This window comes from Lepidochelys olivacea (assembly GCF_965140295.1).
Source record: "Lepidochelys olivacea isolate rLepOli2 genome assembly, chromosome: 10".
NCBI lineage: Eukaryota > Metazoa > Chordata > Testudines > Cheloniidae > Lepidochelys > Lepidochelys olivacea.
Window position 1 is genome coordinate 33,039,491 of NC_140420.1, and position 70,807 is coordinate 33,110,297.

General features: G+C 49.5%; 3 protein-coding genes across 6 annotated transcripts in view; 1 reads left to right on the forward strand and 2 right to left on the reverse strand.

Annotated features, from left to right (window-relative positions):
• Positions 1-5,699: 5,699 nt before the first annotated feature.
• On the reverse strand, positions 5,700-37,948 carry LOC311526882 (uncharacterized protein C16orf96; the record flags this gene model as incomplete). Its single annotated transcript, XM_084640349.1, has 16 exons — positions 5,700-8,574; positions 9,763-9,855; positions 10,520-10,619; positions 10,944-11,121; positions 11,430-11,525; positions 11,640-11,702; positions 12,810-12,928; positions 15,806-15,970; positions 17,186-17,260; positions 18,544-18,654; positions 22,105-22,190; positions 23,996-24,149; positions 25,159-25,245; positions 27,270-27,350; positions 28,457-28,561; positions 37,526-37,948. 16 exons carry the CDS (start codon positions 37,946-37,948, stop codon positions 8,435-8,437), a joined length of 2,076 nt encoding a protein of 691 aa, XP_084496475.1. The 3' UTR covers positions 5,700-8,434.
• Positions 37,949-41,675: 3,727 nt separating this feature from the next.
• The window catches only part of CDIP1 (cell death inducing p53 target 1), a 40,155-nt gene continuing 11,023 nt past the window's right edge, over positions 41,676-70,807 (forward strand). Inside the window, exons 1-3 of one of the 4 annotated variants that reach the window (XM_084641131.1) lie at positions 41,682-41,792; positions 53,615-53,727; positions 56,130-56,215. The gene's annotated coding sequence lies outside the window, so the exon portion shown is untranslated. Of the gene's footprint in view, positions 41,793-52,637; positions 52,656-53,614; positions 53,728-56,129; positions 56,216-70,807 lie in introns of those variants that run through there. The other 3 variants (XM_084641133.1, XM_084641134.1, XM_084641132.1) reach the window with 3 other exon arrangements.
• LOC311527739 (uncharacterized protein) lies at positions 66,771-68,436 on the reverse strand. Its single transcript, XM_084642043.1, has 2 exons — positions 67,987-68,436; positions 66,771-67,397 (listed from the first exon to the last, which is right to left on the reverse strand). Exons 1-2 carry the CDS (start codon positions 68,390-68,392, stop codon positions 66,856-66,858), a joined length of 948 nt encoding a protein of 315 aa, XP_084498169.1. The 5' UTR covers positions 68,393-68,436; the 3' UTR covers positions 66,771-66,855.

Genomic DNA, 70,807 nt, shown 5'->3' on the forward strand with positions numbered 1-70,807 from the left:
AACACTGTCTTCTATCCAGTAGAGACTGCAGGGGAGTGTAGATGGCAGGATGCACTTGGAATCTGGGCAGAACCCAAGGGTTCCTGGTTCATTCATAATGTTGTGACACTGAATGCAGGTGAAGTTGAACAATTCCACTTTATTAATTCCAGGGGGAATTAATCTCTGGAATTCCATCCGCCGAGATGGCCATTGACTGAAAACCACACAACACCTGGGAGGGGATCACATTCATATGGGAACATATCTCTGTCCCCCCAGGACCTGCGAGACTGGCATTCTTCAACTATGCCACAACTCCACCCTGGCAGGACACTTGGACCGATATATAACCCAGCTGATGTCCTGGTACTTCTGGTGGCCCTGGATGAGCTTCACAATAGAGACTTTTGTCACTTCCTGCCAGGTGTGTGCCCACACCAAGATCCCACACCAGAGACCCTGAGGTTTCCTCCAACCTCTGCACACCCCACCTCGGCCCTGGGAACCATCTGCTGCAGTCCCAAGTGACACATCTCCTAGCAGAAAATCAGACACTCTGAAAGCAGCTAGCATGGTTCCCGGAGGAAAATTCCGTGTTCCAGGTCTGGTTTGGGCCACTACCCTCTGATCCAAGCCCCATGGTATCACTTGGCGAATGTTTTGATGGGAGCCATGAGGGGATTCTTGAACCAATGCAGTCTCCCTTTCCTGCTCCGCCCTTGAATGTATCCAACCGACCAGGCCAGGGTGGGAGTAGTGATCAGTTTGCTCAGTGGAGAAGCACTGGTTTGGGCCTCCCCCGTGCTGGAGCAGGGCAGCCTGGTGTTAACAGACTGGAATGCCTTCCTGTGAGCATTGTTCGCCATCTTTAACAACTCTCATCTAGCTCACTCAGCGGAAGCTGCACTGTGACGGCTCCAGCAAGGGCAGGAGCCAGCTGCCTCGTATGTTGTCCGGTTCCAGCAACTCACGGCTGATGTTGAGTGGAATGAGGCAGCACACCTGCATCATTTTTGGTGTGGACTCAGTGAGGAGGTAAAGTACGAGCTAGCCTGCATTGAGACCCCAACCTGCTTGGATGCGTTTATCAACCTCTCTCTCTGTGTCAGCCATCAGCTGCGTGAGCAAAAGGAGGAGAGGAAGAGCACCCTGCTATGACTTCACCCACACCCTACACCAAAAACCCCAGGGCCCGACCATAAACCGATGCAGTTTGATCTGGGCCACCAACACTTTTCCCTCGAAGAAAAGGAACAGCAATGGTGCAATAACCTATGTTTTTATTGCAGAGCACCAGGACACGCCCTCGCCTTATGCCCATTGTGAACCCCAACCCTCAAGGAGTCAGGAAATGAGCACACTCAGGCTGTAGGGGGAGCTGGCCTGGGCACTATGCTCTGGAACTATCCCCCAGCCCTCAAGAGAAACTCAATCTAGGAGATGTGGGTCCTCCCCACACTTCCAAGTACAACTAGACTTACGAACCATGGATGGGACCAAGCCAACGCCCCCCAGTGGGCCCTGATCGATTCCTTGATTACTGATAACTTCGCAGATGCTAAAGCCGCTCGAACACGACAATTCCCCCTCAATTGAAAGCCCTCATCAGTTCTCGTAGAAACAATAGATGGGTCCCTCCTGTCCTCAGGGCCAGTGCCTCAAGAAACAGTTCCCCTAGAAGCTGTAATCCAGGGCCATCGGGAAGTGCTACAGTTTAATATGATCCACTGCCCACATTTCACACTAATTCTTGGTGTCATCTGGCTGGAGCAGTGTGACCCTTGATCCTCTTTTCTCTTCAGGACATGCAACTTCCCCTCAAAATACTACCTAAGGGTCTGCCTGCGCACAGCCAGCCCCAATCTTCTGGTCCTGGGCTGCTGAGGCCAATCAGAAATGACAGCACCAGTGGGAGGACTCCAGATAGTGGCAGTTAACCAGAAGAAATCACTCCCAAGCCTAAGTCTCCATCTCCCTGAGAAGTACTGGGGTTATGGAGACGTTTCTGCAAAGAATGTAGACACACTAGTTCCACATTGAGACTATGACTGCCCTATAGATCTGGAATCCAGGGCGAAGGTCCCTAGATGGACGGATCTGTGCGATGTCCGAGCCTGAACTGCCAGTCCTTCATGAATACATCCAGGAAAACCTAGCCAAGGGCTTCACCTAGTATTCCATCCCTTTTCATCAAGAAAAAGGACAGAATGCTATGCCTTTGCATAGACTATTGAGCCCTAAACCAAATAATAATACACTATCAGTATCCTCTGCACACAATCTAGTAACTCTGAGATCAAGGGCAGTCTGTCAGAATCTTCACCAAACTGGACCTCTGGGGTGCTTACAATCTTGTGTGCATCAGGGCAGGGGATGAATGGAAGAGCACATTTTGAACCCACTACAGGGACTTCAAATATTTAGTAATGCCATTCAGGCTGACCAATGCTCCTGCAACCTTTTAACATTTTGTGAATGACAAATTTAGAGACATCCTGGACCAGTACATAGTCATCTATCTCAATGACATACTTGTGTTTATGGCCTGGCCACAAAATTTGACTAGTCCTCTACAGAATTCCTGGGTTACATCCTTTCCCCAGAGGGTGTCAAGATGGATCCCTGCCCCAGAAGGTGGAAGCCATGTGTAGCTGGACCATGTCCAAGTCCTGCTGGGAGTTACAGTGCTTCCTGGGCTTTGTGAACTTTTACTGACAATTTCATTCCAAACTTCCTCTGCAAGGCCACCAAATTTGTTTGGACACCCGAAGTTCCCCGTGCTTTTGAACAACACAAGGCTGCTTTCACCACCTCTCCCATTCTAGCATGCCTGGACGCAGCTCAGGCATTCATAGTGGAAGCTGATGCCTCCAACATAGCCATAGGGGTGATATTCTCCCAGAGGCATGGTCCACAGCAAGTCCTGCACCCCTGCACCTACCACTCCCGAAAACTCACCCCTGCTGAACGGAATTATGAAATATTGGATAAGGAACTACTTGCAAACAAATCATCCTCCAAAGAATGGCACTATCACCTGAAGGGAGCCTGACACTCAGAGCAAGTACCATACTTTTCGTACCATGTGAACCTTGCATATGTGTGGAAGGCATGAGCCTTGAACCAAAGACAGCTCAGGTGGGCATTATTCTTCCCTCAGTTTGATTTTTGTCATCACCTATTGCCTGGGAACCAGGAACGGGAAAGCTGATGCCTTATCCCGAAAGGGTGAATACTACCAAGAGGGCAAGGAGCCTAGCCAAGAACCACCCGAAAACCTAAGGTCTCCTAAAACCTTGCAACATTCTCAGTGTCACAATACACCAAGACTTGCTTGATCCAATCTGGTCTGCTTTGCAGGGCAATCCATTAGCCTAGGAGGTGACAGAACAGTCTGAGCAAACAAAAGCCAGAACCAAGATGCAACACTCCACACAGGATGGGATAACCTACCTTAATGGGTGCATATACATTCCACCGGGGCACTCCCAGCTAGAAGTGCTCCATCTCTGTCATGACCTCCATTGGCAGGCCACTTTGGGAAGCCATGTGGAAGGTCTTAAGGTAGCCATTTCTTCTGATGGCCATGTATGCAAGCTGAAGTCAGTCCAGGACTGCTAATTCTTGTGAGCTGTGTGCATGCACCAAGATGCCACATGCTAAGCCCCTTGGCACTCTAGTACCTCTGGAGACCCTATCTAGACCCTGGGCCTCAATCACCCTGAACTTCATCATGACTCTGTTGGCCACACAGTGGTCTTGACTGTTGTAGATGAACTGATCATGTAGTCTGCCTTCATGGGTTTCCAGACTGTATCACTTCAAACTGAGGCCCACAATTTATGTCATGATTTTGACATGAAGTGCTCTGGCTAATCAACATTCGTGCTTTTACCTGCTCCACATACCACCCCCAGACAGACGGGCAGCCAGAGAGGGTAAACCAAGTAGTAGAGCAATACCTGAAAAGCTTTGTCAACTATCATAAAGACAACTGGTTCTTACTCCTTCTGTATGCTGAGTTCTCATACAACAATGCAGAGTCCCTTCTTTGCCAATTATGGTTTCCACTCTCGCTTCCACCCAGCCTTGCCAGCAGTCTCCCTGAACCCTGCAGCTGCCAACTGGATCCAGTGAATTCATCATATCCAGGAGGAGCTTAAGGACCACTTTGGAGATGTGAAAAGGGACTATCCTTGACTCTAGAGGGAGAGACTGTACTATCTAATCAAGTGGAAGGGCAATGGTCCTGAAGAGTGCTCCTGGAAACCTTCTGTCCATGCTGCTGACCTGGTAGAAAGGTTTAATCAAGGCCACCCAGATAAACCTAGCTCAGCGCCCACCCAGAGGAAGGTGATGTAAGGATCAGGGGACTAGAATCTGGGTCTGTACAGCCTGGAACAGCTGATGTTCCCACAGTGCCACCAGGAGACCGGATGGAAGCACAGCCGGGGGCACTGTGGAGAGTAGGTGCCACAGGAAGTACCACCCAAGACACCCAGTTTGACGGTACCCTGTAGCCTGCTGATTGGCCAACTGCCATATTAAACCACGGGGTTGCCTGAAGTTGTCTGGGCAACCACACAGACTTTGGCCTGCTGCAACACCAGACTTTGCCTGATCTCCAGTCTTTGACTCCAGCCTGACTCTGACCTTGCCTCCTGATTCTAGCCTCTTATTGCTTCTGATCTCCAACCCTGGCCTGACTCTGACCGTGATTCTTGCTTATGGGACCTGGCTTTTGTGATTCTTCCAACTCCTTCTTGGTGACTACTTGGCTCTGGGCTGGGGGTGCAGGCTCTGGGGTGGGGCTTTGGATGAGGGGCTTGGGGTGCAGGAAGGGGATCTGGGTTTGGGGGGAGCTCAGGGCTGGGGCAGGAGATTGGGGCATGGTCTTACCTTGGACGGCTCCTGATCAGCGGTGCAGCAGGGGTGTTAAGGCAGGCTTCCTGCCTGTCCTGGCAGCACGGACCGTGCGGCACCCTGGAAGCAGCCAGCAGCAGGTCTGACTCCTAGGTGGAGGTGCACAAGCGGCTCCGTGTGGCTCTCATCCACAGACCTCCCCACCCCCGCAGCTGCCGGCCAATGGGAGAGCAGAGCTGGTGCTCAGGGCGGGGGCAGTGTGCGGAGCTCTCTGGTCCCCACGTCTAGGAGCCGGACCTGCTGCTGGCTGCTTCCAGGGTGCAGCACGGTGTCAGAATAGGTAGGGACTAGCCTGTCTTAGCCGGGCAGCACCACTGCCAGGACTTTTAACAGCCAGGTCAGCGGTGTTGATCATAACCACCACGACCCAGTGCCTTATACTGTATTCCATGACCCAGTACTGGGCCATGACCCACAGTTTGAAAACCACTGCCTTATGGGGCCAGGAGCAAATGAGGAGTTCCCCACTGTGCAGACTGGCTGGACAAAGGGCTGGAACCCCACCTTCCTCTGCTGCGCCATTTCCCCAGGCTCCATCCAAAACCTACAAGCATCATTCTGGCCTTGTCCAGACAGGGCCTGAGCTGGCTCGCTCTTGTCCATGTGCCAACCTCAGCCACATGCTGGGAAAGCAGAGACTATCCCCTGCTGGGCCTCGTGGAAATGGGACCTCTGCACCCCGACCCCCTGCAGTCTCGTCTCCCAAGAGCCCTCATGACAGATGGGCAATTGGCCAAAGCACCCACTAGGGTCTCTCACTGCAGAGAGAAACAAACCATTGACACGCAGCCCCATCTGTCCTGCCTGGGTCCATGGTTGATCTAGCTGCGTGGCACGGTCCTTGGGATTGCAGGCTGCCAGGGCTTCCAGCCTGGGCCCAAACCAGCCAGCATGGAGCCCAGAGCATTGGCCACAGGCAGAAGATTGCTAAGCATGTGACTAGCACTGACCGGGAGACGACAGTCTGCTTCACGGCAACTTTGATAGGTTTCATCATTTGTTTCCATTCCTCATTGGACCAACCCCAGCCCCTTGCTCTGTTGTGAAACGGATCGGGATTGTGTTGAAATGTCCAGGAAGGCGGGAGGGGGAGCCGGCTTCAAGGCCCTGCTCTGCCTGACTCAGAGCAGACTTTTTTTATCCTAGGCCACTCAGAATCAGGCAGTGCAGGGCTCCGCCAGGCCAGAGCCTGAATCACCAGGCCGCAGTGCCTGAGAGAGGCTCTGGCTGAGCCAGAAGCGACACTGGCAGTGCCCACGCTTCGCACAACAGGAGCCACTTGCCAGGCTGAATTTTACAAATGCAATTCCCACTCTGGGTAGGCCTGACGCTGACAGTGGCTGGCAGGGACGCACTACACGGCTGTCCTGCTGTCTTCTGCTCTCTGCGTTTGCTTGACAAGGACACCTGTTCCCAGAACAACGTGTGGCGTGGCTCTGTCAGAGGGAGCCCACTGTTAAATATCAATGCTTCTGCGCCTCAGCTGAGTGCTCTGGCACCTGCATTGGTGCAGGCATTGCTCCAGGACCAGCTCTCGTGGCCCAATGCACTGCCCACGGACTCTGCTCCATGATGCTCTCAGTCCTTCCCAGCTAGCTTTCCCCAAGTACCGGCACCAACACTGCAGGCCTGACTTGTGGACAAGAGCATGCCATTCTCTCAGAGGTGCAGGGCTGTGCAGATGCCTGGGAGCCAGGATCGTCTGCATTCTAATCCTACCGCTGCCACCAACTCCTCCTTTCAGTCCTGGGCAAGTCACTTCACCTCTCTCCACCTTTTCTCCCCTACCCATAATGGAGGGACAATTGGCGTACATGAGTGTGAGCAAAGGCAGAACTAGTCCCCGGTAGAAGAGACAGAGTCTAGTGATTTCAAACCACTGCAGCCAGCGAACTACCTTCCTCAGTGTGTGGGGGAATATGGCACTGGACTGACACGCTACCCCTGAGGCCACAAAACAGGGACAGCACCAATGTGCCTCACTGTTCTGCCGCCATGGCCCTCTTGTCCTTGGCCTCGCTGGCCTGGTGTGACACTGAGTACTACAAGATGGACCGAGGCCAGCACTAAGCTGCCAGGTGGGAACGGCTTTTCTCTTTTCATGCTTGGACTGGATTAGAAACTCTGACCTCGAGGCAAAGGGCTGGTCACTGATCTCACGCTGGTGTAACTCCTGTCATTTTGGGGGGTTACTCCAGATTTACACTGGTATAAACCGGGTCAGCATTGGCCCCAACAGCTCTGCAGGCATAGGCTGCAAGATGCTGCTCATGGTAAGAGGGGATGTTCCCAGCCATCCCTCATGCCCTGTGGCCCAGCACCCAGGCCTCAACAAGCATGTGATCAGTAACCTCTCACCACCTGCAGTGGGGTTCTCCCCTTGGCACCAGCATGAAACGATCCCACCCAAAGCCGCTTAAAAAAGTGAAAACTTTATGGAGTCCCTTAAGTTAGTCTGTTGTGAATGCACAGCTGCGAGGGCGGGCAGCAGCTCTGGGGTGCCTGCTTTCCAAGCCCAGCGCTGTGAGGGAAAAGGGGAGTGTGTTCGCAGGCCAAACCAAAGGGCCCCTGCTGGGTCTGGAGTGTGGACAGGCCCAGGAACAGCAATCCGATCTGGTGCTGTCTGGTGGAGGCCTGCACTTGCTGCCGTGCTCGGGCTCTTGTTCAGAACCCCAGGCCTCGGTGCCTCGCGGATCAAGGTGATCCATGCAGTGATGCACCCTGCTGGAGGTCCAGATCCTCATGTGCCAGGAGTGCTGCACTTGGTGGAGGGACCCAGTTTGTTGGAGACATATGGGGCCCTGGAGGCGACAGTAGCAGGAGCCTGCTGGTCTGGTGGTGGCAGGACAGAGGGAGGGAATTCTCCTGGGAACCCAGGTAAGGGGGAGGGAGGGAGGCTAGACGACTGTGTAAGGGCCAGAGATCTCCCCCCTGCAGACCCAGAGGAGCTCCCCTGACCTCAGTGCAACACGCCTGGGCCTGGGTGATCATTATAACGATTCAGCAGCCAAGCTAGCCCCAGGCCCCTGAGCAGGGCAGCCTTTGGGACTCATCACACGCTCCCATGGCCTGGGGATCCTGCTGGTGGGCGGTTGGCTCGGCTCTGCCCCAGGGGTCCCTCTGTGCCTCGTGGATCCTGCCTGTGACTCTGTGTTAAGGCAGAACTGGTTGGTCTGGGGGAGCGACTGGTTTATAATGAGGTGACACATTCTGTCAGGGGCAGCCCTCCCTGCCCCCCTCCTGCCCCCCGCATGGCTGCCCCCACTAGAGCTCCTGGTGGAGCTGATGGCTGGTGAGTCCCTGCTGCATGGAGCGTGCCCTGCCCAGTAAGAAACCCCCCTCGCTGGCCCGGTTGTACGGGAGACGGTGGGTCTGGCCCGCTGGCGATGCCGTCCAGGGGCCACGTGCAGCAGGAACGCCTGGGGATGGCCGTCCCGCCCAGCGACATAGCACAGTATTTACACAAGGAATGGTGGGTAAAGGAAGGGGTGGGGGCGGGGCCCATGGAATGGCCACAGCCCCTTGCGGCTCACGGGCTGGCCACGCCCCCCTCGCTCGGCAGCTGCCCCGGGGGGAGCTCGGTCTTCACCCGCACCAGGCAGGCCGGCAGCTCTTGGGCAGGCTGCGACTTGCTCCCTGCGGTCGTGGCCCTCATCCGGACAACAGAGGCTGCAACACACCGAGGGAAGAAAACACGCTTAGCCCACAGGCTGGGTGACTCAAGGTGGCCCCAGCCCCAGGGAGTCGTGGCCACCAGCTGGCAAGGGGGCAGCTTTATAGCCACCCCTGGAGTTCAAGGGGGCGAGACAGGGAAGCCTGCCCACCGCCAAGATCCCTGGCAGCCTGGGGTAAGGATTGGGGCTGGTCTGCAGGGGGTGCTGTGTGGAGGCTCCACGGATCTGCCTCCCCCCCCAGCCATGACTCTGCCCATGGGATGATGAGCTGAGTGGGCCAGAGCCCACAGGGATGTGACGGCTGTTGCGAGCTAGAGCCAGGGCCTAGTTCCTGCCCCCCTCCAGCGCTGACCTCAGTGGGGTTCCTCTGGCGGCCTTGCATGTGGCTGACACAGCCACACCACTCTCACCGCCAGGAGCTGCCTGGCACCAGGTTGGTGATGGATGGCAGATTGGTGATGGTCGTGTGACTCTGCCCTTCACTGTCTAGCCAACCCCACCCCCTGACATTGACACGGACAGCAGCCACCAGGTCCACCTAGGAGAGCCACGTCCCCAGTTGGGTCTGCCGGCCACTGGCGGAGGGCGGCTGAGCTCTGCGCTGCTCCAGGGCAGCAAGCCGGCTGCCTGGCCTAGCAGCTCACTCTCCTCTCCACCACCTGCAAGTCTCTGAAGCTCCGATCAACCCTGCATAGTTGCAGACCCGCTCCTGAATTTGCTCCAGACTGCCTCCAGACCCTGCCCCCCTTGCTTTAGTCTCCTCCCTACTGCCTCTGCTCATCCAGCATCCACCCACCCTGTGCCGCTGCACAACCCTCCCCACAATCCCCCACCCCCTTGGTGCGAGAGCCTTCTGCACTGCAGCCACTACCAGATCTCCATAGAGTGTCACGCCCCCGCGCGTGACGTCTTTCCCACTGCCCCTTGCCCATGCCCTGCTCCCTCCACCTGCATTCCCTGACTCTGCACAGCTTGTGTGGCGGCTAGTACACAATATTGTTGCGCTGTGTGACCCTGGCTGTTCCCCACGTCAGGAGCCTGCTGGATGCACTCCCCCTGCCATCACAGTCACGTATTTCACTGTGCACTCACAGAGCAGAGCTCTGGAGCCAGGAGACGCGCAACAGATGCAGGCCCTGACCAGCCCCTGGGAATGCCACCCTGCAGGGACACCAGCACTCACATGCATAGGGTGACACATAGTGGCTGCCATAGGAGGTGGCGGAGTGCGTTCTTTCCATCCCATGTTTGGAGGGTGGCCGGGGGGTCTTTGCTCCTGCAGAGAGAAGAATTGGAAGAGACCAGTTAGCGTGGCAAGAGGCTAAATCCGTGTCCAAGCAGTACGGGGAGTGCGGGGGGAGGGGGGGCCAGCCCAGCAGGGACAGCCCCAGGACAGAGCAAGACTGGGGGTGCAAGCCTACCGGGAGGAGATCTCACCCCCAAGCAGCCATCTTGCGCTCTGGCCCTGGGTGTATGGAACGGGGTGGGGCCAGGGATTCATGTGACGCCCCCACAGGAATGTCTGAGTTGCTGTCCACACGGCACTCCCCACAGCAGGCTCTGCTCATGCCTCATGGCCGCACTCAGTCGGGCTGGGCACATGGTGTATGTCCATCAGCTACCCTGCGGTGCCCAAAATGCCCAGCCCAGGCGGCTGTGGGGAACCCACTACGGCCACATAGAACATTTATACAATGGAGCTGATAGCAGCCCCCTTCATCTTTAGGGCCACCCATGCTGACTACAGAGCCCAGCATGCAATGTCCATTTTGGGCTGAGTAGCTCGAGTGCCTGGAGCTAGTCCATTGCATGCTGGGGGTGGGGTCATCTCCGCATCTCCACTCTAAAAGCGCAAGTAGCCCCAGCTGCGTTTAGCCTGTGGACTGAACCCCTCGCCCTGCCCCACACCCTCTGCCAGAGGAGCTGCCCCTCCAACCAACCTGAGAACTCCTTCTCCAGAGAGACACTCCGGTTTGCCAGCTGTGAGCTCACCCTACCCTTGTAGAGAACTCCGTTGATGCCCAGGATATCCACTTCGCTCTGCAGGGAAGAACACAATGTGCATGGAGATCTCACCTGAATGCTGCTCTCCTCACACCAGGGGCCCTGACTTCCTCCCCGCTGCTAATCTCTTCCTCTCCCCTCTGCCACCCACCTCCCTCTCACCCACAGCCACTGCCCTCCCTGCCCCCCCGTCAGATCAATCCCCTCCAGCAGGTTCTTCTGGTGGCCCCATCTCCCCATGCTGGCCCTTGGCCTGACTCTCCAGTGGAGAAGTGGCCCCAAGCCAACTGGTCTAAAGGGAAGTGCTGTGCTGAGATTAGCATGGGAGGGGAAAACACAGGGCAACACGGGCTGGCTTACGTTATCGTAGGTGAGGACTGTCGGGTCTCCGTAGGGGTACATGGTGGTAAGAGCCTTCACCTTGGACAATCGCTTGATGGGGTAGGCGGCATGTGCCTGGCATTGCCAGCACTGCTGGGAGGAGAGCTGCCCATGGCTAGTCATTTCACGCCCGTCATTGCCCTCTACAACTTGCTCCCTGGGGAAGGAGAAAGCAGCCAGTCCGCTGCAGAACCCTGACCTTGACCAGCCAAGAATCAGCCAGTCTCCCAGAGGAAAGCGGATGAGCAGGGCTCTGCATGGATCAGCCTGTGCTTGCATGTGGTGAGCCGGGCACCTGAATTAAAGGGCTGGGAAGTACACAGGCGGCATGTGAGGAGTCCCCCATGCAGGCCCGGGAACAGCCAGGTACATGGCACGTCCCTCATCAGACGCAACTACACGAGAGAAGCCTCCTGGCTGTTTTAGCCATGCTGGGGACCTGCAGCTCCCTGGGGAATTGCTCACCTTGCTCGCTGCTTGAGTGCCAGGTACTCGTAACCGTTGGCACTAGCCGGACGTGGCCGTGAGAGCAGATTTGCTTTTCGGACTGTCACCAGGTGCCTGCACAAAAGTAACGGTATGAAAAAAAGTCAAACAGTGCCCTCTAGGGGAAACATCTTGTGCTTGCCTGGCTCAGCCAGAACTGCAGGAAATGGGGCATTGCTTGATACTCACGGCCCAGTCATCATGGCCACGGGTCTGTCACAGGAAATGCACTTCACTCGTTCAAAGAGCTGCCTGAAACAGACACAGCGACTCGCCTTATGCCATGCTCATGCTAAGCTGTAGCCTACCGCAAAGCTCACAGGTGGCATTGACGGTAGCTTAGAAACACATTTCTTTTGATTTGTATTATGGTAGCACCTGGAGATCCCAAATGAGATCAGGACCTTGGACATGCACAGTGAGAGCCAGTCCCTGCCCTGAAGAACTTATACTGTACAAAGGGGAAGGAGGAACCAAAGTGGGGAAGTGACTTATTCAAGGTCCTGCAGCAGGTCAGGAACAGAGCCAAGACCAGAAGCCAGTTCACCTGAGTCCCAGCCCAGTGCTCTGTGCACTGACCAGCCTGGCTTTCTAAAGCCCACTCTATGAATCTGCCCCAGGAACTCAGGTCAGTCATTCTTGCCTTGGGCATGAGTAACAGAGGAAAGAGAACTATTAACTCCATTTTCCAAACATTCTAGGTGAGACTGAGCATTTGCAGCAGATGTCGAGGAGGCCAACCTGTGCTTAGCTTTTGACACTATGGGCCCTGTGTGTGGGGGCTGCTGGAGGGGATGTGGAGCAGCTGCTCCAGTTTCACTGAGAACCTTGCAAGCTGCCAGGTTAAATCCTGAGCTTCAGGAGAGAGCAGGACCTCCCATGACTAAGGGTTTGTGACTGACCGCGCACAAAGCCAGAGTCTATCAAACATGATACTGACAAGCCTGTTAGAATCCAGAGCATTGGTCATGGCAGGGCTGGTGAAGTCCTGCCTGTAAGCCTCTGTGTCTGCAATGCTCCTGCAGCTGCCCTTGTCTTTCAAGGGAGGTGCCCAATGAGATTACAGCTCCCAGCAGTCAATTGGGGCTCCCTCATGATGCAAGGAGTTTGGTGGCTAGCTGCAGGATGCAGCATTTCTTGCTGGGACTAGTAGTTCTCTTGGACGCATGTCTATGAGCGTGGCTGCCTTTGGCTCCATTTTACCCAGCAAAGTGCAGCCCTCGACTCTGGGCTGTCTACCCACGCAGTCCTTGGCGGGGCACAGCCCAGCTGTTCCTTTGTGATCTCTCCAAGGTAGAGCCAGAGGAAGGGCCCAATACTCTGCTCCCCTTCTCAGGACCCTGCCTCTCACCCACTCACCTTTTAAAGCCAGCGGCACTATCAGCATCAAAGCGGGGGCCCTCACTCAAATACTTCTTAATGAACTTCCACACTTCCTCCAGCTGCTTCCGCAGAGGGTCCAGGGCCATGTGGTCCAACTGCATAGGGATGGGGGAGAGAGAAGCCAGGTGACCAAGAAAGGAGCCCTGCCAGCAGCAGCAGGCATCTCTGTCAGTCTGCACTTTACTCCCCCTGTAATGGAATGCTAAACTGTATTATACTGTTCAGCCATTAGATGGCACTGTCTGTAAAAGACCTTGTTTAAGCTAACCTCAGTCATACCTGGCAGAGCACTGAAGGATCTCATAGTGAACACATCTGATGTGCATCTCTCTGAGAAGTAAGCTCTGTAGTCAGTCCGTATCTGATACAGAAGCTTGACGTGCTAGTAGCAGCCCTGCAACCTATCATGTACAAGAAGTACATGACATGGTGTCAGAAGTAAGCTAGTGCCAGAGGGGAACAAACAGAAGGAACAAAGCAACAAAGGTTGCAGGAGTTTGTCCACATGCCACTCTTCAATGCCCTAGAGAACTTCAGCTTTGACAAACCTTCACAGTGGACAGACTGGAAGCAGTATTTTGCAAGATTTCAAATCACTACAAAGCTCCACCAGTTAACTGGAGATACACAGTTATCATCTTTAATTTATACTATGGAGAAGCAGGCAAAGCATATCTTTAAATCCTTTCAGTTTACTGAAGACAGGCACAAAGATGACTAGGAAAGGGTTCTGGCTATGTTTGATGCATACTTTATACCTCAGAGAAATGTGGTTTATGAAAGAGCATGTTTTCACCAGAGAATTCATCAACCATGGGAAAACGTTGAATTTTTTATAAGAGTTCTGCATGCATTAACTGAAAACTGGGATTGCAGAACATGAAAATATCAGAGACAGGTTCTTTATTGGATTAACAGATAAAATCTTTCATAGCAGCTACAGTTGAAGACAGATTTAACCCTAGCTACAGCTATACAGATGACAAAGCAGTCTGAACTAGTCAAACAGCAGAATCAAAAGACAGGAGCAACTTGAAAAACCTGAAACTAGCTTAGAAGCTATAAACACACAGTTGATTGTTAAAAGTCATTATCATGAAACCCCTGGGACAAGGAGATGGAAATCCCAGGCTAAGAGAGTCAAATTCCAGCCTCCGTACACACAGTGTAGAAAAAGCCATATCCCAAGAAATGATGCATGTCCAGCCAGAGGCTCACAGTGTAATACATGCACAAAATATGGACACTTTGCAGCTGTTTGCTGCACAAAAGCAGTCAAAGAGTTGACTCAAGGGCCATGGCTTCTGGGATCTATCACTTGTGATGATACAGAATCTGCCTGGAGCGTGAAACTGAATATTCATGGCAAGACTATTGGCTTTAAAATTGACTCAGGAGCTGACAGTCATCTCAGAAGGGATTTGCAATCACCTTGAACCCCTTCCAGAGCTGAAGTCACCTGACACTACTCTGTCTAGCCCCGGAGGTGTTGTGAACTGCAAGGGCCAGTTCACCACAGAAACAACTTACAGAAGCCGTGCATTCAGAATGTATGTGATCAAAGGACCACAGACCAATAGCCTTCTCAGTTGCAGTGTGGCACCCTTGATGGGCCCAGTGAGAAAGGCGGAAGAACTTGGAATATTTTGTGATATTGGACTTTTGAAAGGAGCTCCAATATAAATCACCTGAAGAGACAATGCTAAACCCTACGACAGGCAGGCTTCCTATCTCATTACTTCATAAAGTAGAAACTGAGTTATAGAGAATGGAGCGGATTGGCACATCGAGAAAATGTCTGAACCAACAGCATGGTGTGCCCCGCTGGTACTGGGTACAAAGAAAAATGGAAAGATACGAATCTGTGTGGATCTGAAAAGACTGAATGAAGCAGTTGTCAGAGAAAAATATATCCTCCCAACATGGGATGACTTCCTCCCCCCCCCCCCCCCGAAGTGAAAGGAGCTACAATATTCTCCAAACTGGATGTCTCAAGTGGACTCTAGCAAATTCCTTTAGCCAAAGAAAGTGCTAAACTGAGTACATTTATCACACCCTTTGGGGAATTTTGCATATGAAGTTTCCCTTTTGGGATTGCTAGTGCACCCGAATGTTTTCACAGAAGGACAGCAGAACTGTTGAACATACATGGAGCTGTAGTTTCCATGGACAGTATTTTGATATGTGGGTCTTCAATGGAAGGACACGACAAAACCCTCAGCTAAGTCCTGAGCCTAATCAGTCAGTCCGGACTGAAGGTGAACAAGGAAAAGTGCAATTTCTGCCTACCCCAAATCAGGGTTTTGGGACAGACAATAAGCAAAGATGGAATCAGTCCCTTCCGGCTGCTGGCAGGGCAGATAAGCCCATCAGAGCACAGTGCAGCCAGCAGTGATTAGAGAATGGAGCCCAGGCCTGTGCCCTTTCCTCTCCATCCCTGTGTCAGCTGAATGGATCCCTCAGTGAAGCATCAGCACAAGACTCAGAAGCAGGGGCAGCATGCTCCCTCTGTGGGGAGACCCCTGCCACATCAGTGCCCTGGGGCCAGGGCAGTAGAGCTCAAAGCAGCCCTGAGGTAGAAGGGAGTATGTGGGCCAGATCCTGCTACCATTGGGAGTGACTGCATTTACCTGGGAGGAACAGAACCAGGCCTGGCCTACATGCTCCCTTGATCCCCTGCCCCTCACACAGAGGGGGGCTGGTCAGCCTGTCTCCAAGCAGCATTCTTTTTACCCAGGGAGCTGGCTGCAGGGAAGGGGGGCACTAGGGAGAGTGATCCTGGTCTCACACCAGTTTCACTCCAGCAGAATCTGGAGTCTTTCCATTTACACGGTGTGAAAGGAAGATCAGGCTGATGGTGCTTTACTCCCTATTCAACTGCTGCTTGTACCCCAGGCCCCTGCACCCACTTGCTCTGGAGTGTAGTGATTTCATGCGCTGACCATTCCCTCCCTCCCCGGTGAAGCTGCTACCTTGGAGTCCACGTCACTGAACAGCTTCTCCAGCGCCTTCTGCCAATCGTTGTCCTGCAGGGACATCTTCTGCAGCAGATCCTGCATCATCTCGTTCAGCTGAGTAGTGGCGCTTTGCAGCTCCCCATGGTTCACCATGGCCTCCAGCGCACTCTTGTCTGCTTTCTAGTGAAGAAGCAGCATTTTAAAGGGCTGGTCCCATCCTAAGTGGCTGTGATGCAGGGACTCAGACCTGGTGGGGTTTGGGATTCCACTGCCCCTGCCACATGGCTGCAGCCTACAAAGAAGATACCCTGCAAGCTAGGACTTTCCCTCAGTGCAAGGGGTGGGGGCTGCAATTCGGCAGCAGAGGTTGCTGAGCTCTGTGTAGGCTGCATGTGCAGCATCGCTAAGGACAGAGTTGCGTTTAGCATGTGGGCAAAGGCATTGTAAGGGGTGTGAGCTGAGGAACTGAAAGGAAGCAGTTTCTGGAGGAATTCTGCCACAATTTAAGGCTGGTCCAGGTTCCTCAGGCCTCAGGGGCCCAGACCGGTGGTGAGGAGGCAGGATTTATGTAATGGGAGACCTGGATTTGGTACCAACTGCAGGATCCCATCTCTCTTGCCCCAGTTCTACCAGGTGCTGCACAATCCCTGCACGGTGCTGAGAGCTCCCATCCCATCATGGAGAGGATGGGACTTCCCAGGAGACAGGCAGTGGTGGCAGGGCAAGGCTAGGGTTGAGAGGGTGAAAAGAGGGGCAGATCCCTGGGGCTCAGTCAGAGATGGGTGGTGACCCTGACCCAGGCAAGAAACAGAAAGGGTTAAATGCCTAGCACTAAGGCCCTGGTCCTAAAGCAACAGAGATACCTATCCTCCTCCTCCTTCCTAGGTGACTAGGCTACACTTCAAAGGACCCAGCTCCATTCACAGCAGGAGAGAGAGAGAGAATTAGAGATACTGAGAAATTCATCTCAGCCATAGCAGAGGGAACGCCTTCTGCTCTGAGATCAGGTGGTCGCAGCACCCCCTCAGAGCCTGCAAGGAGAGCAGCACCCGGGGCTAACTGAGATCCCCAGGGAAAGGCTGGGCCACTCTATGCACCATGGTCAGAATTTAAGGTCCAGGCACCGGGCTTGCAGCTGCCAGGATTTATTCCCTTTGCTGGATCCTTTTCTGTTCTCTTTCCTAAGCTCCAGGACCTGCCCACATGTGGTGGGATAAGTGCTAGACTGGTGCCCTGCAAGTTCAAGAGCACCATCGGGAGAAATGTGTTCTGTGCCTGGGCCATTTGTGCAGTGAGCGCCGAGCTTGACCCTGTACTGCAAAGCCAAACACATTATGGGGGAGGAGGGAATAAGCCCTTAGCCCTGAGATCGGTGCCATGGGTGTCTCCACTCACCACATTCATCTCCTGCTCCAGCACGGCTTTGTCTGCTTTATTCAGGTCCAGCTGCTGAACCATCATCCGCAGGTTCTGTGGGCAGGCAAAACACACTGTTGTAGTCAAGCATTTCCTAGATGTTAAGGCCAGAAGGGGCCAGTATGATCCCCTAGTCTGTATAACCCAGGGCAGAGAACCTCACCTTCCTGCGTCCAGCCCAGGAACTAGGGGCTGAGTGAGAGCAGCTGTTTTACAAAGATGTGTCCAATCATGATTTAAAAGCTTCAAGGGATGGAGAATTCACCAGGTCCCTGGGCAAGTTGTGTCAATAGTAATTCCCTCATTTAAAAAAAGGCTGAATTTGTCTAGCTTTGGCTTCAAGACACTGGGTCTCTCTCACTCTACCTGTGCCTGCTGGATTAGATCAGAAACCCTCCTCCCCATGTCAACCCTTGGAGACCATGATCAAGTCACTCTTTAACCTTCTCTTTGTTAAGATAAGCAGACTGCGCTTCTTTAGTCTGTCACTGCCTGAAGCTCTGCCTCATTCTTCTCCTGCCGTGTCAAGCTGCCTGTGTGTCAGTCCTGGGCAGGGACAGTCAGCACAGAACTTCAGGGCCAACCAAGCCACAGGGTGGTGGCAGATGCTAGGGTCACAAATCATCCCACGGTCTGTGGCCATGAGTGGCAAGAATTGGGCCATGTCACTTCCCCACCCATCTGGGCACCTTGTGCCCCATCTACCCCCTGGCCCAGCGGGGTTTGTGGCGTTCCCACCAGGCGCAATGACAAGGAGCACAGCCTGAGCTGCGTCTGCACTGCCGTTTTTCTCACCGCACGACCACGCGTCAGCCATGTTTGTGCTGCAGCCCCACCAAGCTGCCTAACTGTGTTTTTCCAAGTGCCTTCTGGAAATCCGGGCAGCTCTCCCTTCATGCCTGGTGCACACAGCACATGTGGCATCCCACGAGTCATGAAGGGCCCAAGGGAAAACCTCATACAAACTATTTAACCCCTCCCCCCGCTGATCCCTAGGAGGTCCCAAAGCAGCCAGAGGCCAGTTTCCTGAGGAAAAGCCCCTGGGATTAGGGACCCAGAATTTTCCCTGGTTAGTGCCAGATTGTTGCTGGCTCTAGCATGCGTGTGTGAGGAGAAAGGCACAAGAAGCCTTCCCCCCTTGCTTCCCCCACACGGGGGGCAGGCCAAAGGCTGTCCCTGCTGGTGCCCTGGTGGGCGCCGGCCTCCCCAATGGTGGTGCAGGAGGTGCTACACCCAGCAAGGCTGGTCAGGCACACACAAGGGGCCCTGCGCCCTGCTGCCTTCCCCTGACCCCTCCCTGGGGGGTGCCTGGAAGGTTGCGGTGGGTTTGCTCTTACCTGGAAATCCCCCATGCTGCTCAGCAGCCTCTCCGAGGCTTTCTGCAGCTTCTCGTACTGCTCCTTCAGCTTCTGCACCTGGGCCTGCAAATCCCTCTGAAACTCACTCCCCTGCAGAAAGCAAGGCACAGCGCCGTCTCAGACACCCAGCACAGCGATCGCCGCCTCACGCCCTCTAGAGCTAAGGCTGCCAAGCGGTTTCCCTCCAACGCCCGGCTTTCAGATGCTCTAGCATCAGTCATTCCCCAAACGCCCAGATGGGTCAAATGTGAACATGAAGCTTTGCAAAGACAAGACCTTGCTGGGGGCTAGTGGTTGGATTTCATAGAGTAAAGCTGAGACACAGGGTGGATGGGACCCTTTAGGAGGGAATTGGTCCAGCCCACCATTAACAGCCTTTCAAATGGGGCCTGGTAGAGGGCAGCTAGTCTCTATAAAGAGCCAGAGAGGAACAAGAAAGTGTGCAGATGGGAATAGGTACATCCCTTTTCGCAGATGACTGCTCTACGGACTAAGCACAAAAGATGTAAAGTAACCATAGAAAGACAAATGAAAAACTCCAGAGCATTTCCAAGTGGGGAAATGATTCAGGATTGAAATTCTCACGTGCAAAAACCAGGGGAATGCTTTTAACCAGGAAGAAAATTTGGGAAGAACGGGACTTATTTTTTTATGGTGAAAAAATTCAGATAGTTCAAAAATTGATGTTCCTTGGACTAGTGTTTGATAATAAATTAACTTGGAAAAGTCCCATAGATAATATCATACAGAAGTGTAAAAGTTGGATGAACTTACTTAAAAGGGTAGCTGGAAGCCAATGGAATACAGATAAGATACTGATGATGATATAGAGAGCTTTATGGATGCCAGTTTTCGACTACAGATGCCAAGCTTTTGATTCAGCCTCAAAAACAATTCTTAGAAATTTTGAACAGCTCAGGCTCAAGCTCTGCTTGGCATGTGGTGTAATGATAACCCCACTAGAGTATGCGCTGCCAATAGCCACTGGAGAAACACCTATAAATCTAAGGATGAAACTATTAGATCTAACCTTTTGGACAAAGGTAAAAGGAATCATGAAAATAAAAGTACAGATTTATGAGGATTGCTGGGAGCTTAGTAGACAAAATAATATGGAATCCCACAGACTTCCTCATATTATCAGGGACAAAAAACGGGTAAAGGTGACATGTACAAAAGACAAATTGAAAGAATGAAAATTTTTTAGTCATAGGAAGTCCAATTATAGCTGGACAATCATTCCCCCGTTTGTGGATTTGGAATTGTATGAAAAAGAAAAAATGAGGGAAGAAAAAAACCAAACATTTTACGACCAATGACATTTCTGCATTTACGTATGGAAAATGAGGACAGCTTTGCCAAGTCTATACAGACAGATCAAAATATGACAACGTGGGTACAGTGGGAACAGTCTTCTGTGTTCCTAGTCTTGGAACCCAGATATCTAAAAGGCTATCGAATAATATGCCATTTTGACAGCTGAACTAATGGGGTAATGTTGGCACTAACTTGAATTAGAGCTGAGCGACTGGCTACAGTTGTAATTTTATCCGATTCCTTGTCAGGCATAATGACAATCAGAACAGGAACTTCAGAAAGCTGAAATGACTAATCAGTGAAGTAACGTTCCTAACTCCAGAAATAATGCGCGCTACCTGTAAAGCCCGGAAAATCTGAGGATATCCACTTTATATCTGCGGATAGCTGCAGACCACGTTTGCGGATCGGATCTGGATAAAAATTTTGTATCTGCGCAGGGCTCTAGCTCTCTGTGTAACAATGGCATGGATTCTGGTGCACATGGGAATACCAGGAAATGAGATGGATGACACAGGTATTACCAGCAGGAGAGTGGGGTGGGGGGAGAGAAAACCTTTTGTAGTGATAATCACCCATTTTTTCACGGTTTGTGTGTATAAAAACGTCTTCTGTACTTTCCACAGTATTCATCCGATGAAGTGAGCTGTAGCTCGTGAAAGCTTATGCTCAAATAAATTGGTTAGTCTCTAAAGTGCCACAAGTACTCCTTTTCTTAAAGCAACAAAGCATTCTCTAAAAAACAAGGAGGTGGATATTAAAATACCCTTATGTAGACAAGAGTGCAGTTATGAAGGTGCTCACAAAGGAATGGCGAGACTTATGGACTAAAGAAACAAAAAGATGAAGGTTCTAACATGTAGGCTCAAAAATCAAAGCGAATACTACAGTAGAACCTCAGAGTTACGAACGCCTCGGGAACGGACGCTGTTCGTAAGTCTGAACAAAACATTACGGTGGTTCTTTCAAAAGATTAAAACTGAACATTGACTTAATACAGCTTTGAAACTTTACTATGCAGAAGAAAAATGCTGCTCCCCCCCCCCCTTTTTTTTTTAGTAGTTTAGTTTAACACAGTACTGTGCTGTCTTTGCTTCTTTTTTTTGGTCTCTGCCGCTGCCTGATTGCGTATTTCCGGTTCCAAATGAGGGGTGTGGTTGGCTCTGGCGTTCGTAACTCTGAAGTTCTACGCAGTCATGGCAGAAAAAGTGGAGTAGTCATTTTTAGAGGGTTAACATGTCTTTGTGCCTTAAATAATAAGTTAAACGTATTAAAAAGACAGAAAGACGGGCTGTGTAATGTTGCAAAACCAAAGAAATTGTTGACTGTGTTCGCCGGTATTGTGGGTAATTGTCTATGGAAAGTAAGTTTCTTATTAAGTTGGCTTGGAATCAAAGGAACTAGCGAGACTGTCAGGAAAATGGAATAGTGCAACAAAAGCCCTACTGTGGTTTCTCAAGGATACTAGACTCAGTGCAAAGGTATAAAAAAAAAAATACCCTGGCAAAAAAAGAATGACGAAAGTGGCGGTCCTAGACTTGTATGGCTGCTGCATCAAAACCAAACAAAAGACAAAAAGAAACAGGGAGAGGAAGCTGTGACAGAGGCGTCAGAAAGCAGGAGGCGCCTGCAGGAGACCCTTGACCGGGGTGAAAGGTTTGGGCCTGGAAGCCGGCTGACGAAGGCTGAGGGCCAGGGAGAGCTGACTCCACCCAGAGTGGTCAGCCAAGGCAAGGAAGAGCTGCCCAGAGCAGACCCCGGGGGAAAAGCAGGAGAAGAAAAGCCCCCAGGCCTGAGTTTTGTTTTGAGTTTTGTGTCAATAAACTGGCCCCAGTGGAAGGGCATTACTGGGTAAAAAACCTGTGTGAAGTTTAATACAGAGCCCTGAAGAGGGGAAACTGAGGGAGCTGCATAGCCATCCCGGGCCACAAGTGGGTGCACAGGAGGCAGCAACCCTGTAACATGGGAGCATTAGCATATCACACCCTGTGCCCATGCAATAGAGAACGCCCTTACACGGGGCCCTTGGCATGCATGCACATTTAGGCAAGGGAACACAACTACCATTGCAATCACCCCATTTCTGCATCTATGCCCCATTCTGCTTCAGGTCCCTCCCCACTCTGATTGTAGCCATTGCAAGAGACCATGAGAGAAATAAGATGTGCTCTGAGCTACAGCGCTATCTTGGGACAAACACGTACAGCCCTGGACCCAGATCACCTTGTCTTCTTTGCTTTGTAGGCTGCTTATTTCGTTTTTCATTCTCTCCAGATCTGCGGCTACGTCATCTGCGATCCCAAGTTTGGCTGGAACCAAATGAAAGACACCAAAGCTGTGTCTGCACGGAGAGCTCCAGGGAATTCCCCCACCACTGTCACCTTACAGGCGCAGCTCCATCCCTGCCAGCAATGGTCTTGTAGTCCAGCTGCCAGTGGTTCTACCCCTGGCTCACCCAGTGCTGCTCTGGGCACATCCAGGGATGAAGATGCTGGAGCTCTGTCTACACTAGTGCTCCCAATATTGCCAGTCCCAGGTGAGCTGCACCAGTGTGCTAGAGCTGAGGTGAGAGAATGCCCCCCCCAATTATAGCGTGTACATGGTTCTTCATAGGGGCAGGGTCCTGAATGGCTCAAGCAGTAAAGGAACCATGGAAGGAAGGTTCGCTTGAACTACAGAGAAGCCTTTGGGGGCTACTCAGATCTGGATTCATAGTGGGAGCCCATCTTTAAAGCTAATTCAAGATCAGGCAATGCCTCACAGAGCTACTGGAGATAAGTCACCGTCTGTGGGATAAAGGGTGATGGGGATGGATGGGGTGAGCCCCAGAGGACATGGCAGCTCAGGCTGCATTCCCAGCTCTGCTGTAGGTACTAGTGAGGCCATCAGTGGTAGCTGGAGGAACTTCTCAATGCTTTAGCACTTTGTCCTCCTGCCCTCGGACTTCCCTCTAAGAGCCCCCATCCAGGGCAGGGTGTTCCTGCCGAGAGCAGCCTCACTGCAAGAACAATGCTTCCCTGGCAAGTCAGCTCTAGGGAAGGTCGTCAAGCGCAACTCAGCTCTGAAGACAGACTGTAGACTTGGTGTAGGGGTCTCCCGCTAGGTTTGCCAACTTTCTAATTTCTGAAAACTGGACCCCCCCCCAGCCCGCCTCTTCCCATGAGGCCTCACCGCCTGCCCCCTTCTTTCCCAAGGCCCTGCTCCTCCTCTTCCCCCAAGGCCCCGCCATCCCATCCCTGCTCCGCCTCTTCCCTAGAGGCCACACCCCCACTCACTCCTCTTCCCCCCACTCCCTCATCCCTCTTCCTCGTAGCTCGATCCTCTCCACCCGCTTCCTCCCTAGCTGGGCTCCCTGGGTCCCAGGGCTGGGATGGGAGCTGCAGCCTGACATGGTACCTGCTGCCTGCCTACCCATGAGATGCAGGTAGGAGGTGGCCCTGGCTGAGCAGGGGCTGGTGTGGGTTGATGACCCAGCACTCCACCCCCCACCTCCCCCCGCCGCCCATGGTAACCAGACTTTTGGTGTCCTGTTAGATGTATTGACCGGACATGCTGGTTGAAAACGGGACATCTGGCAAGCCTAGCTCCCGCACTTACTGCATCTCTGAGTCCAGACCCGACCTCCTCACTTTTCAGGAGGCAAGATGCTTTTCCCAACTCCCAGCCCTACGAGCTCCCTGGGGCTGGGCTCCCTCTGCTTCCAACATCACCAGTAGGAAGAAAGATGCTGCATTCTGAACAATACCCAGGCCCCAAGCCGGGATAGTCCCCTGCTCCGCCTCTCTGAGAGTTGGCTTCCCCTCCCCCAGAACTGGTCTGGGCCCTGCAGGGACAAATCCCAGTTCCCCTCCTGTGGAGCTGGGCTGGGCCCTGCCAGATAGACACCCCCCCTGCCCCGGGTCCCCTCTCCTGGAGCCGGGCTGGACTCTGCAGGACTGGCAGGCTGTCCAGTCTCACTTGTGTCCCTCCAGGCAGTGGCTCTGACTGCCCAGTAGGAAGGAGCTGGTTGCACCCAGTCAGGTCTGGGCCCTTGCTGCCCTCTAAGGCCCCGGATTTCTCCTGGAAGACAGGCCCAACCCAGAGATGGGAGCGAAGCTGGATGCTGGGGCCTCACCTAGGTGATCCACTTGCTGCTTGAGCTCACTCTCCAGCAGGCTGATGCGGATTCCCAAGGCTTCATGCTTCTCCGGCAGTTGGCACAGCTTGCCAAGGGCCTCCCTGACCATGTCCCGTTTTGAGTCGAGGCTGGGCACTGGGTCTGAGGGGCTCTGAAAGAAAACACCCCCGCGCTGATTTTATGGCAGGTTGGTTCCTGCAGACAGCTCAGAAAGGGGTGCTGATCAGATCTGGGGTGGGGGGATGCAGGGGACTGGCTGGGGCAGTTGGGTCATGTTTGCAGATTCCAAGTTCTCGCTATTGGAGGAACAAAACAGCAACCAGTGTCCAGCAACCTCCTTCTGCCTTTGAGAACTGTGCCCACACTGGAGTTATTCACCTGGTCTCCCCAAACCATAGGGGTCGGCTAATACAGACACTGATCCCACTCATCCCTTTACAGCATCAATCATGACACCACCCTGCATTACGGAGCTCAGATCAGCCAGGTATCTGGGCTAACCTTGTTGGTGTGAGGGCTCAGGAGTGTCTTGAGTGAGGATGCAGGCTGGTGCTGGTTGCTGCATGCCAGGGTGCAGGGTTGTGGCTGCTAGAGGTCCCCCATAGATTTCAGAGGCCCAGTAGCATAGGGAGTAGAGCGACTGGCTGGGGATTATAACCAACCCTTGCAATAATCCCCTGGGGGCATTACTGGATGTGCTGAGGAGTGGTCATCAAGGGGTGAGCTGATCCCAGCAGAGGGCATAGACTGCTGGGTTACAGGGTGAGTGTGTGTGATGGCAGAAGAGTTTACTGTGACCTAGCACACCCTGAGAGTCCAGAGGCTTCAACTTTGCAGCATTCTCTTCCCGCTCTGAGAGAGACATCAACCCTCTTGTGCCCTGGATTGGAGCTAATCAGTGATGAGACCCACATGATCTTGATCTCAGCATGAATCAGTACAGTAGCCCTGCCTCACCCTGCAGGCTCTTAAAATCTGATCAAATGGTGAACAATAACCCACAGCAAATCCAGAGGGAGCTGGCTTGCCCCATTCAAAGCGTCGTGATGGACACAGAAACACAATTCTCATTGCTCCCAAAATGCTTCCGCTCAATTCTCTCTCGAGTGAGCCCTCAGTTCGGGATAAGGTCCACCAGGCAGGTGGGAATCTGCACCTACCTTGTCAGCGAGCAAATCAAAGAGAGAGCTCCACTGCACTATGTCCACCTGCTCGGGGAAAGAACTCAGCTGTGCCTGCATCTTGTCCTGCATTCAGAGGAAGAGAAAAGGAGCTGGACATCAGAGGGGAATGGCCTTGCACTTTATATCAGAGCGAGGGATGGGCAATCTGGGACAGGGCGTGCAGGAACAAACCCAATCCTGCCCCCTGCCAGACCCAAACCTCTCAGCAGATTCAGCAATGGCATCATCCCCACAGTATCTTTCCCTTGCACATGGCCATGGAGTTCAGGTTCCACTTGGGACTGGAAGTGCAGAAGTACCATGATAGAGCCTGTCTGCCGGGGATCTCATTAGGCAGCCTGCTCCCAGGAGATTGTCAGCTCCATTTTGCAAGTTTAAGCGGTTTGGAGAGAGGACTGGCCCTAGGAACCAGTGGTCTTGTAAGGTGCCTGAGGGTGGTCCATTGGGGGCAGGGAGAGGCCAAGGTGCATGTCACTGCTCAGGGATGCGGTTGGAGGATCAGAGAGGAGTGGGAGGGGAACCTGAGACCCTTTCACGGTATGTGTAGGGGTCATTACTGCTTGGAAGCACAAGCAGGGGTCACACCAGAGAGGCATGCTGGGACATAGCACCCACACAGCAGGGCGCACCCTTAGCCTGCTCTAGGGCTAGCCTCCGTTGCATAGTTCTCCAAGCACTCCCCCAGCCGGCACCTCCTCAACCGGCAGGCCGATCGCCCACCACCCGCTGCCATGCATGGGGCTGTGCAGGGAACAATGCTGTGCTGAATGCAACTGCCCTCCCCCGAGCCCCAGGCAAAGCGAGAGTTGATCTGAGCTGCTAAATTCTGAGCAGAATGTGAGGCCCAGAAGAGGCGTTTGTGGCTCCCGGGCCATGGACTGAGTACGGCTGCTACAGCCTGTGAGCAGCAGGGGACGTTACTGCAGATGATCAGCGGCCAGGGCCCCAGGCCAAAGCCGTTCTCAGGAGCAGAGGGTGGAGTGAGGACAGGATACACTCTGCACACTCACCCACTGAGTGTGAAGGCAGCAGGAGCCTCCGTCACCCTTCCTGTGGGCACCCTACTTACAGCTACCTGCACTGGAGAGGCTGGGTGCACCAATACTGCAAGCAGCCCTCCTCTCGGGCTGCACCTGCCGTGCCTCGGAGCACAGCAGCAGCGGGGCCCAGGCCAGTGCTCGCAGGTCCAAACACCTTGAAGACAAGTCAGTTCCCCCACTGCCAGTGGGCGGTGTGAAGCAGCAGCATGAATGTTGACCAGGCAGCCTTTGGTATGGAGGCCTGGCTGTGCTGCCAGCTGCTCACCCGCACAGAGCCCGGCTTCCCATCCAACGAGCGCAGAGGTAACATGGCTACTGAGTTGGCGACATCTACGCGTCTGGACTGACCAGGCGTAAAGACTTCCCCATGGGACTGTGTATATTATACACTGCACCTAGCTTGCTCTTTAGTTGAGCTGTTTGTTACAGATGCTATCACAAATACAGCCACTCGCCTGGTTAGGGAATGGAGATGGATTCCACCAGGGGAGGTGAACTTGTTGGTCTAGATTGTCCACTGGCATAAATCATCCTCGTTCCACCAGAGTCAGTGGAACCCTTATACACCAGCTAAGGATCTGGCCCATTGTTTCTAAAGATTGCTTTGGATTGACTTTGCAGCCCTGGGTTGTTTGTGAGCTGCTCCCTTGCGCTGGGCACGGATAGTGCTGTGGGACTGGTCACCTGCACCACATGGTGTGGAATTCAGCGGCGTAATTAACCCTTCAGAAAGGCCACGCTCTGGTGTCTATGCAAAGGGCACTAAAAGTGCGGCATCACTAAGCCCTGTGCTCTGCAAGGCTGAGCGGAGTGGCCAGGGGAGTTGGGCAGCTCGCACTCTGCACAAGGCTGTGAAAAGCTTATCTCCCGAGGTTCCCAAACGAAGGGGCCAATGCCCACGGTAAGGCTGAAGCAGGCTCCACTGCACCTTCGCTGGCTGTGGCAGCCCTGCCTGGCTCCTCCTGGCTACGCTCTCTGAGTGTGTGAGCCTTCTCCAAAGCCCTTTGCCAGCAGGTTCTCTCTGACTCCCAGAATCTCCCCACTCACCAGCCTGTCCAGGATGGCTTGGATGAGCTGCCTTTCCTGATCCAGCTGCGTGAGCCACTCTCTCATTTCATCCATGCCGACCTGTTAAACAAACCACATCGGTGGAGGAGGGATAGCTCAATGGTTTGAGCATGGGCCTGCTAAACCCAGGGTTGTGAGTTCAATCCTTGAGGGGGCCATTTAGGGATCTGGGGCAAAAATTGGGGTTTCAAAGCAGGGGGTTGGACTAGATGACCTCCTGAGGTCCCTTCCAATGCTGATATTCTATGGCGCGATGTGCAGAGGGAATGAGTGGCCAGCGGCGTCCTGCCAGCTCCGCACTCCAGCCTGTGCCCTGGCTCTGGAGTGGCAAGGGAATACCTGACTAACTGCACATGAGCCTCGTGCCCGGGGCTAGCTGAGGCTCACTGATCTCTGGTTACACACAGTGTGAGAGGGCTGGAAAAGGGCTGCACTGGGGCTGAGCCAGGCAGGGAGCCCAGTCTTGGCCTCTTCACATTAACAGCTCAGCTCCTCTGACGGAGAGGCAGTTTTCTCTAAGACTCAGCGGGTCCCCTCCGGGTAATTCAGGAATGCCTTTGGCCAAGGACACTGTATCCTGGCTTCACTGGTTGGATGGACGGGAGCTGGGGGACAGGGCCTTGGAGGGAAGGGTCCCGCAGGGAACAAAGCAGAGGGGCTTAGGCAGAAAAGGGAACTGGCTTGCTTGAAAGACAATAAGAATGTAAAACAATTCCAGCAGGGGGCAGCCTCTGGCTGTGTGTCAGCACCCAGCTCTGTCAAGGGGGACCAGGCCTTGTGCCTTGGCTCGACAAGGAAGAGCATGGAACAAAGTCTAAAAGGAGGCCTGTGGAGCAGCCCTGGAAGGATGTCGGTAGCACTGCAGCAAGAGTGTGCACACCAGTGATCTCAGGGCTGTGCTTGGACTCAGGATTTCATGGCTACTTAATTTTGTCCAGTGGGGAGGCTTGTTGTTCCTGTGTCCCCCCATCAGAGCACCCAGGTCTCACTCCAACCCCCACCCCCATCATTTTTCTTTGCTATGGGGAGCAGGAGCACAGGCAGGGAAGCCAGATTCCCTGCAGGCCAGTGCAGTGCTCCTGAGTCACCAGGGCGCCCCTTTGCCAAGAGAGCTCTCCAAGGGCAGCACCCCCAGCCGCCCCTTTGCCATGGGCAGATGTACGTACTTGTTGGAAGTTATCCTTCAAGACCCCCAGCTCTTCCTGGAAGCTGTTGACGGTGCTTTGCAGGGAGTAGATGTTAGTGAGCAGATCCTGCAGCGTGTTCATGGCCTGAAGAAGCGAAGAGGACAGGGAAATGAAGGAGTCAGCACCAGCTCGAAGCGGACCAGGCAGGACTGGAAACAAGCCAAGAGTGCTCTGCATGGACAGTCAGCCTGGCATGACGCAGGAGCCCACACACTGCCCACCCTGGCGCCAGAGGGCCATACCCGACTTGCTGCCGACAGAGCCGACTACAGCCAACCAACCTTTTCTTTAACCCAGAGAGCAGCTGTGGAGAGTCCAGGGGCCCAGAAAACAATGTTCTATCTGGAGCCAAGTAGCCTCTCCTGGGATCAAGATGCAGCATTGGATGCTGGGATCTGTAGTTTCCATGGATTACACCTCTGTGTTAAAGGGCAACTGGGGCAAACTCTGTGGGAGACTCCCAGGTCACATTGTCCATCCTGCAGAAATTAAAGCGTGGCCACAGTTAAACTGGGGCAGAATACATCCTCGGGGGCTTCTGGGAATGGTCTGCTTCTTTACCTGGCACCACGTACTTATTACAAACAGCACCTATCAGGTGGTGAGAACTGTTGGAGAGTGATGAAGAGTGGTTCAATGAGCCCAGGGCTCTCCTGACTCTGTTACAGCCTGTTCTCTCCTCAGGTACAGCTGGAATAGCCATGCCTCCCTGATGGAAATCTGGCTTCCAGTTTTATCCTGGGGGTGCCGGGCTGTGCTCAGGCAAGCATCCATTCCATCGCTCAGGTTGATTCAGTTCAGCTCCTATGAGCCCAATTCTCATTTCCTCTCTAGTCATTGGTTTCCTCACACTGTAAGGGGCCTTACCATGCGCAGAGCAGTGTGAAGTGGTCTTCATGCAAATGAGAATCAGACCCTACATCTTCTTCCAGGACACCTAGGAGAGCAGTGCTGTGCCCTAAGAGGTGTTAGCCATCTCTGGCAGTAGTGATATTGATTATATGGATGTGGCAGCCTCTTGGCTGTTCTCCCCTGGGGAGTCTCTCAGGACTCAGTCCATGCAGAGCAGTCTCTCATGTACAGAATACCCAGCAGAAGGCTTTGCCTAAAAACAATCCCCAAATCTAGTTTCCAGAAGGGATTTGCTCTCTTCCGTCGGCCTGCTGGAGCTAGAACAAAGAGGGCTGAGCCTTGCTGAGGCTCTGTGACATCATTTACACTCATGCAATGTGGGTCTAAAATGCTACCAAGCGAGACCCTTCCGTGCTGTTACCCCTGGTTGGCACAGGTGTAAATGGCTCCATGGGGGAGAGTCCAGCCCCATACATTACGGTGAGTATGAACTGCTGTAGGTCAGAGGAGAATCAGGTCCTGGATACTTTACAACAGAGCTGTGAGGGGCGGTGCAGAGACCCCACGCAGCGGAGGAAGGGGCCAGAGAGGTCCTGGGAGCAGGGCTCCTCCACCCCTCTGGCCTTGTCAATCACACAGGACAGGCAGGAGAGGAGACCTTTAAAAGGGAGGAAGCTGCAGTCAGTGCGGGGAAGGAGTGGGGTTGCCCTAGGAGTGACTCCTGAAGCTGTGGAGGAAACTGCTAGACAGGAAACCTTCCCTCTGCCCCAAGGAGAGTACAGAGGACTCTCTGGTAAAACAGACAGGCTGAGCCTGTCTCCCAGATTCAGCCAGAGCCATCGCACGTGTGCTGGATTGTTGGCAGCACTGTAGATTTGCCACCCCCAGAGTGTGTGTGGGGTTTGTGACTTTCCTTGTGATCCCCCAGCTGGAGAGACTTAAGGAGGCCCACAAAGGGCAGAGCCCCCCTGCAAGGAGTGGGGAAGTGGGGCCTGGATTGTGACCACCCAATGGATGTTGCTTGGGAAGGGATTAAAGTGAAACTGAAAAAGCTGCTCATGTAAGAGCAGCCCCATGTAGGATCAGACTGGTATAACGGACTGATTCACTGGTAAAACTTCCCATGCAGACAAGCCCTCAGTGACTAGAGGCAGGGATCTGATTCTTCTCTCACGCTGGTGTAAATCAGGAGTAACTCTCCCAGAGTAACCCAGTGCGAAACCAGTGCCCGTGAGATCAGAATCAGGCCCAGGCAATCCAAAGGCAAGGCTGTCTCTGGCCCCAGTCCTCGGCTATGACCAAGGACGGTACAGCACAGCTCAGCCCAGGGCTGGCTGGACATCGGTCTGGTCCCCAGCCTAACTTAGAGCAGCCTGGAGGCTGTGTTAAGTTGTGCAAGCTAGCAACGGCCCCAAGGGATTGACCCAGCAGGCAGCAGTCAGCAGGGTGTGGGGCTGCCCTGATTGTAGTGCAAGGGCGGCATACAGCCTGGCTCGCTCTTCACTTCCAATTGCAATTCAAGGCTCTGATTCTGACGTGTCAGACCCCATAGCAGGCTGGGTGGCTCCTGCGTCGTAGATGTAAACATCAGGAACAGGAAGAACCGAGCGCTCTCCGGGAGTTCACTGCTTTGCTGCCCTGCCAGGTCCAGAGGGCCCAGTGCCAGGTCCACCACAGTGCTCGGTCCCAGGGGCAGTTAACTTTGGGGAATGCCCATCTCTCCAAGAGGCAGACACTGCCCGCTGCATTCCAGCGCTTCCTACACAATGGAGCACGTCGGACTCGGACTCGGCCAGGGTGCCTGGGAGATCGTTCACTGTTAACAGAGCCCCCACAGCAGGACTCGCGAGCTGAGCTGCTGAGCATGCGCCAATCTTGACATGTCCAGGCTTGTGCGCCTAACTAGCACTTGACACAGTGTCTCTCAGGCCCTGACAGGAACGCCACAGGGAGAGGTAGGGTTGCCAACCCTCCAGGATTGTCCTGGAGTCTGCAGGAATTAAAGGTTAATCTTCAATTACAGATTATGTCATGTGATAAAACGTCCAGGAATATGGGGGGAGGGATAGCTCAGTGGTTTGAGCATTGGCCTGCTAAACCCAGGGTTGTGAGTTCAATCCCTGAGGGGGCCATTTAGGGATCTGGGGCAAAAATTGGGGATTGGTCCTGCTTTCAGGTCCCTTCCAACTCTGATATTCTATGATTCTATGAAAATTGGCAATGCTAGGGAGGGGGCAGGTGTGTGTGCACAAGGAGTTCTGACGCTGCTTGGCAATCCCCCGTCCCCACCAGGACGAGTGTGCAATGCAGAGTTGCCCCATCCCACGGAGAGCCCTGGAAGCTAGGGATTGTGCTTCCCCACAGTACAATGGGGCGGGGGGCAATAATCCCTCCTAGAACTCCCTGCATGCTGGGGACTGCCCCCACTCTACTGGAGTGCGCAGCTGGCCTGTGAATTGGGGAATGCCCTTTTGGGGTGGATATGCCCCATGGCACCATCAAGGGACAGACCTTGGGCTACCAATGCTGTGGGGTGGCTCCCTCACTGGCCCTTGCAACATCCCAGCAAGCTGCAGTTGGAAGGCTTTGCAGAGCCCTTTAAGGCCACATCCAGACTAAGAAAACAGGCCATGTTTTCAAACACGCCCCCTGCTCAGGTCAACCCTGGGAGGAGCCTGGATTGGCCCCAGCCAGCTGTCACAGTGCTGAGACCATTGCCACATGGTCTCCTTGTGCTCCCCTGTCTTCCCCACTTGTTACTTCTTGTCTTGTACTGGCAGAGACTGGCTTTCTGTTCTACGCCCAGCACAGTGAGGCCCCAGCCTATGACAAGGGGTCCTAGGTGCTAGGGGAATACAAATCAATAATAATTAAACTCAATTTGCCCTGCCTAGACTAGGTGCAAAGTTCTGTGTCAGTAGCAATTGCTCAAACAGACAAGCTAGCACATTTCCAAACAACAGCCAGCCTGCTCCGAGAGACTGCGGCTAGAGCTGGCTGCGAATGATGCTTCTTGAGAACATTTTCAAAAAGGTTTTAATACTATTGTTGGAAGTGAAAATTGCGCTGTTATTTTTAAAATCTCTCCTGCGCCTCCCCCTTCTTTCTTCCTTCCTTCCACTGGAAAAAATTTTTTAAAAAAAGAGTAAAATGTGGATTTTCGTCATTTCAACCCAAAACATTTAGAAAAATTTGGATTTTTTTTTCGGTTTTAAATTTTTCCTTTTGAAATTTCATTGGAAAACAAAGAGCTGTTGATTAAAAATGACATTTTTCTGCAGAGAGTTTTGTCATCTTCAAACCCCCATTTTTTGGTTAAAAAAACAACAACATTTTTTATCAGCTCCTGTCCCAAGCCTGAGCAGAGGGGCTGACAGGGAGGGGCAGGACCAGGCATTCCCATGGTAACAACACGACAAACATGGAGCACCCTAGTTACCTCTCAAGTCCATTGGTTCCGCAGGAGTGAGAGGTTACCAGGACCTGACCTTGCACCATAACTGCCATTGACTCTGTAGGCACTGCGGGTGTTCAGCTTCTTGGAATCAAGCCACAGGTTGGCTGCACTCAAAAGTAACGAGGGCAGCTGGCCCAGCACCAGATTATCAGCAGCTGCAAGAGATCAGACTGTCCCATGCCTGGGAGCTTCTAGCAACAGCAGCCTCTGTGCCATAATGCATTTACAGCTTACAGGCAAGCAGGTTCCACCCCAACACGCAGCAGCTGATTGCCCCGCACAGTTGGCCGTTCACACAGAGAGCTTTCCTCCCAAATGTCCCATCTGGCCAGGCAAGGGGAAGCCAGAAACGTATCCCTCTCCTCTAGGTCTGATTCAAACAAATTAAATAAGAAATCTGAGCAATCACTTGCCCCAAGCCAGCACTGAACCTGTTGCATTAACCCGTCCTAAGGGCTCGCTAACCTTCTCTGCCCTGATGCTGCTTGTCCCCTACTGCCACACACAGGCAAGCAACAGGATCAGGCTGGCACATCAACAGAAGGGGGGCAGCAAGCAGAATTGGTGTATCAGCAAGCAGAATTGTCCCAAATAAGGAACTGACACAACAGCAATCCCTGTGCACCTGTGCCAATCGCCGTGTTCGATCCTTGGGCAGCAGCTGGGTAACCTCTTTGTTTACACAGAAACAACTTTCTCATATTCCTAACTTGGGAGGGAGAAGCACCAAACAAAGGGAGGCCAGCTAAGCACTGCAACAGGTCACCTGGGAAGGTCATGGCATCCTTGCCTTGTCACTGAAGGTTTTTAAGAACAGGTTAGAGAGACAAACATCTATCAGAGATGGGCTAGGTTTACTTGATCGTGCCTTAGCATGGGGAATAGACGAGATGACCACTCAAGCTCCCTCCTAGCCCTATGATTCTATGATCTAGTGCTGCTATCAAAAATGCTTCCATTTTGTCCTTGAAATGTTTATTTAAAAACATCATAATATCAGATGTTTCTAGACTAGAGTGCCCTAAAGGATGCCTTTCCAGTGATATGCCAACTCTAGTATGGTGTACGTGTAAATCACTGCACCTACCACTGAAATGCAGCCACTTCTGGGAAGGAACCCAGCTGCATCACCACACAACAATTTATGAGAAGACGGGAATGGGAATGCTACATCTGATTGATCTGACAGGAGATTTAGTGAAACAAAATGTAAAGTCCCAGGAAGTGGGTTTCTAACTGGCTGGAGCTTGACAGACACAGCTGAACATTTGTCAGCCAGCAAGGCCAGTATACCACTAATTCAACACGGACTTACGCTGGGATAATCATTTTAAAAGGCAAGATGACTAAATATGGCAATTACATTCTGGCCTCCATAAATTCCCCCTATAGGTTCAAATGAATCTAATTTCCTGTCCATCCTAAAGTACTGTGTGATGTTAAGCAGCTGTCACGTTCCACCCCAGAGGTGGTTACATTTCTATGGTGGGTAAGGTCCTTGCTCCACATCCTTCAGTGCCTCACAGGGGTATTGTGAGTTGTAGTCAGTTAGCATTTTTGAAGCACAGCAAGGCCCTCAGGTGAAAGGTGCTATGGAAGTGCAGAGTATTATTAGTGTTGTGGCTTGCAGTATGTTTAGCACCATGATATGTGGTTGCTGGTGTACTGGCTGTCTGCCCCTTCAGAGGGACAATTAACTGATGTGATTTGCTGCCTGGCATGTGCCCGTACAAGGGACACCTGCCAGCTGCCAGACTGCGATGCTGACACTTTGGTACCATATGCAGGGGGAGTGTAGGTCTGCGCTATTTGTCCTCCTACTGCCCCATTGTTTTACTCCTTTCTCTCGCCCCACCTGGCACAGCAGCATCACCTGTCAGCCATGGGGAGGAAGTGCACGCTCTGCCAAGGTGGCCTTACCAGGTGGCCTTCCTCCCCCTGCTCAGGGCATGACTGTCTGTGTGCTCCTGCTCACGCTGTTTCTAAACCCTCGCATCTGAGTTAGAGTCATGGAGGTGCTGCTGCACGCAGAGAAGAAGTGGACAGAAGTGAATCTTGTCCCCAGTGGAGAAAGGAGGCAGGAGAATGACCCTGCAACAGCACATCGGACCCATGTGAGGAAACATCAGAACAGCCCATTACAGCCAGCCTGTCCCTCCTGCTAGGGGCATGGCAACCCATGAGCCATGGGACTGGTTGGGAATACAGGACAATTCTTATGCATTTCCTCTGGGAAAGCCCAGATTCATCCCCCAGATAACCCCCACAAACCCCTTCCCAAAAGGGAAATGAATGATACTCAAGGGGAACTGCAGAGACAGACCAAGGATTACATCAAGGGCTGTAGGTGGGATGAGGGGGCACCGGCACTCCCTCCCCCACTAACCTGGCTCAGAGGCAGACACCCCCACCACTGCTAACCTGGCCGCTAATCTGGCAAGATCATGTGCAGAAGGCCAAGGAAAGCCCCTCTCCATCTGACCAGGAACAGGACAAGGAGATGGCGCTTAGAGAGCTCACAACTTTCCCTTGTTTCACGGCCTCAGCTACACCCTAACCAGGCAACTGGACTGGACCTAGACTATGCATCCGAGGATGTGGGCTGTAGCTCACGAAAGCTCACGCTCAGATCAATTGGTTCGTCTCTCGGACAAGTCCTCCTTTTCTTATTGCGAAGACAGACTAACGCGGCCGCTACTCTGAAACCTGTCTGTTCAGGCCAACATTCCTGGAACAACACTGCTGGTCGGGGGTAAACTGCCTGCTCAGATGGTGAAAGGACACCAGCACTCGCTACCTGGACGAAAAGCCAAGAGGACCATGGGAGGACGGGGAATGGAGGATTCTGGCTGGGCCGCGGCAGCTGAGCTAGTTGTGCTGCTTTCTGTCTGTGCAGAGCTCTGAGGGGAGGGGGGGTTCCTCTGACTATGCTGGGACTCTTAGACTCTTGTGTTTTCAAACTCCCTTCCTGAGCCAGTAAATGAAGAACTTAGCATGCGGTTCTGCTCCGGGGAGGGACGCAGTGACAATTACGTCATGGGGTCCCAATTGCCAGATCAAGTGGGCTCCGTTTACAACTACAAAGATTTTCTTTTCTGCCAGTCCTGTGTCCTCCCCGTGGGCTCCGAGAGTGACAGTGGGCTCCTTCCTTCTGCACATCAGTAGCAACAGTAGTGAGGATTTTGCAGGTAAATTATGTCCTCGCAGGCTCTGATGATGATGCAGGAGGAGGTGTGGACTCCAACCCCTCCCAGAGCCGAGCTGGCTCTGCAAGACGGAGGGGAGAGGAAAGCACTAAGCAGTCATGGCTAGAAGATGATTCTGTTTTTACCTGGTCACATATCAGGGTGACATACTGCACTTTAACAGCAAAATAAGCGGCGTTCTGAGCAAACTGAAATTCCCTGTGCAATTGCAACACGTATTCTAGGTACGATGTGGGCTTTTAACATGATTGAGGTCTTCCAGGGTTAAGCCCGTCGATTTAACATCAGAGAACAGAATTAAAAAGGATCAGGTTTTAGATAACACAGAATGTCCCTCCTTGCCTGGAGAGTGACAGATAAGCTCCCGGGGTCAGGGTCTGACTCCCTCTACATCTGTGAAGGACAGGACAAACTGATAGTACTTAATAATGAAATAACACAGTAGTGATGGATAAAGAGAAGGTGCCAGAGGAACCGTCTTTCTCCTAGTTCTTTTCCAGCTCTGCCTTCAGTAATGTCACTCAAAGCACGTAGGGGCTGCCAATTAACTACATGCTCAAGTCTCCTCTTCGACCTGTCACTCAAGACCAAATGCACTGCTCTTCTGCAGTGGGTGGACCACCACTTCCCAGGGAAGCTAACACTGCACTCTTGCCCTTGGTATGAATCTTTAGCTCAGGCCAGGAGATGATGTGTCTTGGGACCTGATTCCCCATCGCCTTGCACCTTGAGCAGTCATTCCCACCAGTGCAGAAGGATGTGAGACCATTCTGATTCAGTGGCGTTTTATACACACCTTACCCTGCTATCAATGATATCACAAGATTTGGGGCAGCAGAGAAGTGGGCTCTCTGGTTTCCTTGTCCAGTGCAGAGCCTTACCAGGGGCATGGTGTGTTGATGGGTAGAGGACCTTGGATCGCAGTAATGGCCTATCAACACTGAAATGTGCTCTGGGGAAGGTCTAGGAGGGACCTTTCTCAGGGGTTACAGGCCAGTGAAGTCAAAAGCAAAACTGAAATGGACTTCTTAGGACGTAAGAGGAGCCCCCAAGTGAGTTATTGCTGGGACAGGCATAGCGAGAGCCTATTCCAGGGGAGCAGGGACTGAAACCCAGGTCTGGGTGTCCCATCTTCTTCCTGGAGTGGATTAACAACAGTCTGAGGGAGTCCTATCCTGCCCATGCTATGAAATAGACCACATCAAACCAGTGCTCTTTAACTCAGTTTGATCCTTCCTCTATGAACTGGACCAAACTGGGCTGTAACCTGCTCAGAGGTTACTAACCTGCATTAGTGCTGATCAGATTCCTAGGAGACATTTCCCCACAGAGTCCATGGCCTAATGATTCCCAACTGCACTCTCTGGGCTCCTGTGAACCAGACACCCCCTCTAGTTGGCTTTGTCAGGACACTGCCCTGGGTATGTCAGTGGCAGGAGCTGTAGGCAGTATGATTTACACCCGGTGAGGATCTGGCCCTGACAGACCTGAGGGAAGGGAAGCAGAAACTTTCCCAAAGCAGGGCTGTCTCACCTTAGTCATTCCTTCCTCGTTCAGTTCCATCTTCTTCTTCAACTGCATCATTTGCCACATTTCCTCAGCAGGCTTGTTGAAGGGCTGGCTCCGGGCCAGCAGCTGTGCTGTGGTAGGGGGATTATTCAGATGGATCAGCTGACTTTCAACCCTTGTCAGCCTCTCCTGAAGCTGGTGAAAGAGCGAGCTGGATTTCCTCTCCAGGGGGACCTGCTCCTGGACCTGGCCTTCCGCTGTAAAGCTAGGGGCAGCCTGGAGAAAATCCCTCTCCTCCTTGGAGATCTCCTTCTTGATATCCTGGATCTGGAGGTGCTCCAGCAGGCCGTGTAGCAGGACATGCAGGGCATTGAAGTTGACGTTGCCAAGCTCAGGCGTGCCAATCGCAATGTTCACCAGCTCCGCGAACGTAACAGAGAAGCTCATTTTTCGTTCAGTCTCTGATCTTGGGAGACCAGCAGCTGTGAGCACTGAGGTGGCCTTGGTACAGTGAGGTTAGTTCCCAGGACCAGTCGTCCTAGGGATCCACAATAACACACCGTGATAGGCTCAAAGTTAATAAGTCAAGGCCATGGGCATGTGATTGGCTTATGGGAGCATCGGTCTGGTCTGAGTTCTCCTCTGAAAGTTTCTGCTGGTTGCTAGGATACCAAGGAACGTGCTGAGATCTGAAAGAAGATGGACAACGTAAGAAACGTGGCGAGATGGTGATGAATGGGGTGAGTCACTGTGCTGTTTGGCCATGGACCAGGGCAAATCAGAAGCACAGTGACACCTGGTACAGGAGTAAAGGAATGTGCTCTTGGAAGCAGGAGAGCCCAGTTGTTGAGAGCGTGAGGTAACTGTGGCTGGTTACCGAGGGATTCTTCTTGAGATTCCGTGCCTGTCTCTCTTGCACCCAGGATTTTACTCGGTTCCTAAGGATGAAATACAAACCGCTGGCAAAGGCAAATCCCCCCACTCTGGCAGGAGACTTAGACTGTGTAAAACACCCCGGGATGCCCTCCATTAGAGGAAGAGTGTTTGCCCCAGCAGCATGACCAGATTCCAGTGGGAAGGATTATATGGCACCTGCCTAAGCTGACCCTCATCATGTCAGCTGGAAAAAGATGCTCCTTGCTTTTCTGTCCTTGGCACGTCAGGGTAATTCTACCTTCCTGGCATCCAGGAAAGTCTCTGTTCTCAGGGCCTGCCTGGCACCCCGGTCACTTCTATAGAAACGGCTTGCTGGTCCTGGTTTCTGCAGCCCTCATCAGACTCTGGCAACCTGAGGGAGCTTCTGGCCAGCTGAGCCAGCAAAATGTCACAGGCTGGCTGAGAACGGGGGGTCCCTTGGGCCATGCCTCTCTGGGCTGCCATCTGGCAGGATGACCCCCCTGAGCCATGCAGGGAATTGCCAAGCCCCAGCTTTTTTCCCCGGGTTATTATTTTGTAGCATCTAGGAGCCCCAGGCTCAATAGGATCCTGATGCCATCAGATCCCTTAGGTGGCATAATAATAATTAATTGGCAGGCACCCTTTCCCCCTCCCCTCAAGCTCCCACATCCCTCCCCAATGCACCTTCTTGACTCCCACCTAGACCCCCTCTTTCCTGCACTCTCCTGTCCCCACCTCCCTGTAATAATTGCTTTGAAAAGCTGGTCATCCCAGAGCTGGCTGCATTACAAGGATGGGTGAAAGGGTCCCTCTCTGGCGTGGCGTGTTCAGGGATTCTCCTGGATGACAGCCACTACAAGGAACATGTCTGGGCCAAATTCTGCCAGCAGTTAGCCCAGGGTAAATCTCGAGTCACTCAATGGACTTGACTGGAGTTGCCCAATGTAGAGTAACTCCAATGGAGTCAGTAGAGTTACTCAGATTTAGGCAGGTGTAACTGATAGCAAAGTCTGCCCCATGATCTTTACATAAAACCCAGGACTTCCTAACTTGTATTTTTAGCCTTGGGCTACACTAACTCCAAAATACAAACCCTAATACAATAAAGAGAGCACCAGATTGACCGGTGAATTCTGCCTGATTTGCAAAGCAGCTTTACACCCAGCGCAACTGGTCGGCTGCACTGGGGTTATGGCTGCCCTGCCTCACCCAGCTCCAATCAGCAAATCTGCTGGCCCACTGTCTGTAGCTCAGTGCGCTGCATTGTTATTTTGGTTTCTGCACAAAACAGTCACATTCCAGTTCTTCCCTATAGGCTGTGACTAGATGGCACTATGGTAAAAACGCCTCTGTCCTGGATATATCCCCATTGCTGGAGATTTCCTGACAAACATAGTGAAGTCAAGAGCTAAGAGATCACATGTGCTTAGTCCACGGAGTATAGGTCACAGCAGTCTGGGAATTCAGCATGGAAGAGAGCTAACGCCTATGAGTTGCCACCATACCCTCCCCACCCCCTTCCCACTTGTTTGTCTCTGCCATGTGGTATGTCTGGTCTTTAGACCATCAGCTCTTTGGGGCAGGGACTCTCATTTGCCACCTGTAGGTACAATGGAGTCCTGATCAGCTGGGCCTATAGGTGTCAAGCTGTCTGGAGTGGCCCAAGAAGATGAGTGCCAACCTCAGGGCAGTCTGTTAGAAACCAGGGCACAAACCCCAAATTGGCTGTGAGTTCTTGTGACGCAGTGCACCCGGCGCTTTGAGGCCCCTTGCTGGAGGCCCTACAGTCCTACCACACTCTGCCCCAGGAAGAAGCAGCAAAGGTCCTCCAGGCCTGCCCAAAAAGGCTGCACAGAAGCAGCCAATCAGAGCACAGCAGGCTCAGTTAAAAGAAGCTATAGGGGCTAAGTAGGGCAGTCCCTGGCTGGGACCAGATGAGGAGGGGTGGAGGCGGCTGATATTCATATACAAATACCTAAGACAAACTATACCTCCTGCTCACCAATGCAAAGGTGTAACACAATCATTTATTTTAAAAAATCCCTGATTTCAGCAGTACAAAACAGTAAACTTGTCAGAATGAAAAACATCACTTCAATGTATCATAGCAAAATATGTAACGTACATAAAAGGCTATAAATGTCAGATATGGATTTAGAAATATAAACAATTCAATAGAAAAATCACCATCTATGTATGCAACAAGTGAAGTAACAGATGAGTAAAGCATGTTGTTCAGTGTCTGCAGGATGGGGGATTGGTTATACAAATAAGTATTTTTCATAAATTTTCAGTTAAAAGGGGAAGGAGGGGGCAGAATCACATGCTAACGGCAGTCCAAAATAGTACCGAATATTATAGGAATGTACAAACGTTTTAGGTATATTGATTTTAGGATGCAGATTCTTTGAGAAAGAAAAGGAGTACTTGTGGCACCTTAGAGACTAACCAATTTATTTGAGCATAAGCTTTCGTGAGCTACAGCTCACTTCATCGGATGCATACTGTGGAAAGTGTAGAAGATCTTTTTATATACCCACAATGCATGAAAAAATACCTCCTCCCACCCCACTCTCCTGCTGGTAATACACTTTCCACAGTATGCATCCGATGAAGTGAGCTGTAGCTCACGAAAGCTTATGCTCAAATAAATTGGTTAGTCTCTAAGGTGCCACAAATCCTCCTTTTCTTTTTGTGAATACAGACTAACACGGCTGTTACTCTGAAACCTGTCTTTGAGAAAGGTAACAGCAGAAGTATGATGCTGGTGCACCATCCACGACTCCAACACAAGAAAGCAAATAAAAAATATGTGTATGTGTGTCTATATTTTTCAATTTCATAACTTTTGGTGCACAACCCATGACTTTTGAATTCTTGCGGCCGTCTGTCTATCTCAGGGTTATCCATCTGTGTAAGAACGACAGTGGAGTCTGCCTACAGACTAGCAGCCACAGAACCCCCTGGGCCAGGCTTGTCCAGGTGTGTGGGCTCGCAGCGAGTGACAAGGGCCGTCAGATGATCTCAGTCTCACCAAGCACCTAAACAACAGCTGGACTAACCCGGCCCTAGAGCCTGGTCTGACCTTCACCCCGTGCGCTCCCTTTGCTCCTCCCCCGGCCGCCAGCTGGCTGAGTCTGACCCGCTCCTGCACAGGCTCCGCCCACCCCCCCATCTCCCCTCGGATTGGCCCCGCACCGCTAGCCGCAGGGACGCCGCTGTCATCCCAAGTGAGGGCAGAGCAGGGCCCCAGCTTCAGCGGATGTTACTGCGCATGCACAGCTTCCCAGTGCGCATGCTCAGTCACAGCAAGGCAGTACAACGGAGCGGATTCTCTCGCTACCTCCCGCCGCTGGTCTGTAAGGGGCCTCCCGCGCTGCCGCCTTGCTATCCGGTAGGTGACGCGTGAGGCGAGGGGGGCCGGGTGGTTCCGACAACGGGGCGGCAGTACCCCCTCGTCTCGGTGCCTGCGCCGCGCTCCCTCAACAGGGTTGGGGCAGTAGGGACTTGGGCGCTTCCCACAGGGTAGCTCCGCTCCCCGCGCGGGGCATGCCGGGGTCTGTAGTCCGGCCGGGCCTAGCGCTCCGGGGAGAGCCGGGAGAGGGGATGGGTCGAGAACTACAACTCCCAGCGGCCGCCGCGACGCGACCAACCTGCCCCTGTGAGGCAGCAAGCCTTCGAGCGGCCCGGGGCCCGGCCCATGGCGGGGGGTCTCTGGGCGCCGCTCGGCAGCCAGAGCCGGGCTGGGGGGCGCCCCCGGGGGGCCTGTGGACTCCAGCGCGTTGCGGCACCACCTGGCGGCTCGCTGTGGAGCCGGCACTGTCCGGCTCCGCGTCCCCCTGGGGCTGGAGCTGCGCCCCCTGCCCCGGGCACAAGTCGGGGGCAAACTGCAGGGGCCGGGGCGGCTGGCGAGCCTGGGGCATGAGAGGAGCCGCTAGTCGGGTTGAGCTGTCTGAAGGATGTTGTTGGGGTGTGTCTGCGGGGCAGGATCCCCCCCCCGCTGTGTCTCTGTTTACTTTCCTGTAAGGAACTGGTGACAATCAACTGGGCTGCTGCGTGCCCTGTGAGCCCAATCCCTAAACCATGACCCGGGGGGAAACGTTATGCAGGTCTTACAGGCTCCTATCTTGTGAGGCAAAGCAAAAGTCAGGCTCTCAGCCACGCACCCCACTTGTGATACACAGCCATAAAAATACTTTATGCTTGTAGAGCTCCTTCAGTGTGAGCAGCATAAAGTGGTTTAGAGAAGTGGAAAATCATAAATAGGTGGAAACTGAGATCAAGTGTAAGGCCTTGGCAGTGCATGAACATTGTCTCATTTTAACAGGACTAGTATAGAATCATAGAATATCAGGGTTGGGAGGGACCTCAGGAGGTCATCTAGTCCAACCCCCTGCTTGAAGCGGGACCAATCCCCAATTTTTCCCCCAGATCCCTAAATAGTCCCCTCAAGGATTGAATGTGGGGCAACTTCCTGGTGTGGATCCGGTATCAGAGTGCTTGTACCAGTATAGAATTACATCCACTCTTGGGCTTGTACTGGGATACCTAAATTGGTTTAAAAAAAATTATACCCCTAACCAAAATAGTTACCCTGGTACAAAATGTCTGTGTAGAGCAGGCCTTAGTGACTTGCCCAGGGTCACCGAATGAAGCAGTGATATAGTCAGAAATGCTGTGCCAGAAGTCCTGATTTCCTGTCCTGTACACTAACAGCTGTCCTTAATTTTTAGCAAAACAGCTACTATTTTTTCCATTCTGTCCATACACTCAATTCCAGATTTTTGGATTTCAATTATATTAAAAGGTGTGCCTTGGATTGTCTCCCAAATATCCCAGATTTTTTTTCAAATATCTTATATTGTAGTTTTCAGTTATTTCCTGGTATGACTCATATGAAGGAAAGTAGGTACAAAATGTTGTAAGTGTTGGTTTCATGGGTATGAGGCCTTTGATTAGAGATTTATATTATTACTGAGTTTGAAAGTGGTTTCATAAGTACAGTTTTTTTTCATGCACTAGCAAAGAATTCCACTAAACTTTTCATGAGTGCTTTGTAAATTGTAGCATTCCATGTCATGACAAAAATGGTTCACTTTTAACAGATGACAGACTTGGTTAAATGTGGTAATGTTTTCTTTGGTGCACTTTTAAAACTTTATTTTAACTCTCATACAAGGTTTAAAAAAACCCTTCTTTATAATAGAAGTTATTCTGAGGCACTCATAACTCATTCAGAAGCACTTTGTGAACACTTCGAACATCAAGATCATTCCCCTTTGGCATCCTTTGGGCCTAATATGCCAAAATATTTGGAGTTCCACTTTGACATGGCATTGCTCTGAGCTCACCTTTATGTATTTACAAAGAAGGCCTTCCCCCTTTTCAAGTGAACCTGAGTGAGGTGGGGTAGGAAATAACTGTTTGGGGAGAAAGTGGTGATTAGTTATTGTTAACTTGTAAACAACTGGCGATGTGCTCTACCCTTATATAAGATCCTGCTCTAAAGGTCTTTCAGTCAAAAATCTGTAACTGAGAAGACTGCAGACCCCTATAGACACAGAGACAGGATTAAAATGACTTATTTTTTTCATTTCTTTTAGGTATCATGTAAGAAGTGAATCTTTAGGAGGGGTTTGAAACCAGAGAGGGGCTGGGGAGTGGTAAATGTGGTAATGGCACTGAGTGAGAGGAAATGAGTGGAATACTGCGATAGCTATCAATGGAGGAAGGAAGTGGGTGAAGTTCATGCATATAAATTAGTTCAGAGACTATAGGCCAGAGCACAGTTCTGAAGGACTTTGAGAGTGAGAACAAGAGTTTAAACCTGATGTGGTGGATAATGGGGGAAAGAAAGGGAAGGAATTCAAAGATGGGCATGACATGGTCTGAATGATGGGCAAGATCATAATTCTAGCAGGTGCATTTTGGAAACACAAGAGTAGTGATGTGAGTATTGGGGAGACAGGAGGAGGAAGTTGTAATCAGTGGTGCCTGTTCCTTTTTAAAATTGAGGAGGGGGTCTTTCAGCCATGTTACTGACCCTGCATGTCCATGGCACTGGTAATTTCCAGAGCACACCTTTTAATTCTTTCACCCTGTCATATAGCAATGTGGGTGGCACAGGCAAATGCAGTTCTCTCATTTGTATTTAAAATGGGGGGTAATGTCAAATCTATATTAATTGCCTCTGATGTCAGTGCAGCTTCACACAGTTGGAAGCCTGAAAGGGGATGGGGGGGTGAAGGGCCTTTTTTCTTTGATAGTAGAAAACTCAAAGGAAGGCTTGAGTTTGAATCAGTTTGGGAAGTAGAACAGAATGAGTGTGTCTGCTGTTAAATTCCTCAAGCTTCTGTTCTAACCTATTGGTGATCCTTACTGGATACTTTAGAAAGCAAAAAGCACTGAGGAATTTTATTATGTAAAAACTGATTTTTGTTGTTCCACGTAGAAAATACTGTTAAAAGCAGTGACTAATGCACAGCTCTTCCCAGTCTGGGGGTGGTTTGGTTTTGAAAGGAGACACAAGATACACACAGTCCTTTAGCATGTGCTCTGATCCAGAGATATTTGGTTGGAATATATGTAGCAAAGAGGTTGCAACTGGACCCTTTTGGAGAAGTTCCTTAATGCCCTCTTAAAAGGCCTATATTAGAGTTATAGGCTATGTCAAAGTTCCTTCCCCACTCTGAACTCTAGGGTACAGATGTGGGGACCTGCATGAAAACCTCCTAAGCTTACTTTTACCAGCTTAGGTTAAAACTTCCCCAAGATACAAACTATTTTACCCTTTGCCCTTGGACTTCCACTGCCGCCACCAAACATTTAACCGGTTACTGGGAAAGAGTTGTTTGGAAACGTCTTTCCCCCAAAAATCCTCCCAACCCTTACACCCCACTTCCTGGAGAAGGTTTGGTAAAAATCCTCACCAATTTGCATAGATGACCACAGACCCAAACCCTTGGATCTTAAGAACAATGAAAAAGCATTCAGTTTCTAAAAAGAAGAATTTTAATAGAAGTAAAAAGAATCACCTCGGTAAAATCAGGATGGCAAATACCTTACAGGGTAATTAGATTCAAAACATAGAGAATCCCTCTAGGCAAAACCTTAGGTTACAAAAAGACAGGAATATCCATTCCTTTCAGCACAGCTTATTTCCTCCGCCATTTAAAGAAATCATAATCTAACGCATATCTAGCTAGATTACTTACTAAGTTCTAAGACTCCATTCCTGTTCTGTCCCTGGCAAAAGCATCACACAGACAGACCAAGACTATTTGTTTCTCCCTCCCCCCAGCTTTTGAAAGTATTTTGTCTCCTCATTGGTCATTTTGGTCAGGTGCCAGCGAGGTTATCCTAGCTTCTTAACCCTTTACAGGTGAAAGGGTTTTTCCTCTGGCCAGGAGGGATTTTAAAGGTGTTTACCCTTCCCTTTATATTTATGACAGGCTGTAATATAGATAATTGCTATAATCTGAAAGAGAGTGTGTTGGGATCTAAAGAAGTTTATTAAAATCTAATCTTTAAATGATTTTTGTAGGACCTAGAACAAAACAGAGTTTTGTCCTCCCCTGCTGACATCACTTCCAGAGTTCTGTGAACATAATGTCTGATGTGGCTGAACAAAGTTTGAGTTTGTGAGGCACTCTATTAGTTATTAAATACAAACAGGCATCTTAAGTTTAGTGTTGTGTAATGTTTGCCAAGTGTGAATAGGACAGAATGGCAGCCTGATAACATGGTGATTAGAATGAAATCATTAGAATGGGGGGTACATGCAGCAGTGGCAGAATTTACATTTTCAAGCTTCTAAACTGGCATACTAAACTGCTGGGTAAAAAACAAACCATGTATTTGCAGGTGCAATGCTTCCCCAGACTGAACGTGGCTGGGTGGTTGGTTGGGTGGTTTTGTTTTTGTGGCTGAGCTGATTCTGTTGTTCTGATCCCCTCCCCACACAACCTTTAATCATCTCTCCTAACTTAACTACATAGGAGGCTTGGACAGGATGTCCTGCTTGCACCCAAGGTGAGGAAGGGTGGTGAAAAGGTAATGGAAGCAAGCCTTGTGTTGCAGCTCTTGGGTAGTAAGATGATCTCTGTATCTGTGACATCATAGAGGAAAGCTTTAAATCTAGTTCTCTTCCATCCCCCCTCATGGCAGAAATGATATTTTATATGAAACATACCTATTGTATCAATTCATTTTTTAATAGGCAAAAGGTTGATTAAGGGCCTGACCCAGCAGCTTTTATGCAGGCAAAGCTCACTAAAATAAAGCTGATTGAAGGATCAGGCCCTTGAGCACTTTTATTTTCAGAGAGCAAGAGTGTCAACTTCTATCTTTTGATACAATATTTACATTGTTCTTCTTGTGCTTTGATTTCTGACAGAAGTAATTTGTGATCATGTGCAAACCAGAAAGAAAGCAACTTGATTTTCATAGGTTACGTTCCCTTAAATGCAGAACAAAGCATAGGCCTTTTTCAGCTATTAAAATGAACCAACATAGTGTAGTTGCCATGATGGACCAGACATTGTTTTCTTTAGAAGAAAGACAAGGTGGGTGAGGTAATATCTTATTGGACCAGTTTCTGTTGGTAAGAGAAACTTTACACTTCTTCGGGTCTGGGAATGGTACTCGGAGTGTCACAGCTAAATACAAGGGTGGAACAGATTGTTTAGCATAAGTAGTTAACACATGTTACGATGGAGTATTCAAGGGTAAGTGGCTACAACAGCACTGTATACATACATCATTTTATTACTAGTACAGAGAGGCCCCTGGTGGAGGGTTTAGAGAGCACCATGTGCACTCTCAACATAAAATTATGATGATGGAAACACTTGGCTGCTGTGCTATGATGTCATTTTGGGGAAACATTCTCTATAGATATTATTGAATTTTAGGTGTGGTTTTTGTACTGGTGAAAGATGCCTGTCTGACAGGCTTGGACTGAAAGCCTGTGTTTAACCTCAAGCCAGATGTAGCATGGGCAGTGAGTGATGAGACAAACTTCCTCCATGCTCCAAACTGACCTGAAGGCACCTTTTCTAGAACTAGATCTACATTAGATCTATATTGGAAAGGGTTTACTGGTGTAGCTATACTGGCAACCCCTTCTAGTGGAGATGTAGCCTATACCGGCAAAAGAGTGCTTTTGCTGGTATAGTTTACATCAGTTTTATGAACAAAGTAAACTATACTGGCAAAAACGTTTTGTTGCTAGTATAACTGTGTCTACACTAGGGATTTTTGCCAGAATAAAAATGTCATATAGTAATGTCAGATAGTGGTGTGATTTTTTTATCAGCAAAAGCTTCTAGTGTGAACCTGGCCTAGGTGTGAGAAGGTAGCTTGGTCTTTGTGACTCATTCAGTCCTTTTTCTTTTTAGAGAGAGTCAGAAATGCCATTGTGTTGATATTTTTGTAACATGTACACCTGGCTGCTGGGAACTGGATTGTTCACACAGGCAGCCTTCCAGGATAAATATGGTCAGTCATTGGTCGTCACCAGTCTTGGCTGGATTTGAGCCTGTGATGTGCTCACTAACATTAAGAATATAATGAATATGTTTGGAAAGGGTGCGAGCTGTGTGTATGTCCTGTAAAATGCCATCATTCAGGAGTCATCTCTGCAAGGTGAGTTTTCAAATAGAACTAGGCAGATGGGCTTTTCCACTGAAACTGAGTCACAATTATCCATCAGTCTCTAAGTGGATGCATCTCACACAAACAGTTTAGTGAGGGGGTGTATGCTGGTGGACCTCAGTCTTCCTGCCTTCATTGTTTCTCTAACTTAATTACGCATCAGACTCTCCAGATAAATTAGATCAGATTTTCGCCCCCCAAAAAAGTGGTTTGAGGCCTAAATAGTTATTGCGTGAGAAGTAGAGTCCTCCAGATGGGATGTGAAGAATAGCTGAATATTAATTGCATTAAACCTAAACCACCATCACTCAGAAATCCCCTGTGTTCCCTCCAAAAGCCATGCAGCTGGAATGGCTGAAAAGAATGGCTGGAAGAGAAGGTATAATCTGTTAGACAAATGAATGATCTTAAATTCCTGTAGAGAACTATTGAAATATTGATTTTTAATTTTGCACACAGAATAAAGATTGTTGGGTGGACTGATTTTAGCAAAACTTAACTGTGGCTTAGCACGGAGGGTGGATTCATTGCTTTGTTGTGGGCAGGACTGAGGTTGGCTGCAAAATAATTGCACAAGTAACAGACCTGCTGTAATTGCTCTCATCCTTTTGTTTTGAAATTGGGAGGCCCTGAGTTGTATTGTCGTGAAGTCTGCCAATATTCCACACAGCACGTTGCATTCTTCTGCTGTGGGTGGTGGGAATAGTTCCTCTTAACCCAATAGCATGACCCAAAAATGGGCCATTATCCATATTTTGAAGGGCTATTCTGCCAGAGTATCTGTATGCCATTTAAATGCTGAGACAATTATCTTGTCTTTCCTTCCTTTTAATTTTTCAGGTTCAGGTTCTTGTCATTCAATGCTTTCTTGATGCTTCTGTGCTTCCTGGTGCCTGAAATTGCAGTTCTTGACAGTGCTTCCTGCCTTTGACTGACAAGGGATGCTGTTAAAGATTTTCTCAGTCTGTCCTGTGATCTTTTCTCTCTTTCCCAATCATCTGTTTGTTCTAAGATGCGGGATTGCAGCAGGGGCATATTGTTTCCCTGGTATTATGGTAAAAAAATCCTCCAGGGATTGTTTGCGTTGTGCTTTTGCAGTTCTGTGTTACAAACAGTACCACTGCTTGGAACACTTTCAGAGTCTGAAGCGATCATCTTTCTCTAACACTGTTGCACCTATCCATATGTATATCATAATACTTTTTTAAAGCCTTGACTGTATCCCTCTAATTCTCGGGTTGCTGTCAGGCTTAGGTTTTTCACTGATCTGCCATGCAAGACACAATTGTGAGGGTTGTAGACAGTCCCACAGTGCATCACAACATTGCATTGTACCATCTCAGAAACCCTGCAAGTTTTGACCACAGGGATAGAGGAAAATGCTTTCCCATTTTAAGCTAAGGATAATTTTGGGAGCCTCCTCTATTCTATATAACTTCACAATTAGGAAGATTGTGTGAACTAGTGTGAATCCTTTCGATGGCTTTCTTAATTAGAAACAGCCTGTGTAATTTTTTAAAAAATGTGTGTGTGGGAGAGGGCTTCAGGGATTCTTTTTATGTTCTCTTTGAAACACCTTGTGCTGGGTGATGCAGCTTCTCATAGTGGAGAGCTATTAAGCTTCTTCTGGGAGTCCATCAACTTACTGCACTGCTGACTGGAAGAGGCTTGTTTACCAATGACAAGTGGCACGTGCCAGGCTGATCATGCTGTCTCCCGTCACTTGTTGCTGGGGCAGTTTGAAGTTAATTTGTATTAGACACAACCAGAGACAGATTAAGATAACATTGTATCAAGAACAAAACTGTATTGATCAAGACTCTTGAAGTATTGCAGCCCATGACTTGAAATAACTGCTGCTTTTTATAGAATCTTGAGGCATTGTATATTTTCTCAAAGACTGGAGTTACCAATCGCCATTAAACTAACAAAAGTAGGACAGAGCTTGGAACACAGAGTGCAGTGTTTCTGTTAAGAATCCCCTCTGTTTTTGGATATGCCATGTTGTTTAGCCAACCAAACTAAAAACCTTCCTACTCAAGAAAGCGCTATAAATGTTCCACTACAGGAGTAAATTAACCACTTTGAGAATAAATTATTTGATGAGATGCTACATCCATTTGTGTCACATTTGCAGTACACATTTTTATATATCACAGTCTGTTTAATAGCTGTGAACTCACAAAAACTAAATTCAGAGTTGAAACTTCCAACTGCATCCTTAAGTGAGCCAAATGGGATCATATCTGGCAGCTGATAGCCTGGTTTGCATATAGTTATTAATCTTTAAAACAAAGTTTGTGCCTTTATTGCTGCCTTATGATTATAAAGAGGAGCTCTCAGTTTAACAGAGCAAGCTTTCTGAAGGCTCAAAATACTCTCCCTGAAGTTGCAGAGAGCTGCAACCTTTCAGCCATCCTGGTCCTCCAAAAATCTTGCAAAACTCTGCCAGTACTGTGCGAGAAAGCAGGACCTGAGCTGCCTGCCTGTTCTACTAACAAAAATCAGAGAAGTATTCTCTAAACTGTAGATTCCATTTTCATCCATCTCAAAAGGAGCAGGAAAGAACAGATTTTTTTTTTTCCACATCTGTGTGGTGCCGTTGATTATGATGGTGTAAGTTAAGGATGGAGTAGGATTCCTTGACTCTGAATTTATTGGTGTATGGGATTTTGAGGCTAATCCTAAATGTTACTTTTAATGTAGGGTGCATGGGAAAGGGAGGCAGAGAGTAAAGGGAAAATATTTCACTAGATTTTTTTTTCATTTCCTCTTTGGAGATGCCATCTGAATACATTTGTCCTTTGGAAGTTGAAAGATTCCTTTGAAACACTTTGCTTCAAAGTATGATTGACATAAGTCGAAATCCTTTAGCAGTTGTTTCAGGCTACACGAATTCATGCAGGTTGGTAAGAGACACTGTAAAATGGATTAGACTGATAGGAGTTCAGTTCTAAACTGGCTAAAGGGGTGCTCTCATTGAAAAGGCAGGAAGAGAGGTTTCCCTGGAAGCGTTTCACAGCCATGGCACTTGGTATCAGTCTCATGAAGGAGTGGCTACTCTTGAAAGCTTTAGACTTAGCAACTTGGTCGCCAATAATACATTTACCCTTCCGAAACAGTGATGTTTTAATTTACACTTACAAAAAGGAGAAGAGGGGGAATTGGAATCACCCAAATTTTAGGCTTGGGGAAATCTCTCTCCAAGTCCTCCTGATTTGGCCGGCAGGTGTTTCTTCCACTCCAGATAGGCGGTAGTCCTTGTACTCAGGTAAACCCTTATAAATGCTCCCTTTGTCAGGTGAGGGGAGGCAGAACTAGAATGGATAACTTTGTCTAACACCCACCAGGAAGCTGCATTTCTCTGTGTAGGAAAGCTTTATTCAACCTTGACTAAGAAATGGATAATATGTTTCTCTCCTACAGGATCTCTTGTGATGAAGGTCCTTATTACTAACTTAATTACAGGTAGGGGATTATTAGTACTCCTGATTTCTTCCTTGGTGGCGGCAGTTGGCATCCCTATTGGAGAGGGCCTTAGCAGACTCCACCAAGTTCCCTATTTTGTCAAATTATTGACAAATGAATCGGTGCAAGAGTAGAGCTCAAACTATTGTATTCCCAAGGATCTGTCTCAAGTGCGCCTAGCCTAGCTTCCTATAAAGCATCCCTCATAAGTAAGGCTTCTGTTTTTCAGGGTTTTTTAATTTCATTTTTCAGGGTTTATTTTTAACAATTTTTGAGTTTTTAATGTAGATGTCCAAAATCAGGGTTTTTGGGTGGGCTTTCTTTTTGTACAGTATATGCTGTCATGTGTAATTTCTCTGTAATGTTCCCTAGTGCACTTTAATGTACTACTATTTCAAACAGCACTAGGGAACATTTTCACAGGTTTGCCTTCACAATAGGCCTGTCTACACTAGAGAAATGTGCACTGGTGGACCTGTGTAATAATTTTGATCAGTGTCATTTTGGAGGGGAGAAGGGGACAGGGATAGAGGCGAAGCTGTGTCTCTCTGTGATTCAGTCACTCCAGATTACCTGCCTGGGGTCTTTGAAATGCTGCGGTTGGAAGGTGATGTTAGTCCAACGTCTTGTGGGGCTTGCTGTAGGATATCCCTGACTTGGGTGGGATTCAAAAGAGGTTATAATCAAAAGTCTGCATCCTTTTGCAATCAGAAAATATTTTTCTTGTGAATTTTGGTGCCTGTGGAAGTGTCACACAGATAAAGGGGAAGTAATACGGTCTAGTGGTACAGGCATGGGACTGGAGGTTGGGAGAGCTGAGTTTAGTCCTGACTCTCCCACCTGCTCATTGTATGATCTTAGGTAAGTCACTTAACCTTCCTTAAGAACATAAAACAGCCATACTGGATCAAACCAAAGGTCTGTCTAGCCCAGTATCTTGTCTTCCGACAGTGACCAGTCCCAGGTGCTTCAGAGGGAATGAACAGAACACGTAATCATCAATTGATACATCCATCCCTCCTCTGTTTCCCCACAGTAAAATGGGAATAATACTTGCCTTCCCTTGTAAGGTACTTTGAGATCTTTGGGTGAACGTTATTTGTTGCTGTAGCAGACTTGGCCTAGTCTAGTGCAGGTAAGTGCTGCATGAGCTCCCTATCCCAGATCTGTCAGTGAACCTTGAAGTCCTGACTTACATCTCTTCAGTGGCCTGCTTATTGAGCCCCAGTTATGCCAAATGAAGGCGTGGCTTTGTTAAGTATGTGTTTGTGGGGATCACACATTTTTCAGCTCATCCTGCACTTTCTTTTCTCCTGTTTGATGTATCACTGTACAGAATCAGGCCAACCATGTCCAGGTTGTGTCCCTTCTTGGCATCTGCCGAAGGGCTGCCTGGAGGTCTGGGTAGGGTCTTGAGGCCTCAGTGGCTTTTTGTCTCACCTGTAGAGGTGACCTGCTGCTCTAGCCCTGCCTGGTAAGGGAGACAGCGCAGTTAGGAGCAGGGAGAAGGAAGTGGCCTAACCGATAAGTTGTCCTCTCCCTGAAAGACTGATTCATGCAAAGGCCAAGAGCCCTCTGTGACACTCTGTACCTTGGGGGAACACCCAGCACGCCCATGTTCATCTTTGTAAAATGATTGTGTGGTATCCAATGCAAAGTTTGTTCCGTCGGGGGTCTTTGGAAGGCTCATGATGTACTGAGCATTGTTGTTATAGTGTTGTTATAGTAATGTTAACTATATACATGAAATTATAACCTTTATGAGGCTGAAAAATGTATCCTCATGGCTTAAAGCAAGCCCAGACAAAAACTCTCCAGAAGCAGAGGGGCAGTTCACACGTCAACAGGCCATGGATGGGACAAACCAAGCCCAGCCTCACAGGAACAATAGCCGCTGGCCTAGGCAGCAACAGAAGAATCTGTTAGACTCTCAAGGGAGGCACCCCCTTCCTTTGGTCAGTTTGGAACTGCGATGAGGTAATGCTCACCTGACTCTGAAGGGGTGGGGAGCAAAGCCAAGAGAGAAGAAAGGACATGATGAAAAAGAAGAGATATTTGCTATGCTCTCCATCTCTCTTCCACCTACATCTACAGACCCCACGCCAAGTGACTGAAATGCCGATGAAAGAGGAGATCCTTTCTGAAGAGCAACCAGCCAGCCTGTGGTGAGAAGCATCTAAGTTTGTAAGGACATTGAAAGTGATAAGGTCAGCTTAGAATGCGTTTTGCTTTTATTTCATTTGACTAAGTCTGACTTATGCTTTGACTTATAATCACTTAAAATCTATTTGTTTATTCTACCTGGAGCAGTGCATTTGGATTGCAGCATGTCAGAGACTCCCTTTGGGATAACAAGCCTGGTACATATCAATTTCTTTGTTAAATTGATGAAGTCATATAAGCTTGCAACATCCAGTGGGCATAACTGGACACTGTAAGACAGAGATCCCTAGGGTTGTGACTGGAACCGGAGATATTGGCTAGTGTCATTCGTTTGCAAGTAGCTGGGAGCAGCTTACATGCCAGAGGCTGTGCGTGAACAGCCTGGGAGTGGGGGTTCTCACAGCAGAGCAGGGTAAGGCTGGCTCCCAGAGTCAAGGATTGGAGTGACCTAGCAGATCACTGGCCCAGATAACACCAGAGGGGAGCGTCATAACCTCTTTCCTTCCTAACCACAGAAGGATGAGTAGTGAATTGGTGGGGATGAGAAGAACACTGAGTTGGGGGTGGTGAACTGGCAGAGAAGAGGGGCATGAGGGGAAGGCAAAGGGCCTAGTACTTCCCATACACGTACATGTGAAATTCTAACATGTGAACAAGAAAGTGTCTCCTCCAGAATGGAACTAGAGCCTTGTTTTGTGATGTAACCGAACCTTCCCTAGTGGCTACACTGAGCACTTCCCAAGCACTTGTGAGCAAAACTGGGTTCCGGCTTCCAGAGGTGAAAGTTTGGTGCTCTCGCTACTGCCCCCTTAGAGCCATCTCCCCAAACACATATCAGCTTAGCTGGGGAGTTCTGTTAGCTTCTGTGTTATGCAACAGTGCCTATGTGTGCTCCTGGTGTGTATGAACACATGTGTAGTGATATGTCTAGCACCCAGAAATGTGCAGGGGTAAGGCACACCACAAGCTGGCAGAGTAGACTTAGCGATAGGCACCCCTAACATTTTTCAGGGTATCAGAATGAGTTACCCCATGTGTGATCTGGGATCTTCCCAGTGTGTCCATGTGTTAATCCTGAGCTAAATTTTGAGGGGGCTTAGTGAGGCGCAAAATACAATGTGACTGCTAGCACCAAACTGTTAAAAGGAACTAAATCCCTGTTCTGGCAAGGAGCTGCTAGAAGTATTGGTCATTTCAGTGCCTCTGCATTTAAGAATAAGCCTGCACCATCTGTTGTGTTCCATACCTCGTGAATGCAGGAAGATCTAATTACATCCTGTGAGCAGTAAGTAGTGTTTGCAGCACACAAGCCAGCAGTACAGCAAGTGCAAAGTTCTTCACTTAGGAAGGAAAAATCAAATTCACAGCTACAAAATGGGGAATAACTGTCCAGGTGGTAGTACTGCTGAAAAGGATCTGGGGGTTAGAGTGGTTCACAAATCGAATGTGAGTCAACAATATGAGGCAGTTGTGAAAAAAGCTAATACTATGCTGGCTGAATGGAAGACACGAGAGGCAATTGTACTGCTCTTCTTGGCACTGGTGAGGCCTCAGCTGGAGTACTGTGTCCAATTCTGGTTGCCACACTTCAGGAAAGATGTGGATAAATTGGAGAGAGTCCAGAGGAGAGCAACAAAAAGGAGGATATAAGGTTTAGAAAACCTGACCTATGAGGAAAGGTTAAAAAAAAAAATTGGAGATGATTAGCCTTGAGAAAAGAAGACTGAAGGGGGACCCCATAGCAATCAGTCTTCAAATATGTTACAACACTGGCAGACCAGATGCCAGCTCTTGCCTAAGTCCTTTGGGCATTAGCTAAGAGCTGATGGTGTCACAGTTGGAGACCAGACCAGGTTACCTGTGTGTTCATTTTGCTCAAAATAGATATTAGTCTTATAAGAATGTATTTAGAGTCTATGAAATGCTTGTACGTTGCTGTGTGCATTAATCTCACTTATAATAGCTACATTCCCTGTTATAAGGTAATAGTTACAGAGCAAACACTTAACTATCAACCCCCACATTCAAGAGAGAGACATTACTCAGTGTGAAAAACAGGAGGTATTACCTCCTGCCCAGCAAAAGAAGGCCCATAGACACCAGACAAACCATTGTGGAACATCAGAGGACAAAAGACCTTGTTGATTGCTTCCCCCCATACCCGCATGAAGAGGAGATGTGCACATGAACTTGTCCATCTTGAATTCTGGGGGGAAAGGAATAAAAATCCATGACAAGAAACCTCATCTTTTTGGCTGTTTGACCAAAGACACTAAACTGAAACCAGAGATCCTCAGGGGCTGCCTCCTGCGGCTGCCCTGAGAGACACTTTGAACTGACAGATCACTACAACTCTGTCACTCTTAGGATTTAGATGATAACTTATTTGTGTGTATATGTTTGCTTGCTTTAATTGGTAAATAACTGTCTTATTTCTTTTTCCTAGTGAATAAACCTATGGATAGTTTATTACAGGATTGGCTACAAACATTGTCTTTGGCATAAGATCTAGGGTACCAACTGATTTGGGGGGTAAGTGACTGGAAGCCACCTGAGTGTGTGGTGGTTTTTGTTTTTTTTTGTGTGTGTGTGGGGGGGGTGGTAAGTGACCATTTATCACTAAGTCCAGTTTGTCTGGGTGGCAGGATAAACTGGAGAGTCTCAGGGTACTGTCTGTGACTCCATGGTAAGACTGTTATAGTGATCCAGGAGTCCACGTTTGTTATTGGCTTGGTGAAATCTAATTATAGAACATACCATCAACTTGGGGTGTCTGCCCTGTTACTGACAATCTGCCCTCAGGTAGGCACTCACAGTCGTGAGCCACTCCAGACAGTGTGACATGTTAAAGTCTGTTTTAAAGAGGACAGTGTTCAATATATTTTCCATGTCCACTGAAGGTAAAACAAGAAATAAAGGGCTTAATCTGCAGCAGGGGAGGTCTAGGTTAGATATTAGGGAAACCTTTCTAGCTATAAGGATAGTTGAGTTCTGGAATAAGCTTCCAAAGGAGGTTGTGGAATCACCATTATTTGAAGGTTTCTAAGAACAGGTTGGACAAACCTGTCAAGGATGGTCTAGATTACTTGGTCCTGCCTGAACACAGGGGACTGGACTAGATGACTCTTGAGGTCCCTTCCAGCCTTACATTTCTATGATTCTATAAGCTCCCTTCTGTGGAGATATCTTTAGCAGGGTCTATGTGTCATCTTTTCACTTAGCACTATCTCATGGCCCACAACTCATTAAGTTGATCTTCCTGAGTGGGTGCCACGTGGCTTTCAGTTTCTGGTTCACCCTTTTCCCCCCCATCTTTATCCTCCTGGTAGACAACTCCATAAAAACAATGCAGCATCTGGTGAGAAGCAAGCAACCTCCTCCAAGGCTGCAGGGTCTGCTTAATTGGGATTCAGTTTCTCTATCTTAGAGCATGGCTACGCTTGCAGATGTAGAGCGCTTTGAGTTAAACCAGCCTTGGTAGAGCGCAGTAGGGAAAGTGCTGCAGTCTGTCTACACTGACTGCTTCAAGTGCACTGGTGTGGCCACATTTGCAGTACTTGCAGCAGCATTGGGAGCGGTGCATTATGGGCAGCTATCCCAGCATGCAAGTGGCTGTGATGTGCTTCCCAAATGGGGGTGGGGTGGAGTGTGACAGGGAGTGTGTTGTGTGTATGTGGGGGGAGAGAGTGGTTTTTTGGGGGGCTGAGAGCATGTCAGCCTGCTGTCTTGTAAGTTAAGACAGCAGCAGACTCCCCTCGTCCTCCCCACCCCCCCCCTCACACACACACAGCATTCCACACTAATGGTTGCTTTGTCTCGGAGCAGATAAGCAGCTGGCTGTCAGAAACGGAGCTTTCAAAGGGCATTTCCGCATTCCTGTAGCCGATTCCAAACAATGACAAGGGTGGTCACTTGACTTAAGGGGATTATGGGACATTTGCGGAGGCTGATCGGAACGCAGTAAAGCAACACCTCGTTCACACTGGTGCTGCGGTGCTCCAGCAGGGGCGCAGCAAACGTTATTCCACTCACCAAGGTGGAGTACCAGCAGCACTGTAGCCGCAGAGTCAGCGCTCTCCATGCCTTTGTCAGTGTGGATGGGTAGTGAGCTAGTGCACCTGGGGCTCCTTTATTGCGCTGTAACTCGCAAGTGTAGCCAAGCCCTTGGGTACTTACCATTGTATCTGAGCACCTCACGATCTTTAATGCTTGCCTGCAAACCCCTGTGAAGTAGGGCAGGGCTGTTATCCCATTTTACAGATGGAAAACTGAGCCACAGAGAGGCCCAAGGTCACAAAAGAAGTGGGGCAGGGAATTGAACCCTGGTTTCCCAAGTCCTAGGCTGGTGCCCTCATCATTGAACCATCCTTAGTGAGTGTTTATATATTGTCTTTCTCTGGAACATTGCCTCAGTGATTATGCCCCACCCGCATCTGTTAGCCCAAGGAAGGTGTCCTGAAGCTGTGCCTAGCTTAGCATGCTATCCAAAATCTAAGGTCTTCCACTGCCAGGAGTCCACCTTCTAGATGAAAATTTTGTCTTTCATAAGCTTTGGTTGAGTATCTCCAGGCCCTTTGCAAATATTAGCTAAACCTCACACCATCACTGAGTTAGTGTTGTCATTTTGCAGTTGGGGAAATTGAGGTACAGATCAGCTAAGTGACTTGCCCATGGTGTCTCAGCCTGTGGCAGAGTTGGGAAAAGAACCCACGTCTCCTGTCTCCCAGGGTTCTGTTTTAACTGCAAGACCATGTAGCCTTGCTAGAAATGACCATGGAATCTGAAAAATCAAACATCTGACTTAGAGGATATTTCTCACAAGTCTTCAGTAACAACAGCCACGTCACATTTATAGCAAGCAAGCACAACTTCCCTAGTGCTAAGATCAGAATATCTGCAGAGAGAGAAAATGGAAAAATCCACACCCCTGAGCGACGTAGTTAAACCGATCTAATCCCCGGTGTAGACAGTGCTAGGTAGATGGAAGAATTCCTGTGCAAATGGGAGACCTCTCCTGTCAGTGTAGGTAGTGTCTACACTTTACAGTGAAGGACGACAGTGGTGTGGCTGCAGCATTTCAAGTGTAAACAAGCCAACTGCGGCATGAACTCGGCCTTGTCCTTCCTGCTTGTTTCATGGGATACATTTTATTGCAGTAAACAGTAACCTATTAAACTGTACATTCCAGCAGAAGAAAATAGGAAGAGAAGCACTTTGTATATGCAGTGATGAATTTTCTAATGCTTTGCAGAATTGCTGCATTTGGAGTTTATCTAAAATAGGAACATTTATCTTATTTCAGTCAATAATATGTTAAACCACAAAACAATGTAACAAGCCCATCATAGATTACTGCTGGACAGACTATTAGACTACATTAGTTATAGTGCTATGGACGATTGTTATTTGGGGTTTATGAAAATTTAGACTAGAGATTAGATCCAGGTATTGGGCCATATCTGTTTGCCACTGAAATCAAGGAGAGACTTTCCACTGAATTTATGGAGCATTTGATTAGGCCCACAGTGAGATGTGCAAATTTCTTTGCCAACGTGTCTCAGTTCTGGCCTTCAGCACCCCTGCCATTCTAGCTTTGGAGCTGTTCTAGAGCAGAGACTTGTAAGGGATAGAAGAATTAAGATTTGGGTTCTGCTGCTCATTTTAAGTGAGTTAATTATATCCACTATAACACCCAGAGTATACTGAAGCCTGCCCTTTGTGTTCTGAATCCACCTCACTGTCAGTGCAGGGCAAGACAGCAAGTAATTGTGGGGATATTAATTTCTCAATGATTAATGCTACAGCCTAGTGTGCGTTGTGCTCTGGGTCTCCATGTTATTCTTAGAAAAATGTCTGAAGAAACAAATACAACTGCTTTGATGGTGCAAAGTATAACACGTGTCTGAGCTTTCCTTGTGTGCTCTTGTTTAGCAGTATCAAGGCTGGGATTTGGTTTCTGTTTAAGGTTTTAGTTTTAAGTGTTTAAAGAGCTGCAGCCTAATTTGCTGTTTAATTTTTAATTTTTTTTTAAGCAGGCTTGTTTTAAATGTTCAAGTTCACCATCTCCTGCTAACTCTGCTCTGGCATTGCCAGTGCTGAAGACAAACAGTGCATGATCAAAGCAGCCCACCTGGAGGCACAAGGTCCTTCTGAGTGCTCCTCCCACGGTGTAACCCTTTGAGGGATGCTGGGGGAGAATCGGCCTTTGTTTTCTTTGGGAATTTATTTGCAGTTTTTCCTGATCTCTCTCATTGTGGAGTTGGGTGGGAAAAACTAATCTGATTTTCTAGCTGAGGAGCGGGTGAACCCTAACAGCAGCATGCTCTTTGTTTCGTGCTTGTAATTTATTTCCCTGGGAATGTTGCCTTGGATGCAGCATCTGGTTTTCAGTGAGGTTTCTACTGCTCATTTAGTTTTCCAGCTGCGTTAACTGAGGCACATGGAAGGTCAAGTGACTTGCCCAAGGTCACTTGATAGAATGAGTGGCTCAGCGGTGACTGGAACCCAAGATCTTCCTGCAGAGAAATGCAGGCTGTAGATCAGGGATGGGAAGCATCATCTGTCTGACTCAGATGGATTTGCCCAGGTGAATGTCGTTATTTTTCTATGCAGGCAGCCCTTTTTGTTTGTTTGTGTTTCGTTTGTAAGTACTGCTTTTGTCCTGCTCTGCCAGCGGGTCTCTCCAGCCCTGCACCAAAGAAGCTTGCCACCCTGGCAGCAGCAATATTTCTACAGCTGGAAGCTGGCGGCAGAGTGTGAGTGGCAAATTCTTTTCGGGAAGAGGGTGCCAGTGTAGATTTGGCTCTTTCAGCATGGTGTGGCTCCGCTCCTGGAGGATAATGCTAAATACATACAGCCTGTGCCCAGGAAAATACAGTAGAGTAGCTCAGAAATATAACTGACCTTTCATTAGAGCTAACTGGATTTCTAACCATTTCCACTGCATATGCAAACTGTAATCACACCCTTTTGCTATCTTGCCCAGTATCTGGTGGTAACAAGTGTTGGTTTGTGAGCAGGTACTCTCAATGGGTGAGAGAAAGGGAGTGTGCGACACAGCCAGGGTGGTGTCCAGTTCAGCTGTCAGTTATTTATTCTTTTCCTCGCTTCCCAGCATACTCCCCAGACTGCAGAACATGCTTTAGTTTTATCCTTGGTAAAATATATTTAATGTCTTTAGTGCCTTTGATCTTCAAGGGTTCCAAAGAGCTTTACAAGGTACACATTCCTGAAAGAGACCTGTAAAAGAAACTCAAAATTGGGTCTGTGCCCTGTTTTTTTTGTTGGAGGAAGTGTGGGAGGATTCTGCTTGTTGAGCAGTATCAGGAATCTTGAGCCTTTTGCTCTCTGCTGTGCTGGAGATCTTGTTAGGGCCCAGAGATGTACACTGGAAGCATTCTCAGTCCTTAATTGAAGGGCCTGGGATGCTAAATATGTAACAGAGTTTTAATTCTGTGGGTTTGTCAGGTATTGATTTAAATGAATTTTAAACCAAACAAGATTTAGGAAGTGATTTTTATTCAGATTCTCTATCTCAATGGCTTACATTTTGTTTCCTTGGTGCTTATGATACTGATTTGTAATCCTAGTTTTGCCACATTAGCCAAGACCTGAATTGCTAATGAAAAATCAAGCGGAATGCTCCCTGCTTAACAAACAAAAACAAACATGAAGGGCCTGAGTTTTATTTCTCAAATACATCAGTAGCAAAAAAGGGCTGTCATAAATATAAAGGGAAGGGTAACCATCTTTCTGTATACAGTGCTATAAAATCCCTCCTGGCCAGAGGCAACATTCTGTTATCTGTAAAGGGTTAAGAAGCTCAGCTAATCTGGCTGGCACCTGACCCAAAGGACCAATAAGGGGACAAGATACTTTCAAATCTTGGGGGGGGGGGGCGGCTTTTGTTTGTGCTCTTTGTTTACGTGGTTGTTCTCTCTTGGGACTGAGAGAGGCCAGATAGAAATCCATCTTCTCCAACCCATCCTAATCCAAGTCTCCAATATTGCAACCAGTATAGGTAAACCAGGCAAGGCGGATTAGTTTATCTTTTGTTTTATGTGACTTTTCCTTGTGTTAAGAGGGAGGTTTATTCCTGTTTTCTGTAACTTTAAGGTTTTGCCCAGAGGGGGATCCTCTGTGTTTTTGAATCTGAATACCCTGTAAAGTATTTTCCATCCTGATACTACAGAGATGATTTTTACCTTACTTTTTTTTTAAATAAAATCCTTATTTTAGGAACCTGACTGATTTTTCCATTGTTCCAAGATCCAGGGGTTTGGGTCTTTGATGATTTTGTAACAAATTGGTTAGGATATTATTCTCAAGCCACCCCAGAAAAGGGTTGTGTAGGGCTTGGGGGGATATTTTGGGGAAAGACATCTCCAAGTGGTCTGTTTCCCTGTTCTTTGTTTAAAATGCTTGGTGGTGGCAGCATACTGTTCAAGGACAAGGAAACATTTGTACCTTGGGGAAGCTTTTAATCTAAGCTGGTAAGAATAAGCTTAGGGGGTCTTTCATGCGGGTCCCCACATCTGTACCCTAGAGTTCAGAGTGGGGAAGGAACCCTGACAAGGGCACAAACCCATATTTTGTTTCCCTTGCAGGTTCGCTTTAGCCTTCCAGCTGAATGATCCTCAGAAGGGAGTTTAGCTCCTGATCTGTCATGAAGGCTGGCATACTGAACAGTCTGGTGCTACTTAAAAGTGTCTTGCAAAGAGTGTGGAAATTGTTTCGTGGCTTTTTTGCTGCTTTATGATGTATAAATGAAACCTGACAGATTATTATGATTATTTTTTAATCTTAGCAATGTCAGACATGTCAAGTTTTGCCTTCCCTGTTTTTCTTCTCGAGTCCTCCAAGAGGGCCTTCAGCCCTCCTGTGAAGGTGGAGGGAAAATACTGTTAAAGATTCAGCTCCCAACAGATTGGCCAATGTTTTGCGTTTGCTGTAACAAAAAGCAAAAGGAAAAATAGAGCTTTAAATGGTCTGACAAAAATACCTTCCTCCCCCTATAGCTTCGATTTCAGCATCTTGTGATGTCACCTGCCACTAGCTCTCCAGACAGCCGTAGAGTCCTCCAGCAGAAACAGGGTAGAACAGACCATATGTTTCTAGTGTTAAAAACAAGCAGGAAAAACGGCTGCTTCTTTTTAGGGGGTAGCAGCTTTCTGCATACACCTTAGAGGAACAACGAGGAATGCATCGATGTTTCTTACCCTTTACATGTCTCTCTTTATGGGCACATTCTTCCAGTGGGAAAAGGGACTTGGTGTGCTCGGCAAGTACTTCCGATGGCCTCATTTGTTTATACAGAATTTAAACTTTCATTTACAAACTGATTCAGTTCTTAGCTCTTTTTCTTTGTGGCAAAGAAAACATTCTGGCCCTGACCTGTTGTGCAGCTGTCTTGCTGAGTCTGCAAAATCACAACCTGAAACAATAGCTTGGCAAGGTGTGAACTGCCTCTGTTCCTCTTAAGAGGATGTTGATTCAGAAGCCTAATGATGACATTTTAATTGCTAGCCTTATTATCTGTTTCATTTCTGGTTATTTTAGCGAAGCTATCTTGCTGCCCACCATGTTTTTTCCAAACTGATCCTTGGAGGGGGTTATTTTCCATGACACACTGGTGTGCCCATCAGTGGGGTTCAGTTGTTGAAAGGGAGCTATGTGGTCAAAACTCTTCAAATGAAGTACTTAGAAAAAAACCCAAAAACCGCGCGCACACAACCATAGCACTCCCTTGGGGCCATCGTAATCTTTGAAACTAACGCTTTAATCGCATTGTCTGTTACGGGGTGGCCAAACTTACTGGCCCTCCAAGCCACATACGACAATCTTCAGAAGTTCGAGAACCGGGACAAATCTGCCGGGAGCTGGGGGTTGGAGCTTCAGCCCCACTCCTGCTGAAGCCCTGAGCCCTGGCAAGTGCGTCCTACAGGGCCGAAGCCCTGAGACGACACCCCCTCCCCGCTGGGCAGAAGCCTCTACCGCACCACCCTGCTGCAAGGCAGAGGTCTTGAGCTTCCCCCCCCAGTCTGGTAGGTGGAGAATGGGGTCCGTGGGGGACTTCGTGAGCTAAACCCTAATGGTAAAAGAGCCACATGTGGCTCGTGAGCCAGTTTGACCACCCCGGTCTATTAGAATGGGCACATCCTGCCTACCCTGGGCTGGAGCAGGTATTCAGTGGGACTATACAATACTGTAGTTTAGTATATCCCTTTTCTCTGTTCTCTGAAGATCCTCTCTCTGTCCTACCTCACTGCCTCGATCTTATAGCACCTTAGGCTTTCTCTACACACATTTGCTCTAGTTTATTGACACTCTTATTTTGGCTTAAAATGGGGCTTATTTCAGTTTAGGGTATGTCTACGCTACGGAATAAGGTCGAATTTATAGAAGTCGGTTTTTTAGAAATCGGTTTTATAAATTCGAGTGTGTGTGTCCCCACAGAAAATGCTCTAAGTGCATTAACTCGGCGGAGCGCTTCCACAGTACGGAGGCTAGAGTCGACTTCCGGAGCGTTGCACTGTGGGTAGCTATCCCACAGTTCCCGCAGTCTCCGCTGCCCATTGGAATTCTGGGTTGAGATCCCAATGCCTGATGGGGCTAAAACATTGTCGCGGATGGTTCTGGGTACATATCGTCAGGCCCCCGTTCCCTCCCTCCCTCCGTGAAAGCAAGGGCAGACAATCATTTTGCGCCTTTTTTCCTGAGTTACCTGTGCAGACGCCATACCACTGCAAGCATGGAGCCCGCTCAGGTAACCGTCACCCTATGTATCCTGGGTGCTGGCAGACACGGTACGGCTTTGCTGCACAGTAGCAGCAACCCATTGCCTTCTGGCAGCAGACGGTGCAATACGATTGGTAGTCGTCCTCGTCGTGTCCGAGGTGCTCCTGGCCATGTCGGCTGGGAGCGCCTGGGCAGACATGGGCGCAGGGACTAAATTTGGAGAGACTTGAGCAGGTCATTCTCTTTAGTCCTGCAGTCAGTCCTATTGAACCGTCTTATGGTGAGCGGGCAGGCGATACGGACTGCTAGCAGTCGTACTGTACCATCTTCTGCCAGGCAGGCAAGAGATGAAGATGGCTAGCAGTCGTATTGTACCATCTTCTGCCAGGCAGGCAAGAGATGAAGATGGCTAGCAGTCGTACTGTACCATCTTCTGCCGAGCAGCCATGAGATGTGGATGGCATGCAGTCCTTCTGCACCGTCTGCTGCCAGCCAAAGATGTAAAAGATAGATGGAGTGGGTCAGAACAAGAAATAGACCAGATTTGTTTTGTGCTCATTTGCCTCCTCCCCTGTCTAGGGGACTCATTCCTCTAGATCACACTGCAGTCACTCACAGAGAAGGTGCAGCGAGGTAAATCTAGCCATGTATCAATCAGAGGCCAGGCTAACCTCCTTGTTCTAATAAGAACAATAACTTAGGTGCACCATTTCTTATTGGAACCCTCCGTGCAGTCCTGCCTGAAATACTCCTTGATGTACAGGCACACCCTTTGTTGATTTTAGCTCCCTGAAGCCAACCCTGTAAGCCGTGTCGTCAGTCGCCCCTCCCTCCGTCAGAGCAACGGCAGACAATCGTTCCGCGCCTTTTTTCTGTGCGGACGCCATACCAAGGCAAGCATGGAGGCCTCTCAGCTCACTTTGGCAATTAGGAGCACATTAAACACCACACGCATTATCCAGCAGTATATGCAGCACCAGAACCTGGCAAAGTGATACCGGGCGAGGAGGCGACGTCAGCGCGGTCACGTGAGTGATCAGGACATGGACACAGATTTCTCTGAAAGCATGGGCCCTGCCAATGCATGCATCATCGTGCTAATGGGGCAGGTTCATGCTGTGGAACGCCGATTCTGGGCTCGGGAAACAAGCACAGACTGGTGGGACCACATAGTGTTGCAGGTCTGGGACAATTCCCAGTGGCTGTGAAACTTTCGCATGCGTAAGGGCACTTTCATGGAACTTTGTGACTTGCTTTCCCCTGCCCTGAAGCGCATGAATACCAAGATGAGAGCAGCCCTCACAGTTGAGAAGCGAGTGGCGATAGCCCTGTGGAAGCTTGCAACGCCAGACAGCTACCGGTCAGTTGGGAATCAATTTGGAGTGGGCAAATCTACTGTGGGGGCTGCTGTGATGCAAGTAGCCCACGCAATCAAAGATCTGCTGATATCAAGGGTAGTGACCCTGGGAAATGTGCAGGTCATAGTGGATGGCTTTGCTGCAATGGGATTCCCTAACTGTGGTGGGGCTATAGACGGAACCCATATCCCTATCTTGGCACCGGAGCACCAAGCCGCCGAGTACATAAACCGCAAGGGGTACTTTTCGATAGTGCTGCAAGCTCTGGTGGATCACAAGGGACGTTTCACCAACATCAGCGTGGGATGGCCGGGAAAGGTGCATGATGCTCACATCTTCAGGAACTCTGGTCTGTTTCAAAAGCTGCAGGAAGGGACTTTATTCCCAGACCAGAAAATAACTGTTGGGGATGTTGAAATGCCTATATGTATCCTTGGGGACCCAGCCTACCCCTTAATGCCATGGCTCATGAAGCCGTACACAGGCAGCCTGGACAGTAGTCAGGAGCTGTTCAACTACAGGCTGAGCAAGTGCAGAATGGTGGTAGAATGTGCATTTGGACGTTTAAAGGCGCGCTGGCGCAGTTTACTGACTCGCTTAGACCTCAGCGAAACCAATATTCCCACTGTTATTACTGCTTGCTGTGTGCTCCACAATATCTGTGAAAGTAAGGGGGAGACATTTATGGCGGGGTGGGAGGTTGAGGCAAATCGCCTGGCTGCTGGTTATGCACAGCCAGACACCAGGGCGGTTAGAAGAGCACAGGAGGGCGCGGTACGCATCAGAGAAGCTTTGAAAACCAGTTTCATGACTGGCCAGGCTACGGTGTGAAAGTTCTGTTTGTTTCTCCTTGATGAAACCCCCCGCCCCTTGGTTCACTCTACTTCCCTGTAAGCTAACCACCCGCCCCTCCTCCCTTCAATCACCGCTTGCAGAGGCAATAAAATCATTGTTGCTTCACATTCATGCATTCTTTATTCATTCATCACACAAATAGGGGGATGACTACCAAGGTAGCCCAGGAGGGGTGGTGGAGGAGGGAAGGAAAATGCCACACAGCACTTTAAGCACAGCACTTTAAAAGTTTACAACTTTAAAATTTATTGAATGACAGCCTTCTTTTTTTTTTGGGCAATCCTCTGTGGTGGAGTGGCTGGTTGGCCGGAGGCCCCCCCACCGCGTTCTTGGGCGTCTGGGTGTGGAGGCTATGGAACTTGGGGAGGAGGGCGGTTGGTTACAGAGGGGCAGCAGTGGCAGTCTGTGCTCCAGCTGCCTTTGCTGCAGCTCAACCATACACTGGAGCGTACTGGTTTGGTCCTGCAGCAGCCTCAGCATTGAATCCTGCCTCCTCTCATCACGCTGCCGCCACATTTGAGCTTCAGCCCTCTCTTCAGCCCGCCACTTACTCTCTTCAGCCCGCCACCTCTCCTCCCGGTCATTTTGTGCTTTCCTGCACTCTGATATTATTTGCCTCCACACATTCGTCTGTGTTCTGTCAGTGTGGGAGGACAGCATGAGCTCGGAGAACATTTCATCGCGAGTGCGTTTTTTTTTTTTCTTTCTAAGCTTCACTAGCCTCTGGGAAGGAGAAGATCCTGTGATCATTGAAACACATGCAGCTGGTGGAGGAAAAAAAAAGGGACAGCGGTATTTAAAAAGACACATTTTATAAAACAGTGGCTACACTCTTTCAGGGTAAACCTTGCTGTTAACATTACATACATAGCACATGTGCTTTCGTTACAAGGTCGCATTTTGCCTCCTCCCGCCGCGTGACTACCCCCTCAACCTTCCCCCCTCCCTGTGGCTAACAACGGGGAACATTTCTGTTTAGCCACAGGCAAACAGCCCAGCAGGAATGAGCTCCTCTGAGTGTCCCCTGAAGAAAAGCACTCTATTTCAACCAGGTGACCATGAATTATATCTCACTCTCCTGAGGATAACACAGAGAGATAAAGAACGGATGTTGTTTGAATGCCAGCAAACATACACTGCAATGCTTTGTTCTACAATGATTCCCGAGTACGTGTTACTGGCCTGGAGTGGTAAAGTGTCCTACCATGAAGGACGCAATAAGGCTGCCCTCCCCAGAAACCTTTTGCAAAGGCTTTAGGACTACATCTAGGAGAACCGCAAATGCCAGGGCAAAGTAATCCTTTCACATGCTTGCTTTTAAACCATGTATAGTATTTTAAAAGGTACACTCACCAGAGGTCCCTTCTCCGCCTGCTGGGTCCAGGAGGCAGCCTTGGGTGGGTTTGGGGGGTACTGGCTCCAGGTCTAGGGTGAGAAACAGTTCCTGGCTGTCGGGAAAACCGGTTTCTCCGCTTGCTTGCTGTGAGCTATCTACAACCCCCTCCTCCTCATCATCTTCTTCGTCCCCAAAACCTGCTTCCGTATTGCCTCCATCTCCATTGAAGGAGTCAAACAACACGGCTGGGGTAGTGGTGGCTGAACCCCCTAAAATGGCATGCAGCTCATCATAGAAGCGGCATGTTTGGGGCTCTGACCCAGAGCGGCTGTTCGCCTCTCTGGTTTTCTGGTAGGCTTGCCTCAGCTCCTTCAGTTTCACGCGGCACTGCTTCGGGTCCCTGTTATGGCCTCTGTCCTTCATGCCCTGGGAGATTTTCACAAAGGTTTTGGCATTTCGAAAACTGGAATGGAGTTCTGATAGCACGGATTCCTCTCCCCAAACAGCGATCAGATCCCGTACCTCCCATTCGGTCCATGCTGGAGCTCTTTTGCGATTCTGGGACTCCATCATGGTCACCTGTGCTGATGAGCTCTGCATGGTCACCTGCAGCTTGCCACGCTGGCCAAACAGGAAATGAGATTCAAAAGTTCGCGGTTCTTTTCCTGTCTACCTGGCCAGTGCATCTGAGTTGAGAGTGCTGTCCAGAGCGGTCATAATGGAGCACTCTGGGATAGCTCCCGGAGGCCAATACCATCGAATTGTGTCCACAGTACCCCAAATTCGAGCCGCCAACGTCGATTTAAGCGCTAATCCACTTGTCAGGGGTGGAGTAAGGAAATCGATTTTAAGAGCCCTTTAAGTCGAAATAAAGGGCTTCATTGTGTGGACGGGTGCAGGTTTACATCGATTTAAGGCTGCTAAATTCGACCTAAAGTCCTAGTGTAGACCAGGGCTTAGTTTCCATCAGTTAAGAATAGACTTAAGCTAAACAGAAATAAGCCTAGTTTAAACTGATAGTGTCCACATACCTTTTGCAGCCCTTTAACTGTATCAGTTTAAAATACTTGCACCTTGAGTTAAGCCAGTGAAACTTTGTATATAGAAGATGAGCCCTTCAACTGATTGGTACAGCCACTGCCTGTCCAGCCCAGGGGGACTGGATGCATTCCTTTGGGAATGCGTCAGTCAGCACTGCTCTTCACTAGGCCACATCTGAGATACCCCATTCTCTTCCCCTCCTAACATCCTGAATGAAAGTGACTTACATGTTGTAGTGCAGCATTCTGACTTGTTGCAATTTGGAGGAAATGGCAATTTAGCAGCCACAGGCAGAGAGGGGTGAGCAGTTGGTGTTTTAATGGTTGCTTGAAGGGTCAGTCCCTCTGAGTATTTAAAAGATGGGTTATTCCTTAAGGGTCTTTATTCCCTATTTCCAGTGAGCAGAAGTTTATTAGCCCTAGAAACAGGAGAGAGGCTTGTGGCCAGGGTAATTTCTGGACTGAGAGTTAGGATTTAAGATATCTACTGTATTTAACTCTTGCCCCACCCTGCCAAAATCTGTAGAGGCTTTAAGGTGACCGGCAAACACAAAGTGTGGGTTTGTGCTCTCTCTCTCTGCTTTATGATTTATAAAAAAGGCCTCCTGGATTTTTTTTTCCCCTCTCCCTGGGTTTTCATGTAAGACCTATAGGTCTTGTCTACCCTGGAAGAATATCTGGATGAGTCGTGAATATTAGGATAATTGAGATTACAAGTACCAAGTAAGTGATACCTGAGCAACTGAGAGGGGGGAGTGACTTTTTAGTGAAAAGATTAGGGTTTAAAATGTAATGATTTTGTTTATCACTTATTTAACTCAAACACTCTGTGGGGCAAAACAGCTCTCTTAAAGGATTTAATACCTCTTCAGTTCAGTGCTGGGAGAGCTCTCAATCCATATGTGAGTCACTTGTGGAGACCCCAAATACAAATGGGGAAGAGCAGACCTGACATTCCTGTTATTTCAATGAAGCTAAAATGGGCATAAACCCAATTTCTGTCTTTCTAGGTCACGCGGATAGAATGATGATCTAGAGGGATGCTGCAAATTGATTAAGCTACTCTGAAATAAGTACTGCTTTCCCCCGGGCATTTGAAAATGGAGACTGGCGAAGACTGTAATTGTTCGAGGGGGATTTGTAGTGGATTTTCCCCAAGTGCTGCACTTACGATGTATTTTGAAATTACGTCAAGGGTGCCCTAGAACATAAATCTAAGGGCTTGTCTTCATGTACTGGTACAGCTGTGCCACTGTAGCGCTTTAGTGAAGATGCTACTGTGCTGACGAGAGAGCCACTGTAGTGCTGTCTACACGTGGGGTTAGGTCAGTATAACTGTTACTCAGGGGTATGGATTTTTCACACCGCTGAGTGATGTAGTTATTCTGATATAGGTCTGTAGTGTAGATCTGGCTTAAGTAAAGAAATAGACATCTGAAGACATATAGGCCTTGATCAGTGGATCTCAAACTTTTGTACTGGTGACCCCTTTCACAGAGCAAGCCTCTGAGTGTGACCCCCCCCCTTATAAATTAAAAAACACTTTTTTGTATATTTAACACCATTATAAATGCTGGAGGCAAAGTGGGGTTTGGGGTGGAGGCTGAGAGCTCACAACCCCCCGTGTAATAACCTCGCAGCCCCTTGAGGGATCCCAACCTCCAGTTTGAGAACTCCTGGCCTTGATGGATTCACTTGCTCCCCTGGAGATATCAGAAGGTTCCTGGATGATTAAAAGTTTGTAAGAGAAGAGGGTGATGTATGATTGAATTGTGATGATGTGGTAAGATTTTTCTGC

Excerpts from the sequence above, each read along its gene's own strand:
- LOC311527739 (XM_084642043.1), bottom strand. The coding sequence starts at position 68,392 with ATGAAGGACAGAGGCCATAACAGGGACCCGAAGCAGTGCCGCGTGAAA. Across the intron at positions 67,398-67,986 it reads AGGCGGAGAAGGGACCTCTG|CTGCATGTGTTTCAATGATC; the intron begins GTGAGTGTACCT and ends TTCCTCCACCAG.